We start from the raw sequence: 72,089 nt of genomic DNA on the forward strand, positions 1-72,089 counted from the left end.
ATTCACTTCAGATATACAGTGTCTGAAATAGATTTTGACATAACTTTAAAGTTCAGATACATGTTCAAAATTTCATATGGCTGATCGTTGATGTTCAATCATGTTTGTCTCGTCAGATATGATTGAACTTTAGTCATTTTTGCCTTACTTAATGCACATAGTTTGATATTGAGCTATTTTTGCCTAACTTCATTTATTTATTTTTCAAATTTCATGCACGTGAGGCTGAAGTTCAAACATAAATAGTTGAAGACAAACAAAAATAATTGAACTTTAATCATATATGACTGAAGTTGAACCAAAAATTAGTAAAATGAGGCAAAATTATACCTGGGATATGGGCTATTCTTAATAGATTTTTGTCCATATTTTCTCCACTTATAACCATCATCAGCCATTGCATTACCATAAGTCTGTATTCTCAAAGTATATTTAGCCTCCTGAACCTCCTGCTTACTCATCATCATGTCCAACCCTCTTCCCAATCCTAAATTCCTGCATTAATATGAACAAAATTCAATTTCATTGCAAAGGAAACAAGAAGACTAACAAAATATTTGCTCTATCTAGTATACAAAAAAGAACAAGAAAAAGTTAACTAGTCCAAAGAACATAAGTTACATATTTTTTTACACTCATAGTAGGTTAGTTACCATATTTACTAGGTTATCAAGTATAATGTTTATACCACCAAATTATGCGTGGTGGCAGGGGCGAACCCCCTTCATTAAAAAATTACACTGCATATATAAGATAAATTTTTTAATTTATGTGTATATATTTAACATTGAACCCCCCGAGCATAAGCCAAAGGACTAGCTCAGTGAAAAATGGGGTTCAATATTTTGGCTTAACTTGTCTCAGCTCGCGGGTTCAAATCCTAATAAGCACTTTTTTTTTCTGATTAGCGTGTTTAATTTTTTTTGAACCTCCTTCATAAAATTCCTGGTTCAGTGATGGTAAGGACCCCTCCATATATTCTTATCCAGAAGTTTCAGGTTCAGATTCTGGGAAAGAGACACATTTAGTAGGAAAACATATATTATCTCTCAGAGTGAGACTTTCCAATAAGAATATAGATTAGTCTGTCTCCAATGTATATTATAGAGATCGACATTATAAATAACTCGATTGTGTAACTACTTTTTCATACTGACTGTCAATGCATAAAATTTATAAAACTAAAACATCAAAGAAAATTCAAACCTAGCATCATGAGATTGAACTCCATTGCTTGTCATGGACAAACCACTCTCTATATCATCATGAATGTTTGGCCCTGTGGAAAGTGAAGAAATTGTGCTCTTTGAAGTTGTTGAGTCATGTTGAGGTGCCAAAAGGATTAATGGTGATTCATCATCAAGAAGTTCTTTTATCAACTCATCTTCATAAGACCATGAGCATTTCTCCATTAGCATTTTCACTATAATGCCTATTTAATTAATTTGCTAGATTTTTTTGTTGACAATTATATATAAAGGGGTTTTAAGGAGTTTTGAGGAAAAAAGTGAAGGGAGAGTGGAGTAGATGAAGGGGAATCAAAGTTCTTGATGTTTTTTTTTTTTATTTTGTATTTTGCCTTGTTCTGTTATAAAGCAATTATTGGTAGTTGATGCTTTATGTGTACATATTTATAATTTAATTAAAGGGATAAGGTAGGCAGAATCTGTTTTTATTTTATTTTATAAAAAAAATTTCTAAGTGTCAAATTTACAATACATGGAATATTTTCAATTCCTATTAATAATATAATGAAATGTGTAAAATTCTAATCACAAGAATATAATGTATTAATTCTATCTCATTTTATGGTTATCTTTTTTAGGACATTAGCTACTTAGGCAGAATTCCAAGAGCCAGCTACTCAGCTAGTGACATTTCTTTTTGTTTTTTTAATTTTTGGGTGTCATATCTGCTTTGTAGTTTGATTAATTCAATTACATCAGAAAATTTCATTTTATGTATAAACAACCTCTATAAAGGTGACTCTATTTAACAGCTTGAATACGAAATCTGATCAGATTAAGAATGAAGGAGTATTTTTTTTATCCACTGATATTCTCATGTAGAAATTCTGCTCTAATTCCTATTTGTAATTTTTTTCTTTCATTTTTACTGTAAAATACTTAACCTTCTTTGTGGTTTAATCAGCTATATGAATTATAATTCCTATCATGTAGCTTAAGCTCATTTCAGTCCAATATTACACACACATAAAAAAGTAAAAAAATTAAAAGTAGAATCAACTGCAAGTTCTCTATTTTCTTTTTTCCCTATTGGTATATAAATCCTTGTGGTAAAAAAGTGGAACTATTGGAAGTTCTTTATATATATATATATATATCTTCGTAGTTTTTCATTTCACCAGGCCCGTGAAATGTGTTGACTTTCAAAATTCATATGTATATTCATTTTATTTTCTTTCGTAGAAAAATAGTATTTAAATTAATAGAAATTTTGGCACTGCAGTTGAACTACTGTCACAATTGTTTATTGAATTGAAAAAAAAAAAGCTGAATAACCTAGTTTTTCTATATTGTATATTTGTCCTACTAGGGTGCTTTGAATAATGTGGACCTACCAATGTGCGTTTGTGGTGGAATGACGGAGATTTCTTCATCCTTAATTAGATGTCTCGAATTCTAGCCATAAAAATAGAAATATACTTGTTTGAAGTGTCGCCCCCATAAATGAACTTTTGTAAAGTATGAATCCAAATTAGTTAAACCCCATTGAGATATCATACACCGAGTGGAAAAAAAGAAGAAATAGATCTACCAATCTGAGTTGTGGTGTAATAATTGAAATCTCTCCACCCTTAATCAGATGTCTCGAATTCAATCCTTAAAAATGATAAAAAATACTTATTTGAAGTGTTGCCCCACAAAAATGAACCCCTGAAAAATGTGAATTCGAATTAGTTAAACTCCATTGAGATATCAGACATCGGATAATAAAAAAAAAGTGGACCTAGGCCACCTGAACCATGACTTGTATTCGGTGGATATGTGAACAAGAGTCAACCACTAAAGAAGGATTTTGAAAAGATGCTACTCCTTGTAATACTTAAATTAATAATTAGAAAAAAATATTTGTTCTTAATATATATTCCTTTTATCCATTTTAGGAAAGGTTCTCATTTCATGGGCAGTTGAATATTAATGTTAAAATTAACTTATATGACACTAATTGAGGTTAAAGTAGAGGTTCAAAATAATTGTTGTTATTTTTTGGTGGACTTGGATTTAAAGTTATTGTTTTATGTGATATATAAGCATAGTTAAGTTATTCTTATCTTATCAAAAAATATTTTTTATGATTTTAGTTAAATAAATTGTATGTTGGTCAATTTGGGGGAAGAACTCAAAGTTTTGACTATATTCAATGGAGTTTCTTATTCTTCAAAAGTTAAAGCTTGAAAATGATGAAATTTCAAATTTCAGATTCGGATGTAAGAGAAATAAGTTTATTTTTAATGACTGCTAATAGTTGTGCTCATTTTTTTTTTTTTTTGTTTTAACATCTCTGTATTAACAGGGGCAGAACTACATCTTAGCAGGAGTGGTCAGATGAACAATCTTCGTCAAAAATTTTTTGCGAGTATATATGTTAAATACTAATTGTTGAACACCCTTGATATAGTAAAGAAAGATAGCTCAATGATAAGGTTCTTCAAAGTTGTCTTATTGGCCTGGGTTTGAGCCTAAACTTAGGCGTTTTGTTTATTTATTTATTTTAGTTTTGTTTTTTAACTTTAAAAAGAGAACAAAACTTTCTTTTATTTTTTTTACTTATTCTAAAGTATAAACACCCTTGTCAAAAATTCTGGCTCTGCCACTATCAGTATCCCGTAGTCATCTATGTTGTCTTGATCCATAGATTGGCTACACATGCACTAATTTTTTCTGTACAAATTTGTAACAAGGCGAATATGTCCAACTTTCACTTTGTAACTGAGGTTAGGGTCTATGTCCTTGTTTCTTCTCTTTCGCCGAGGGTCTTTCGGAAACAGCCGCCCTATCTTTCAAGGTGGGATTAAGTCTACGTACACTCTACCCTCCCCAGACCCCACATGATGGGATTATACTGGATTTGTTGTTGTTGTATATATATATATATATAATAAATTCAAGTCATGTCTAACTCTTCCATTATAAGGATGGAATGTTGAGAAAAAAATTTAAAATGTATGTTGGATTAATATTTGTGAAACTATGCCCGACATGAATATATTCAAATTTCCGATCTGCTTATTTAGAAAATTGTTTTCAAAAAAAAAAAAAAACTTTTGAAGAAAGTACTAATTAATTTCTATTCCACTAAACAATTTGAAAAACATATTTGTCAATTTTAGAGCAATAATTTATTTTTCGTCATGGTTCCAAAAGTACTTAACTCTAATTATTGACAATTTTTTAATTTTTTATTTTTCCTATTCATGCATTGGGATCTTTTAGAAACAGAATAAAACATGTTTAATTGTATTTTATGAACAAAAAATATTATCACACAAATAATGGACATATTGCATACACGTACATTGCAATTCCTTTCATTTTAACCTTTTGGAATATCAATGTGAAAGTGGAAGGGTCAAATTGTTCATTCTTCTTTTAATCTTTGATGATTTGATTAGAATATAATCCATATCTTTGCTACTAAAATTGTTGAGAATCCAATAAAAACAATACATGCACACGTGGCCATATTTTGTTCCTTATAATTTGACACACAAGTATTCTAATTTCCTAATTATGCCTTTATAAAAAAAAATTAATTCGAATCACCTAGGCAAAGCAATTTAGATTCATATCAGTTAACGTAAGTATTTATATAATTTGATTCTCCTAAAATTAACGTTTTCTTATAGAATTACTTAACTAATACATATAACTTGTATCTCAGAAAGTTATTCAACTTTATCTAATAACACAAAAGTCAGACAAATTTATGACAGATATATCTAAGAATTAGTCAACTTTAATACATAACAGAAAAATTACACAATTTATAACAGAAAAATCACACAACTTAAAACCTAATCCATTGTATTTTGGGTAGATAAGATTCCAGAGATTTTATGATATTTCTTCTACCCTAACTAAATTTACAAGTTAATACATGAGGGTCAAGAGTGGGGGCTTGATTAGTGCTCAATCATAAATAATGCATGTCTATACTTTAATACATTAATTAATCAAGCATAACATTTTAACAAGATAGACCATTCAAATTCAATACTTTTTTTTCACACGACTTTTAAAGTTATATCAATCAAATTTAAATTTTGAATATTAAATAACAAACAATCAAATCAATATTTTATTCAAATTTTTTGGTTATGTGTATGAGTCAACTCCATATGAATCCAACATGGTGGTTTGCTTCAAAGTCAGGTAAAACTTTGTTTCTATATGGGTTGACGTTTATTTTCAGTGTCCCCATGATGATGATTCTTTGCCCTATTAATGTGGGAGTAGTTTTTTTTTTTTTTTTTTTTTTTTTTGGGGGGGGGGGGGGGATAGTGACTTGTTTGTATGTGTTTTTAAAGAGAGACAAAATATGGGTTGAGTGAACATGAAAGGTGGAGCTGTTAAAAAATAATAATGCCAAAAAAAAATGTATTGTCATTTTTTCTATTAGCAAAATTCCAATTAGCCCGTGACCAAATCTTGGTGGAATTTTTCACAAAAGTCAACCCTTTTTTGGCCATTAATTTGATTTTTGGTCATAATATATAGTATGATGGGAACCAATCAAGCTCGAAGGGTCAGTGTTTTTGCTTTGTTTAGTAATATTCAACCTTCAAAGAATTGATTGCACAACAAATCTAGTTTCTTCTAGTAAATTGAGAAGAAAAAATGGATTGGGTGGGGTGGGGTGGGGGGGGGGGAGTAAATTTAGTTAATTACTTGGGGCTATGTATGTTAAAATGTCAAAATGGCCATATTTGTTTTTTATTAATATTAAAATAATTGAATCAAGATATATTAACATTTACATGATTGAATTTGGATATAAAGATATTGTCTTAATATCTGAATATTTAAAAATAAAATAATTTATTTTCTTCATATCTAAATGTACAAAACTTGTCTTTATTTTAAAAATAATATAGAATTTAAATAAAATATCAAATTTATCTAATATTATACCGTCAAAATACTATTTTAATAAAAATTTATATGGCGGTTGATGATTGTAACAGCTAACGTGTGAATTTTGTCGATTAGGGATGGTATTGTAATTAGACGGGATATAGCACAACTTTATAGTATTGAGAACGTGATTCTAGAGTGGAAGAAGTGGAAGTCGCATATTAGGATAGGAGGTTAGTAAGATAGAGTGTTGTCTTGCCTTGCCTTGCGAAGGTTTAGGTTTGTTAGTGTCTGTTGTAGTACTAATTGTACCCTTGTAGTTCTTGTCATATATTATTTATTGTATTTTAAGTATCACACTATTTTGATGTTGTTATTGTTTCAAGTAGACTTTACACTGTTTTCTTCTTGACTACTATGTTTTCTTCATTATTTTCTTCTTCTTTTAATTAAGTTTGATGCACTTGAATCGAGAGTTTTTCAAAAACAACATCTCTTACCTCTACAAAATAATAATAAAATTTACATACACTTTATCCAACCAGACCCGATTTATAGGCAACTTTTGCGCAAATCACCGTCAATTGCAACGGCCCATAATCGAAAAAATAAAGCTTACTGATAAAGAGGCCCAGGCTATACAAGTATAGTACTATACCATGGTCCATTGGATATCATGTTTGCTAGTTTAGGCACAGTGCACAATTTAGAGTGTGAAAGAAAGCAAAAACTTTCCTTATAGCCTCCTCGATTTACGTGTCTCCAGACGATACACCAATAAGAGGGATTTCACTTGACACGACTTTATAAATTTACTCTGAATATAGTGTAGCAATACCAAAATTTTGCAATGCTCATGAATGACATGATAGACACTTGACTCTTAACCCGCACTGAGCGAATCCAAACATATGCAATTGAACCCTATATTAAACTCCGAAAATTATCAATGATAACCTTGAAGATGAATAATTTTGAACTTTTGAAACCCCCTCCGCTCGATTGCTTCATTTGCAAACCTTCAAAGTCACGTTAAATTTGAAGTTTTGCTCATAGAATAAGCAAAGATCAAAAGTTCAAAACCATCCAATTTCAATGTGATTCTTATAAATCACACATCTAAGACATTTGGCCCGTTTCATAGAAGTAATGAAATATGCATATCAACCAAGTTTCCTTTCATTCTTATTATGCGGAATAACATAATGACAATAGGCATCTATATAAACGGTTTGTTTTTTAGTAATGACAAGGAAAATCCGTAGCCGCTATTCTTTGGATGCACATAGGGTAAAAAAAAACCGCTCCTATGCAATAGCTCGCTAAACACACAAGAGAGGTAACCCGCACTATGCAAGTTCGATGAGACGAACTCGATTAAGAAGACAAACCCCTTGCTTTCGCAGGCAAGGGTATTCAAACTTGAGACCTCCAACATGGAAGTCTCATGCCCAAACCAATGGGCTACCCCGAAGGGTAAAAAACGTATGTTTTAATTTGGTTTTAACTAACATTTATGCCCTTCAATTTTGAATGTACACAAGTAGGCACTTAAACTTGTATAAAATTGAACAAGTAGATACACACATCCTACATGTCATGATATGCATCGTGCACAACATAATACTAATTAGTTTGAGTATACATAATTGTTAAATTTCATACAAGTTTAAGTGTCTATTTGGACACATCCAAAATTAAAGAACATAAATGTTAGCAAAACATAACTATTTGAAAGATCAAGAACAAGATCTCAACAAAAATGTCACTGCTTTCAGGTTTAGCACAACTCTTTCCAATTGTACTTCCAATTTTTAAACAAAGTTACTGTACCCAAAATTTCATTGATCATGTACAAAGACAACAATGATGACATATCCAGTATAGTCTCATAAGTAAAATCTGAAGAGAATGGTGCTAGTCTCATAAATAAAATCTGAAGAGAATGAAGCGTATGCAAACCTTACTCCCTACCTTCGTGGGGACAATGTACACAGACACCCATGTATTTCAGTCCCTTCTTTCATGCTGGTGTTTTGCATTCACCAATCAGGGATATGGTTTGTCTTTTGTCCAAGGTGGCTGACTTATTTCACATTATTGCAGAAGAATATATCTAGAACTATTTTGTGTGAGTAAAATGATAGAAGCAGAACAAATTGAATATGGAAAACTATCCTTTTCTTCAATACAAGTAGCAAATAGTGTATTCCACACTATATAAATATACAACATTTAGTTTGTCAACAAGAATAACAATGAGTTTTTTGTATTACATGTAAAATGATACAACAAAACAAAGGACATGGAAGAATTACTCAGCTCCAAAATTCCCGGTTCCTGATGGAGACTTGATCATCCACTTGAGAGTTGCTCTCGAGAGTCCACTTCTCGAAACTACAGTCTATAAAGTCATAGTAGCCACCGTGAATTAAGAGCTCACCTTTATTCACCTTCTCCTTAATCCATGGGTATGTAAGCAAATTCATCAATGAGCGGTTGATAGATTCCTGGACGTAGAAAATATGTGGATTGCTTCAATACTCGGGATATCACATGCATAACACAGAGATAAATTAAAAAGTTACAATATCTAACTGTTATTTCGAGTTCTCCATAATCAAGAATCAGATTAGGCTAACCATTTTAACTACCATATACACAAAATCCACCAGACTTGCAAGCATGAACACACTGCTTATTTTGATCATGACACCGAGACATGAATTTGCGCTAAGAACTAAGAAGCATTTAGTATTACATCTTGAATATAAACAAAATTAGTATCACCAGGTGGATCATGTATCTTTCCGACTAGACATAATTGTCTTTCTGAAGGGAAACTAAATTAAGAAGAAATAATACTTGCCATTAATAATGTCTAAAGGAAAAGTGGCTAAATGTATGGAAGTTCTTCCCAAAATAAAAAGGAAATGCACGTCACTCCAGTGACCAGAAAGGAGAAAGACGACAGTCCCATGACATGACTTTGGGTGGCTACGCCTCAAGTGAGTTTGAGCTGCACTATAACTAAAAGGGAAAATACATAGGTTAATTCCCTAAGCTTGTCCCAAAAAGCATTCACACTATCTTAACTTTGTGGGCGACCTCTTACCTCCTCTAATGTTATTTGAAGTGAAACTAATACCACCCTGTACATAAAAAACCAGTTTCATGGCATTACGTGCACTGCGCATGCTGACAGCTATATTTCCACCTCATTTCTTACTTTTTTCACTCTTTTACTTTAACTAATTCCATTTACCACATAAAAAGTAACTTTTTTCTCCAGTACTCCATTTATCAACCCGTCTCATTGCTGCTCGGAGCAGTTGAACCGGAAACAAAGGCACACAATAACTCTTTAATTTCCGACAATACTACACTTCCATTCGTTGTGAAATTCAACCATAGTCTTCATGAAACAACTATAGAGGTATCAAGTTACTAAGCCACACTATGAAAGTGTGGGAAAGAGTGGTGGAGATGAGGGTGAGGAGAGGCGTGTCTATTTCAGAGAACCAGTTCGGATTTATGCCGGGACGCTCAACTACAGAAGCCATCCATCTTATGAGGAGACTGGTGGAGCAATATAGGGAGAGGAAGAGGGACTTGCATATGGTATTCATCGACTTAGAAAAGGCCTACGATAAAGTTCCAAGAGAGATACTATGAAAATGTTTGGAGGCTAAAGATGTACCTGTGGCATACATTATGGTGATCAAGGACATGTATGAGGGAGCCAAAACCAGGATAAGGACAGTAGGAGGGGACTCAGAGCATTTTCCAGTTGGGATGGGGTTGCATCAAGGATCAGCTCTAAGTCCATTTTTATTTGCCTTGGTAATGGATGCATTGACGCGACAAATTCAAGGTGAGGTGCCATGGTGTATGCTTTTCGCGGATGACATAGTCCTGATTGATGAGACTCGTAGTGGAGTTAATGCTAAGCTGGAGGATTGGAGACATACCTTGGAGTCTAAAGGGTTTAGGCTGAGTATGACCAAGACAGAGTACTTAGAGTGCAAGTTTAGTGAGACACCTCAGGAGGTTGGCGTGGAAGTTAAGCTTGGTGCCCAAGCCATTCAAAAGAGAAGTAGTTTTAAGTATCTTGGGTCTATCATGCAAGGCAGCGGGGAGATTGACGATGATGTCACACATCGTATTGGGGCAGCGTGGATGAAATGGAGGCTCGCTTCCGGAGTGTTATGCGACAAGAAGGTGCCACCACAACTTAAGGGCAAGTTCTACAAAGTGGTGGTTAGACCGGCTATGTTGTATGGGGCAGAGTGTTGGCCAGTTAAGATCTCTCACATTCAAAAGATGAAAGTTGCCGAGATGAGAATGTTGAGATGGATGTGTGGTCACACCAGGAGCGACAGGATTAGAAATGAGGCTATTCGGGACAAGGTAGGAGTGGCCTCGGTGGAAGACAAGATGCGGGAAATGCGACTGAGATGGTTTGGGCATGTGAAGAGGAGAGACACAGATGACCCAGTGAGGAGGTGTGAGAGGTTGGCCATGGATGGTTACAGAAGAGGTAGGGGTAGGCCGAAGAAGTATTGGGGAGAGGTGATTAGACAGGACATGGCTCAGTTACAGCTTACCGAGGACATGACCTTAGATAGGAGGCTGTGGAGGACCCACATTAGGGTAGAAGGCTAGTACATAGTCTCGTTATTCTTCCCTATTCATAGTCGCACTAGCACATTACAATTCCTTGTACTCTCATTTCTGCTATTTCTGTTACTATTTATTGCTTTCAGTACTTTTGATTACTCTATTTTATCTGTGATGCCTTCGTTATTTATTTTCCTATAGCGCTTTGAATTTTTTAACCTTATCTGACCCCCTTTTATGCCTTTTTTGAGCCGAGGGTCTCTCGGAAACAGCCGTCCTACCTTGGTAGGAGTAAGGTCTGCGTACACTCTACCCTCCCCAGACCCCACGTTGTGGGATTTCACTGGGTTGTTGTTGTTGTTGTAGTCTTCATGAAACAATACTCATTTTTCTCCCTACAATTTTAAGGCTCTATTTCCCTTAGCTCAAGCCATTTAGAGTGAGCGGGCGGGATAACAAGTTTAACGGGAACAATGGAGTCAGGCCTAGAGTTCGTCAATATTTTATCTATTTTCTGGATAGCAGCTACTCTGCCACATCAGCGCTGGAGGGGGTATTCATTTCACTGCATCCAAGATTGGGAGTGGGGGGGTGGAGGTTAGGGTCATCCGTAAAGTTGTGTAATTGGCTTTACGGGACAAGTTTAAGGGGTAAATTATGTATTTTCCCTAACTAAAACATAATGAAAGTCTGAAAAGGAGGCTTTACCTTCTCGCAGTGCTTGCATTGCTGGTCAAAGCTGAGGTTGGAAGCAACAGCTTTTGTGCTTGTCCTGGCAGATTTTCCATTAACTACCCAACTCCGAATGAAGCTACACGAAATTAATAGAAGAGCTTATTACACATAAGTGACTATTTACTGAATTTCATAAATTAGTTTGTCAGAGCTGCTTATAACACTTGATAATAAGAGAGACTAGCCAAACCTTGAATTTGTTTCATCATCCATACTCATTAAAGCACGAATGCCTCCACAGCGACTGTGACCAATGACTAATATATTTTCGACCTGCAGATAACAGAAGCCAAACCTGAAAGCTTGAGGAAAATGAAATCAAGAATGATCAATAACCGCAACTCCCCCCCTTATCCGCACCTCCTTGCGCAAAAGAAAAAGATAAATACATAGAAAAGAGGAAATGAAACAAGTGGAAGTAGAAAATGAGATGAACATGTAGGAATTCTAAATTCATTGGTGATGAATAGAAGTAAATACACCATCCAAGTTTCCCTTGTGTTTTGGGACATTTACAACTTCCAACATAATTTACATCAAGGTAAATAACGTAAATTCATCATGAGAATCATGTTTTGGAAAGTCGAAGAGTTACAGTCCAGTTACGAAGGTTTCAAAATTATATAACTGCAACATCCTGTTTAGAATTTCAGTTCCCAAGTAACTCAATTCCACATTTCACAAATTCCAGCTCCCAAATAAAGGAAAAAGATATTAGAAACAGGCACATAAGTAGAGTCAGCAGCCATGAAAATATAGTCTCAGTGATGGAATATAAAAGGAAACAACACATCGTAGGATTTCTGGACAGAATTTACTTACTTTGAGAGTATTAACGGAAAACTCAAGAGCTGCCTTTGTTTCTGAAGGACCAGTCTGCATCAGAAGAACAAAATGTAAACTTTTATTCTGAACAATGTTAAAGCACATCCTTGGCATTTTTCAAGTCCAAAGTGCAGTATACAATACCTCATAAGGAGGCACCAAATTTGCGATGTTACGGACTACAAAGGCTTCTCCTGGTTGAAGTCCCAGTATGTTTGAGGGACACACCCGAGAGTCTGCACAAGAGATTACCAAAAACTGCCCTTCATATGTCAGTTGAGATCTTTAACATCTAGCCACAAAATTAACTTTAAGGTTTGTAATATGGAAAAGGAACAACAACTTACAAACAGGGAAAAGGAAGAGATAACACAGTGACTAAAAGTTGAAAGAAAGTCCATGCTTAAGAAAATGTCTAAAAGTTGAAAGAAAGGTTACCTTTGGTGATTGTTCGTCTGCAAGACTCTGAAAATGCTCCAAATTTTCCCTTGTCCAATAAAGAGAAAAAATCAAATGAGAAGAAACCTTCAATGTCAAAAAAGCTGAAAAAACAGTAGCCTGCTTCTGATGATGCTTACAAGTATTTGTCCTTCTTGAAATTCAAAAATCTACGTTTCAACGTAGTGAATTCATTTGATTCACGTTCAGTAACAGCACTCATCTTTTTTTCATCCAGCACTTCCTTGGTCAGGGTCATTGGCCCCTTCCAGGCTTTCAGTTTTGGAGTTGAATTACAACTGCAGTTTGAAAGTTATATTATGAGATCAATTCATGAACTTAGATTGATGACCCATATAATAGTAAAACTAGAAGTGTTATCAAAGGCAAACAGTGCAAACAAGCTCTAAGGTTTGCTGGGAGCTTAAGCGCAAATAAAGTGTGGGCATGAATGAAGAAAGACGCAAATGGAGAAAAAAAATACAAATATGTAGGTGTAGAAATCGAAAAAACATTACGATAAACTGAAATATCAATTGTTTAGTGTCGTCTCTTCAAGATTACGCTAATTGACAAGGAAAAATATTTCTTAGAGCCTAGATGACGACACTAAAGCGCCCGCTAAGCGAGGCAAAATACTCAACAAATTTTGCACCTCTCTTCGGGGTTTAAGTTTGTCTTTGACAAAACTAATGGGGTCGTTTGGTAGAGTGCATAAGAATAGTACTAAACATGGTGTATTAGTGATGTTGACACTATTTTCTTATCCACTATTTGGTTTTGGTGTATTAAATATAACATGAAATGCATAATTTCTATAAAACAAAATATTTGTTTACAACAATACCCTCGACATGGGCAGTTTGGAAAGGATTTAGAAAAGGTTTTATGGGACTTCAAAGACAGTTATGTCTTTAACCATGCTCTAATATCATGATTTGCTATGGATTAGTTATACATAGACTGAAAATCCTACTAAATAAAGGATTAAATAATACCACGACTAATACATGTATTATTTTCTCTAATACATCCTACCAAACAATTCCTACAAGCTAGAAGATCTTACTGCAATATCAAAAAAACTCTGCAATAAACTGGCAATGACTGGCCAAATGGAAAAAAGCCAGGCTCATTAATTGGCCACAAAGAATGCAGTACTGAAACAAGGAAAAGAACCCATCTTTACATGATTGCATTCATTGTTTATAAGACAAAATACCTCATTATTTATTCCGTGCATACCTAAACTTTTCAGAGTACTAATTATCCCCTATAGGCTCACACTCTGTAGTTCAGAACACACCAGCTAAATTGAGTTCTAAAACTTTGAGAATCTTACCTGGGCAAATTCAAAAATCTCAAATGGGGTAGTTCAACTTCCAAGAATCTCAATTGGGTCCTCAAGATCTGCACCAATAACCAAAACCCAAACATAAAAATCAAGAAACATAAGCAAAAACAGCAGCTACATTAAATTCTCAATTTATAAAAAAGATGACTTTTTTTACCCTTGTTTTGGCTGAACTCTTATGAAGATCTACAGAAGATGATTGAATTAGAGGCTTAGCCATTACAAAGATAAGAATAAATCAAAACAACAATGCACAAGGGGCTTTCTTGATTTTACTATATATATAGACAATATTCTTTCTGACATAAAAGCTTTAAAAAGTTGGTTTGTACCATGTGAGGTTGTTGTGTTGGATCTAACTACATAAGTGTCAGTCAGCAAACTTGTTCCTCTCCAAGAAAGACGGAGAAACCAAAGTATTAAAGTTAAAAAAAGAAGAAAATCTTTGAATATATCGGAAGGTACAACAATTGAAACATAGTGTACAATTAATATATGCATCTGTTAAAACCGGCTCTTTTGTTCAATCAAAGGTCAATTTTGCTTTAGCTTGTTCTAGAGGGTTGTAGAGCTGATCTTTGGGCCTCCTTTATGTGATCTAATGGGTCCATTATAGATTTGAAGTTGGGCCAGGTTTGAAAAAAATCTCCACTCTAACAAGTTTTTTGCACGGATTGTCTTTAGGAAAAATTACTTGATAGAGTGCTTTTTAAAAATTAATTACTGATTTTAGCGATATTTTTTATTTATTATTATTTATAGCAACATATAACAATATTATGATAAATCTACACTTGTATTAAAAGTGAATTATGCATACAATATAAATGTATTATAAGTGTTTTAAAATATATATTATGTTTGTGTAGTAAGAAACTAACATAATATATTATAAGTCTATTAAAGTATGTGATAAATGTATTATCCATCTATAAAACTTGTATTATCTATATTTTATAAATAGTTCTCTGCAATATGTATTAAAATTGTATTATAAGTGTTCAGTGAATTTTTTTTTATTGCTATAGATGGTAAATATTTTCTTAATATTGTATATTTATGTAAGTTTCCCTTGTCTTTATTTCAATGTGATTTTTAACTTAAAGAATTACACAAATTTCATAATGTTAAGAGCTAATTATATTTTATTCCTACTTTTTAAAAAAAATTACAAAACGTCCTGATTCGATCAATACATCGCATAAAATGATGTATTTGACTGATACATCACTTCATAATGTTAAGAGCTAATTACATTTTATTTCTACTTTTTTTTTAAATTACAAAACGTCCTGATTCGATCGATACATCGCATAAAGTGATGTATTGACTGATACATCACGTAAAGTGATGTATCCGACATTCTGATACATCACATAAAATGATGTATTCGACTAATACATCGAGTAAAATGATGTATCCGAGAATAGGAGAATAGGGATTTTTGTAATTTTTTTCAAATGGTAGAAAATTTTAGAGAATGTGATAAAATAAGTTGTGTATTTAGTTACTTTTTCCATTTTTAATTTTTGTCCAATCGATGATTTTAAAAGAAATTGTGGGTCAAAGTATCCTTAACTATAATATCGCAAGACAAAAATTGTCTGGCATAAGTGATATAGTATCTAATTTGCTAGAGCCCGTTTGGATGGACTTAAAAAAAATAACTTTTATGTATGAAGTGCTTTTAGAACTTTGAAGTGCTAAAAATTATTTTTATAAATAAACAGTTGAGTGTTTGGATAAAAGTGTTTATGCTGAAGAAATGAGGAAAATGATGTGAATTTTAGGGTTAAAAGAATAAAAAGGGTAGTTTGGGAATTTAGTTAAAATATAAGGGATATAAAAGTAATTTCTATGGTCAAAGAAAATGCTTTAAGCACTTAGGAAAAAAAAGTTAGGAATCCTAACTTTTCATTTTTGACTGACTTTAAGAACTTTATTGCTTAAAGTTAGCATTAGGCAAACACCACAATAAACTAAAAAGGGCTTATAAGCCCATCCAAACGGGGCTCCTAGACATAAGTTTAAAGAACTTTTGCTTTGTTAGCAAAAACTTAGAAAACTAAGAGGCATAATTTTGCGGGTTTTAAAATTGAACTTATATTTTATAAGACATGATTTATGCCTTGTGATTTTTTCGATGTTAAGGATATTATGGATCACTTTTTTATATTACTTAAAAGTGCAAAAGACAAAATTATAGACCAGAAATTTGAGGGGCAAAACACAAAAATTTAAAACTACTCCAAAGTAAATATTAGGTGATTTGTCCAAATAATATTCTGTTATAAATTTATTGAATTAGTGGATTGTCCATTTAGTTTATTCATGAAATATTTACATTCATGTATGTATATTTTTTAGGTGATATGAATTATTTTGGATGAACATATTACATAAATATGTCATTTAACTTGGTTTCAGCTGGCATCTATGCCTTTTAACTTTGAGTGTGCACAAGTAGACACTTAAACTTGTATAAAATTGAACTAGTAGACACACGTATCCTACATGACATAATACATGTAAGACGTCATGTAGGACACAAAATTTTAGTATGCCATGTAGGATGAATGTGTCTATTTGTTCAAGTTTTTGATAGTTAAAGTGCATACTTATACACTAGTAAAGTTAGAGGCTATAATTATCCGTCGAAGCCAAGTTAAAAGTTATATTCATGTATTATACCTTTTAAATAACAAGAGTCGTCGTCTGCAGACTTTGAAATTATACGTATCGTGATTATGTTTAGGCAAAGACTATGTGCTTCCATCCCCAATTCTCTCTTAGTCCTCTCATCTCCTTCTCTTATTTATTGTTATGTTACTGTTCATGTTCTTCATATTGTAATTGCTCCTTCCTATATGAATTAAACCTTATTAGTTTGTTCTCTCTGTTTGTTGATTGTTAAGTTGAGAAAATTACAATATTCGTTTTAGTGTTCGCTACAGACCCATGAATATATGTAAACAATCAAAAATCCACAAAATAGAATAATTAACAGATTTTCTAGACCATACCACTTCAAGAGTTGGTCTTGACGCAAAAATTATAACAAAGAAAAAATAATTTCAACCAAAAAATATATCAATTATTCAGATCATTCGACTAAAGTAAAAGTCAAAGCCAAAAATTATATGATGTAAGCTAGAGTAAAAGTGATTTTCTATTTATACAATACATTCCTTTTCTTCTTATTATGTGGGACAAAATTTCCTTTATTATTTCCAATTTACAACCTTATCCAAAGGTCATGGAATCAAATCTAATTCACACACAAAAAATCAACAATTCCCCATATGAATGGATTGAGTATAGTCACATATATGTTATAAAAACATGTAGAAAAACTTGTGTGTTTGTGCTATTAAGAATTAATTACCTCTGAATAAAAAATGCATATCTTATATATTTTGAATAATTAATAGATGTAAGATTCTTGAACCGTCAAATTTTGATACACAACTAGACAATATAAACAACATAATAAACTTTTGACCATGTTTGTTTCTTATTATTGTGTTTGTTTCACCCAATAAATAACGACCATCTGATATCATAAATACATAAAATTGGTCTATTATGGACAATTAAGGTTATGTTATAAAAAATTTCTTTCATTAAAGTTTTCAACAATCCTAGTTGTCCATGTTTCAGTAGAACCATCCTTAGTGTGATTGGTATTACAATTGTGAGTTGTGACCTATTTATTGTGAATTTGTGATACTGTAGCGCATGATTAAACGGTCGTGATTGACATAATCACTAGAATTTTCACATTTGGTATTCTCCATTTATTGAATTTATCATGGTTTAGTCAAAAGGGAAAAGAAAAAGAGGAGAAAATTACTCCATATATTGAGCATGTTTAGCATTATGCTAAATACAGCTTAAAATAGCTTTTAAAAATTAAAAAGTACTGCTTTTGAAAAAAAAAAATGTGTTTTGATAATTTATTTGAAAAGTGCTTTTGATAAGATGATTAATCGTTTAAAGAAGATCGTTTATTTTCTTTTTGACAACTTTTTAATTTTAATTATCCACGTGATATGTTTGAGATCACACAATTAAAGGACACAAAGTTTAAGAAAATAATGAAGACTTTTGAATCTACCAAAATATTCTTTAATTTTGTAATCTCAAATATGTAATGTGGATAGTTAAAATTAAAAAATTGCTAACATGAAAATAGACGTTCTTCTCTAAACAAAAAGATAAATAAATTGAAATGGAAAAAGTAGGTCACTTAAAATATAAAAACTAGAATCATTTCGTAATATAAAATTAGCATTCGATTTAAAAACGGACTAAAGAAAATCAAAGATAGACCGATAGAGGAACAAGTGGTGGACTAAAATTCCTAATTATGGTGTCAAATTACAGTCTTCATAAATTCCTCTGTCATTTAATTCTGCTATATTTTGTACTTAAAATTCCCAATTAATTGAATTAAGTCAAATAGAAAATTGTACTTTTGAGCTTTTTGGGTTGTTCGGCTATTTTATCAAATTTTCACGGCCATAGAATAATGAGGGTTCGGTTGATAGTAGTTAGAATTATGCAGTAAAATATTAATAATATAACATTGTTCTATTTTTTATTTTGTTTAAAAATTAAAATAATACATCAATTTTTGCATAATTTATACATATAATATGAACTTTTAAATTACAAATCAAATATTCTATTAATTTTTTATATAAACAGTTTACTTACTAACTAGCTATCAAACATTATATAACTTATATATTTTTGTAATATGAATGTCTTTTTCAAGTAGGCACTCCTAAAGTGGGCAAGTTGCCCACTTGAGTTTTTCTTCCATTTGCTTTTATGGCTATAAATATAACATTCTTCTGCAATGTAAGTGCAATACGCAGTTACATACACGGCCTTCTCTCTTCTGTTCTCCTTCTTTTTTTTTACTTTCTCCTTCTTATTTTGTCAAGTTAATTTATTTTATAATATGTTATCAGCACGAGCCTCCATCGTTTTGAGCTATATTTTTAAGAAGGTAACAAAAGGGGTAAGAATTTTATTTTCTTAAAATGTCCAATATTTCTAAACTTGAATTTGTTGCTCTTGACATAACTGGAAAAGGCTACTCATCACGGGCACTAGATGCCGAAATACATCTAGAATCGATGGGCTGGCAAACACTATCAAAGATGACAATACGGCATCTAGTCAAGACCATGTCAAAGCCATGATATTTCTCCGCTACCATCTTGACGAGAGATTAAAATTACAGTACCTTACATTAAATGATCCCCTTAAATTGTGGAAGAATCTAAAAGAAAGATATGACCACCCGAAGTTGGACATCCTTCCACAGGCATGTCATGATTGGCTAAATCTGAGATTAATGGATTTTAAAAATATAACTGAATATAATTTTGCCTTGTTTAGAATTATAACTCAGTTAAATTTATGCAAAGAAGAAATCACTGAGCAAGATAAACTTGAAAAAATATACTCCACATTTCCACCCGCGAATATACTCCTGCAGCAATATCACGAAAAGGGGTTTAAAAAATATTCTGAATTACTTTCTCACCTTCTTATTGCTGGATGCCACAACGAACTGCTAATGAAAAATCATGATAGTCGACCCATTTATTTTTTCCACTCTCTGAAGTGAATTAGACAAATTATAATCAATGAGAAAGAGGTCATGATCATAGTCGTGGTCGTGATCGTGGTTATGGTCAAAGAAAAAATTATAATCATGGTGCTCGGCTGGCACCGAGAAATGATCAACAGTACAAAAAGAAGAGTGAAAAGCCAGAAGCTTTACAAAAGAAAAATTCAGAAAGTATATGTCATAGATGTGGAGGTATGGGCACTGGTCGCAGATTTGACGATCATCAAAACGTCTGGTTCAGCTATATCAGACATCCTTGAAGAGGGCAGAAAATAATCCAGAGACAAACTTTATCTCTAAAAATAATATTGAGCTATGCATCTGCATGTAGCTGATTTCTTCAATTTCCCTAAAAGAAATATGAATATCGATAACCCTAATAATATTTAAATATTTTTTTGTATGTACTTAATAATATATTTGTATTTATCTAATCCATGTAAATAAATAAAATTTATCTAATAAGTCATTTTTTAATTATAGTATTTACTTTATTTCTTTTTGCGAAGGGGAGCCTTGGAGTAACTGGTAAAGTTGCTGCCATGTGACCAGGAGGTCACGGGTTCAAGCCTTGGAAACAGCCTCTGGCAGAAATGCAAGGTAAGGCTGCGTACAATAGACCCTTGTGGTCGGGCCCTTCCCCGGACCCTGCGCATAGCGGGAGCTTAAGTGCACCGGGCTGCCCTTTTTTTTTTTTACTTTATTTCTTTTTGAAGAAGAATATGAATATGTCTCAAATTTTGTTTGGATCAATGATCAATCACGAGGATATTTGTGTAATTGATAGTGGAACAACTCATGCCATTTTTAAAGACGAGATATATTTTTCCAACTTGCTTAAAAGAAAAACAAATGTTACTACAATTTCTGGTAATTCAAAAATGATTGAAGGCTCAGTAAGAGCTACTATATTTCTGCCTAAAGAGACAAAGATTGTTATAGATGATGCATTATTCTCTTCTAAATCCACAAGAAACTTTTTAAGTTTTAAAGATATCCGCAAAAATGGATATCATGTTTAGATATTAAATGAAATGAATACTGAATATTTTGGTATAACCAAGAGTGTCACAGTCCAGAAATATATTTTGAAAAAATTACCAACTTTGTCGTCTGGCTTATATTATGCAAAAATTAGTGCAATTAAAGTAAATATGATCGTAAACTAGAAGTTTACTGATCTAAATATATCTGTGCTATGGCATGATCGAATAGGTCATACTGGGTCATATCTCAGTGCTATTGGTGCACTTATGTACCTTGTTAACTCAATCAGGCCTGATATAACATTTTCTGTTAATTTGCTAGTAATGTATAGTTCATCCTCAACGCGAAGGCATTGAAACGGTATCAAATATATTTTGCGATACTTAAAAGGTACCATTGATATGGGTTTGTTTTATACTAACAAAGATTGTGCAGATCTTATTGATTATGCAGATGTAGATTATTTATTAGACCCACATAAAGCTCGATCTCAGATATACTATCGATTTATAGACGAAGGAACTGCTATATCATGGCGATCTACCAAACAGTCTATTGTTGCTACTTCTTCAAATCATACTGAAATAATAGCAATTCATGAAGCAAGTAGAGAATGTGTGGGTTGGGATCGATGATACAGTTCATTAAAGAAAGATGCAGCCTGAAAAATGATGTCAAAGTACCCACAGTTATATTCGAAGACAATGTCGCTTGTATAACTCAATTGAAAGGTGGCTTCATAAAAGGAGATAGAACGAAACATATTTCACCAAAATTATTCTTCACACATGATCTCTAGAAGAATGGTGATATTAATGTACAACATGTTCATTCCAGTGATAATCTTGCAGATTTATTCACAAAGGCATTACCAACATCAACTTTTGAGAAGCTGAGATATAAGATTGGAATGCGTCATCTCCAAAATATCAAATGAAGTTTTTATAAGGAGAGTAAAATACGCGTTGTACTCTTTTTCTCTTAACCAAGGTTTTGTCCCACTGAATTTTTTTGGTAAAGCTTTTAATGAGGTAGCACTCAAGGCGTATTATCAGATGTGTGTACTCTTTTTTCTTCACTAGGCTTTTTTCCACTAGATTTTTCTTAGTAATGTTTTAACGAGGCACAACATCTATGGATATTGAATATATATATATATATATATATAATTTTTTTTATATAGACATCCGGGGAGGGTTATGATATGGATGTCTTTTTCAGTTGCCCACTTGATTTTTTCCTTCACTTGCTTTTATGGCTATAAATATAGCCTTCTTCTGCAATGTAAGTGCAATACACAAATACATACACGGCTTTCTCTCTTTTGTTCTCCTCCCTTTTTTTTTTTGCTTTCTCCTTCTTATTTTGCCAAGTTAATTTATTTTATAATATATATAAATTAATACATAAAATAAGTGATTTCTTTACCCTTGAATAATCAAATCATAAAACAAATGATTGGTCAAACAATGTAAAATTAGCTTCATATGATTAGAAAGTTATGAATTCGAATTGTGAATTTAATCTTCCGTAGAAATGTCAGATAAAATTATGTATAATAAATTTTTATGATTCAATATATTTTTTTCCAAACACCATGCATAACGAAAATTAGCACACTTAATGGCCATCCAAATTTTCCCGCCAAAGTTTGTCGACCGAAACAGGTGTAAGGAGCCGCCGATTTTGAAATGTCAAAAAATACGCGGTCTTAGGTGGGGCCACATTTAGTCGGTGCCATCCCATACTTAACTGTAAATTCATTTTTATTTTATTTTTTATTATAAAAAAGACGGAAAATACAATATAATGTTTGAATATTTGTCAATTTATGAATTCTAAATATTCTATTCTCTTGATTGATGGGACAGACGACTATTTTTGTTGGTCCGTAAATGTTTGAATAATATCATCCCAATAACAACTTTCAAAAAATAAAATAAAAATAGAACTTTAAAATATAGCTTTCAAGATTTTCAATTATTTAAATTTCCCACTCATAAAATTCACGAAATTATTCAAATATTAAATTTCTTACAAAATGTTTTTTCTTATTGTCAAAAATATTATACTTGATTCCTAAATTATAGATAAATTTGATTTTAATCTTTACGATATTCGATATATTCAATTCTCTACTTATAAAATATATTATTTTTTGATTATTTTTAAAAATATATTATCATTGAATATAAAATAACAGTACAAACTTGACATAATTCATATGTAATTTATTGGTGAAATACTTAATACTTCAAGAAATTTATGAGTATTTCACGGGGAAAGAAAATCAAATGTGCATATTTTAAATAATTGAATGTTAAATGTGCGAATAATATATACAATGATGAAAATTAAAATTTACTCATAACTGAAGGATCAACATGCCAAACAAGTTAATACTCTATTTGTTCCAATTTAGACGGGGCATACTTTTTTTAAGTCCGTTCCAAAGAATGTCACCTTTTATAATTGGAAAAATATATATATATATATTTTTATTTTTAATGAAATGAATTATAACTATATAAATAATCAACAACTATTTTAGATCACAAATTTCAAAAGACTTTCATTTGTTCATAAATTTTATGTCAAATCAAAAAATGTCATATGACTTGGGACAAATGGAGTATATATTTAACTCTATATATAATCACAAACAAAGATTTTGGTGGAGTGATAAATACCCCTTCACCCTTAATCAAGATATCTCAGGTTTGAGTCTCCGTCACCTTTAATAGGGAGCGCTTTACCCATTTAATGTGAGATTTTTCGGCGCGAATTCGAATTTAATCGGATTTCAATCTCGGTATCAGACATCCGGTGGAAAATTAAAAAAATCACTTTATATATAGTTAAATATTTTCATATAAAATTGGAATACTTTTATTTTCTTTTTTCCAAAATATATTAGTAATAGTACTTCCTCTATTCTATTTTATGTGACATTAATATTTTTTAATCCATTTAAAAAAGAATGTCATTTTATTATATTTAGAAAAAAAATTAATTTTTTTTTTATTTTTAATAAAATAATTTACAACCACATAGATATTTAATGATTGCTTTAAATCATAAATTTTAAATCTTTTTGCCCTTAAATATCGTGCCAATTTGATCGGTGCCACGTAAAAATGATACAGAGGCCACTACAAATTTCCCCGCCCACACGTTTAAAGTTGCACCATTTTTCAGTCAACACGTTCTCTGTTTTTTCCTCGCTCCCATAAAATAAAAACCAAATTCTCAACAAAAATACTTGTTATTGTGCAAAGAATAGAATACAATTTTTGTTTTGGAAGATGGAGGAAGAATTGTGTACAACACCAAAGAATCAAGAATGTCGAATACAAGCGCCGTTAGAGTGTCCGCCGGCTCCGAAGAAGAAGAAGAATGAGAAGATAGCAACAAAGAAGAAGAATATTGGCTATTTTCACCCTCCTGATCTTGACTCACTTTTTTCTGTTGCTGCTGACAGTCGAGCTAGAGTTTTAGTTATGAATTCTGCAATTCAATAATTGGGAGGTGTCTTTTTCTAGAATTGAATTCATATAGATGTTTTTTTCTTTTTTAGAAAAATTCATAAATTTAAAATTCTGAATCTATTACTTTATTTGAGTAGTTAAATTCCAGTTGTTTTAGGTTGTAAAATAGAATAGTTGTAACTTTTTTTATTTTTATTTTTTAAAAATCCTTTGGGTGGAGAAGTTTGGACATGATAAATCATGAAATTTTATGTTGTCAATGGTTGAATTTGTTTTTATTTGGTGTAATAGTATTTATGATTTTTTTTTAAAGAGCTAAGTTAGAGTATGCTTTCACTTATAATTTTTTGATTTCTCTGCATATATTAGTGTTTCATTTGAATATGAAGAACAACCGCTTCCAAATCTGTGTGTTGTGGTGCATTTAGCTCCGTCTTCTTATGTTGACAAAACAAAACAAAATGTTTTAGGATGTGTTTGGTTTGGTTGGTCAAATATTTTGTAATTTTTTTTCAATATTTTAAAAATAAAGAGAATGACTTTTTTAATGAAAGTAGAAAAATCAAGTTCGATTAATGATATTCCAAGTGAATTATGTGTTTCCCACCTCCCAAGTACTTCTTTTTGCCCCATTTCTATAGTCAGTGGCGGAATCAAGATTTTTAATAGGGGGTTCAAAATCTGAAAAAGTAGACACACGAACTAGCCGAAGGGGTTTGACATTTACTATTTATACATAAAAAAAATATTTTAACCATGTATAAATAGTATAATTTTTCACCGAAAGGGGTTCGGATGAACCCCCTAGACACCATGTAGGTCCGCCACTGCCTATAGTCCTCATCTCCAGGTTATCATCTCTACTAGGGATGTACATGGTGTTAGACCCTCAGCTTGATGGTTAGAGTGGTTCGGGCATAAATACGGATTTGCATGATGAGCCTAGTCAAGACCCAATGCAATCAGTCAAGATTAAGTTCAATTGACAAGACTTTAGCAATGTCGTGGCTAAGTCATGATAAGGGCTAGGCAAGCTAAGGCAAAACCAAGGCATGCAAGGCGTGGCTAAGGCTGGGCAAGCTAAGGCAAGGTAAGGCTATGATCACGGTAAGGTCGTGGCTAAACAAGTGTGGGCTAAGTGTTGGACGAATGGTCAAAAGCTGAGAAGACTGGACCACAACGACAAGGTGTGCGAGGTAGGATCTGGGCACAATGTAGGCACATGGGAAGGCGCGAGTTTAGGCGGCCAAAGACTAATTTTGGCGCCAGAATTGAAGGTTGCCCGCGTGTGCCTCGCACATGCCTAGGCAGTTGGGCGGTTCGATAGTTTCTAGCCTTTTTGGCCTTTGTCAGCATTTTAGATAAGCTTGTAAATTCGAATTTGAATATTGGCCTATTAGTTAGGGATGTCAACCGACTTTGTAAGGCACATGATTGGCATGTGATGGGGTGCTATGGCCTATTTATTGGCACAGATAGACCAATCACAGGCAGAGAGTCATTGGATCAGATTTTTGTAAGGCTGATTTTGTATGCTTTTTATGGTACGAGTTTAATACAAAGTTGGGACTTGTTCCTGTACGTGGTGTGTTTCTATATTCGTAGGCATTGTCTAAATGTGAAACAAAAGTGAGGGAAAAGAAAGAAAGGGTTGAGTCTAAGTGTTAGGCTGCCGAAATGGGTTAGATTATCGTGAGTTGACCCCTTTACAACTGGTATCAAAGCAAAGGGTTTTGACACTAACAATAGCTGGCGCAAATAGTTACAATGACTTACGGGAAATAGTTGCACGATTGGAGGCCATTCTGAGCATGACAGCAAGCGATGAAGGCACGGTTGATGTTCTGACTCAAATTCAGGATATCAATGTAGTGATGTAGACTTATTGTGGGAATGTTGATGCCCAGTTGGCCGAATTGCAGGCTTTTCATGAGTCTATGAGTACACAAATTGATGGCCTTAAGAAGGAAAATGAAGATCTGAAGACGGAGGTAACAGTCCTTCTTGATACCATCAGAAACACCAAATTGATTTTGTATTTCAGCAAAGAAACTTTTGAATATAGAAAATAACTCAGAATGATCTTTCATTAAGAAAATCCAAGTGCATCTTGAATAATAATCAATGAAACTAACAAAATCCTAAGAGTGAACTAACTCTACTAGGACCCCAAATATCAGAATGAACTAATAAAAAAATAGACTTTGAATGACCCTTAGTACTACGTGAAAATATAGCTCGAGTGTGTTTTCCAAGTTGATACGACTCACTGTCTAAACTAGACAAATTAGACAAGCTAGGCACCATCTTTTGCAGTTTGGATAGACTCGAATGTCCCAAACGTTTGTGAATTAGGTCTGGAGGATCTGTAACGGAGTATGCTGTGAAGGAATTTGAAGAGGTAAGATAGTAAAGGCTTTGTGATTCATGTCATGTGCCAATCATCTGTCCCGTACTACGGTCCTGCATGAGAAAAAAATCATCAAAAAAATATGCCACAATATAAGGCACGCGTCAAATGACTAACAAATGCTAGATTAAAAGGAGAGCCAAGGACATAAAGAACAGAGTCTAGAGTGATAGAAGATAACAGTTTGACTTTTCCAACCCCTTTTGGTTTTGTTTGGATCCCATTAGCTAAAGTAATAATTGGAAGAGATCGTGAATAAATAATATCAAACAAAAATAATTTATTATTAGAGATATGATGAGAAGCGTCTGAGTCCATGACCCATGATCTAAGAGTACTAGATTGTGAAACACAAGAAAAAGAATTACCCACAACAAAAATATCAGGTTGTACAATCGAAGCTACTTGTTGTGGCGTTTGCTTACTTGCTCGATACTGGAGGAACTCATTATATTCTATATGAGCAATATGAGCATTATTGGATGATTGATAAGGTTGAGCCACAGATGCTATTTGTGGAGATGTCTGCTTACTTGCACGATTTCGAAGGAACTCATTATATTTCTTTAGAGCAATAGGATCATAACTGGGTAGTGGACCATGCAAAATATAACATATGTCACGAGTATGCCCAAGTTTATGACAATGACTACACTTGGATTGAGGTTTCCCTAAACACCCTCTTTCTTGCCGATTCTCCATAGATTGATAGGTTCATTTTTCTATAGTGTGAGATGCAAGAACAGAGGAGTCAATAGTGGGTGATGAGGCTACTTTGTGACTGGGAGGCACGATAAGACGAAGTAGACGAGAGAATAATTTATCAATTGTAGGAATTACAGGACTAGCTAAAATCTGATCGCGCACTGAATCATGGTTAGTAGGAAGTCCAACAAGTTTAAAAACTAAAAACAACGTCTGTCTCTGTTTTTGTTGTTTTTCTACATTCGTAGTAACTGACATCAATATTTTAAATTCCTCCATGACTGCGTGTACCTGTCCCAAGCAAGTAGACATATCGTATTCTTATTTCTTTAAGTTGATCATTCGAGATATCACATCATAGAATCGAGATATGTCATTAGTGTATAAAACACGAGCCTTTTTCCAAACTGAATAACATGTCTGGAATGGGCGAAACAAGGGCATCAACTTGGAATCGATAGATTGCCATAAGAGACTACATAATTCAGCATCGACCTTTATCCACTGTGCTTTGGCTTTTGCATATTCCTCACTAGCCTTATTTTTTAAGTGATCTTGAACACCTTGACACTTGCACCACAACTCAACCGAAGAAGCCCAAACTAAATAGTTTGAACTTCTCATTAATAGTTCTAAAGTGATTACAGGGGTTGAATTTCCAATCCTCATATTTTTGAAACCAAAAACATCACACCCAAAAGACATGGTGTGAAATTTGTCTTGAAAGCAACAAGAAACACGGGATTACAGAGATTTGGTTGTCGGAAAATCTGGATCTCACCGGAACCCTAGTTTCGGCGATCAAATCTGGTCAAAAATTGCACAGATCTAGCCGGATTGGCTGGATGACCACAAATAAAATAAAAATTACTCAAAAAAATCAATCGGAACATCCCTAAAAAAAGACACAAATCAATCCCAACAACCACCAAATATTGACACACGATGACTTATTTTTACCCTTGAATTTTTCTCACCAATACTTTGATACCACGTGAGAAATATATGAGAAAAATATTATTAAATTGTGCAAGAACAATATTACACAAAGAACCTATTTATAGACACTATAAAACAATTCTTTTCCAAGTAGGGTAATATAAACTATTACTATTTTAAGTAGAATTGTGTACACCTATTACTATTTTAAGTAGGATTATGTACACCTATTCCTATTTTATAATCCGAGGATTAATAAAAGGATGACCATAGATGGAAAATTCCACATATTTTAAAAATTGTAGATGGCAAAGTCTAATCCTTTGAACTTAGAAAAGTGGTGAAGCCCAGAAATTATTACCATTTTAGAAAGAAGTGCTGGAAGTATAGTTGGTATATTTCTTCCAACATGTGATGGCTCCGTTTAATATGGTTCTGTGAGAAGCACTAGCCACTTACTCTCGCCTAGTGAGAAAATCTTCTGATGTTGAGGACCATCGGACAAATAGTTGTTCATTGAAACATTCTTCTCAGCGTAGACGGGTGATTGGTGCAGATATTTGTTTTGGATTATTTAGTAGACTAAAGAGAGCATTTAATTTTCCATAGTGTGGGTTTGTCCAATATGACCTTTCACTTATCTAAAATGAGAACAAAGAACGAAAAAGGATTTATTTTTCAATTTAAGAAAGTAAAGACTTTTGGTCTTAAACTATAAATATGTGGAATGTACCAAAATGTCCTTTATTTTTGTGGTCTTAAATATGTCATGTGAAAAGTTGAAATTACGGAGTTATCAAAAAAGGAAAGAGACATTCTTTTTGAAGAAGACTAAAAAGGAAAGTAAGACAAACAAATCAAAATGGAGAGAGTAATTATTTTTTTCCTTATTTTTGAGCTTAAATATTAGAGGAAGTAGATGCTTTTCATCTCTAAATATATCATTTTCATTCGGAAAGAAGCTATTCAACATCCAATACTACACAAAAAAATGCAATAAAGTCAACTCTGATAAACTCAATAGGCATTTAATTGTGGTAAGAGGTCGTAATGGGAAAATCTTCTTCTCTGTATATAATTGTACATTGTCAGCTCATGAATAGGGTACTTGGAAAGCTGGCTTACACTTCAGCTTTCGACATTCTACGATGTCTTTACTTTGGTCACCAGGACCAATCATTGATGGTAACGGTGAAGATTCTGTAGAATAATAGGTACTTAGATTGCTTCTCATATAGCAACTTTTGACTTTCTACTATGTCTTTACTTTAGTCATTAGGAGAACACTAAAATTGATGGTTATAGTGAACCTTCTGTAGAATAACTAACTTATTTCACATGTTTTATTGTGACTTACCCACTAATTTTCAGGTTTTTAGCTACTGTTTTAGTTAATCTTCTTAGGCGTAAATTTGATTAATAACCAGTCTGCTTATAATAGTTTTGTGGGATGGACCATGATATTAAAGAAAACCTAACAAACATGTTCTTGTTCCAATTTGTAGTGACGTACTCTTCTTGATTCTATTCCATAGGGCCACAAAGAGTGGGTGATACAATTCAATATTCTCGGGGTGGTTGAGCACAGAAACCTCGTCAAATTAGTTGGATATTACGCAGTAAATGATGAGAGAGGAATCCAACAGCTTTTGGTGTATGAATATATGCCTAACACAAGTGTCGAGAAATATTTGTCAGCTCCTCTCTCCTGGGCAATGAGGTTAAAGATAGGATGCTTGTGGCTTAACATACCTACATGAAGAAATGGATCTGTTCAGGTGCTTTTTCCACTTAGCTACTTACACCTAGCTATACAAAGGTGTAACTAGTAAGGACTTCATCAAAGCTTGTGCCTTTGGTTTTGTTACCTCAAGTTTTGAGTTGGTTATTGTGCAAAATCCTGATGTATCTCTTCTTTTATATTGTACATCATCTTCAGACATTTTAAATCTTCAAACATTCTTTTGGACGAGCAAGGAATGGAATGCAAAGTTGTCAGATTTTGGATTGGCTAGGTTGGGACCTCCTGAGGGTCTAACCCATTTCTCAATTGGAGTATGTTCACGTAACTTGTTTGCATGCATCTCAATACATGTGTCCTAAAGATCTTGTCCTTTGGTATTTTTCACTTTTTCTTGTTTGTTTATTAGTTTTTCTAATTAATGTTGATATAGTCATATAAACCTAATTAACTCCTTTTACGGAATTAATCAAACTATGATTTATCTATTTTCTTGTCTGGATCTTATATGCTACTTTCCTTATTTGTTGTCATGTATGTTCTTAAAGTAAAACTTTGAACCTAAGATAGACAAGTCAAATCCAGTTCTGTCCTCTTTTGGTCTTTCTGATAGTGAATTTTGGCATTCTCATCGTGAGTCCAGCTCTCAGAATGTATCAGATACCAGCACAGAGTCCAGATGAAGGAGCCAATTTCCAAGCCTGTCTGATAGGCCTTCCGATCTCAGGGCATTCACATTCTCAGAACTGAAAGCAGCAATGAAGAATTTCAATCGTACTACCAAGATTGGGGAAGGTGGATTTGGATGTATATATAAGGCCACAAAGTATTACTACTAGAAAGCACACTCACTTTCTTCAATGTCTATATCTGTACTTGTGGACATATGGCCACAACTCAAATCTCAGAACATAGGAATAAGAAAAGTGTCCTAAACATAAAAGATCCTCCCAAAAACATGCTTCAATGGCAGGAAATAAACTACTGATCAATACTGCTCCTGCTGTCACTTTTTGTCACAAAGTATTACTACTAGAAAACACACACACTTCTTCAATGTCTATCTGTACTGGTGGACACATGGCCACAACTCAAATCTCAGAACATTAGAAATAAGAAAGTGTCCTAAACATAAAAGAACCTCCCAAAACACTCTTCAATAGCAGGAAATAAACCACTGATCAATGCTGCCCCTACTGCTCCTGCACCGGCTGCTGCCACTCCCGCCGCTCTCGCACCTTGAAGCATAGACAGAGTTCATGCCTGCAATTGCAGGCAGGCCGACAGACTCCTGCTCTTCTGCGGTTCTGTATTGGAACAGCCTGAGCCTTAATTGCCACCCGAGCTCGTGTATTGTAATGTACATGAGTAGGGGGGTTAGAAGGGTAGGGAGGGTACACTGGAGCCTACGCGTATTGTAATGATGAGTAGGGGAGGCTGGATGGAGGGGGCTAGAAGAGGGGGTGCTGGAGGGGAGCAGGATGCATGCATGGGGGGCTGGAGAACAAGGGGGGGGGAGGGATGGATTGATAGGGTAGGAAGTGGGGGGGGGGAGGGGGGTGCTGTACATGAGGGGGGGGATGGAGGGGCAGGGTGGGTATGCTGGAGCCTTAGGGTATTTTAATAATGAGCAGGGGGGTTGCTCAAAAGCTCTCCGGTTTTTCTCTCCAAATAACTAACATTAACGCAAGTGGAACCACATTCCTAGCCTTGTTTTTTTCCTGCATTCTTCCAGCTAAAGATCAACTCTGTCATGGTTTTCAGCATTGCCCATGGAGTGCCAAACCACCTGAGCATATCCCACCATAACCTTATGGTCAACCCGCAATGTAGCATAAGATAATCCAACAACAAGCACACCAGCTAAGCTGCCTCAAAACAGTGCATACCCAGCTAATTGCACCACATTATACAGAACTGGATTTGCTAATATAGTTATATTAATAAGAAATGGACCTTGGGCCTTACTCAACCCCAAAAACTATCTTATGAGGTAATGATTGTCCAAAGTCATCTAAGGATACCAATCTCACATCTACTTGACACCCCCACACATCCAGGTCTGCACATGGACAACATTGGGGCCCAATTTCAGATAAACCAAGTATTGGAATGGAGCTGAATCTAATACCATGATGGGAAATAGACTTTGGGCCTACCTCAACCCAAAAAATTAGCTCATGAGGTGAGGATTTTCTAAGGCCATTTAAGGAAACCAATCTTGCACCCCACAACCATGTGGGACTTCACACCTTTTAGAGAAGATGGTCGAATCACTTCAACATGGTTTCAGAGTAGGCAGAGGTCCCAAGTTTGAGTCTCACTGCCAAGAATTTTCACGTGCTTGGGCTATGGAAAAGAATTAGGCCAACATGTGAGGAGGACATGTTAAAGAGAAAATTAAAGTTTATAAATGTATGCTCTCTCTAACTGCATAGATGAGATGATTACACAGTTTAATAATAATTATAAACTAAGATGCTAGACACAAGGACTTACAGTTAGAATCTGGGTTGCCAACTGTTCCCTAGCCAAAGGATTATGGAGAAGAACAATCAGGCGTGCAAAAAGCTCCTAAAACACCAAAAATGAGGTAAAGTAGTTGTATACATTTCTTAAACAAGATGAAAATGTATAATTTCTCTGCTGCTCAGTGAAACTAAAGTTAATTACCTCAGGATAAGGAATATTAGCACGAGCTTTGCATTCTAAAACCGCTGCACCACTTTGAGAGGATCTACGCCTGCACAATTCTGATATGCATTTGCAGACCTACAAAGAAGACACTTGAATGAGTTATGGTATAAGAAGTAGATGTGAAACTCCATTATCGATAGCAGATAGAACATGCAAGTTTGATATAAAGAGAGGAAAGTTTTCAACAGGCAAGAACAGATAGTAAACCTTGCCAAAAAATGAAGGCCAAAAGGAGACAAAACAACTCTTACCGTAGCAACTGCACCAGTGTAAACTCGTGGTATGATCATCTTTAACAAAAATGGCCATAAAACATGCTACAATCCACACAAACTGAATTCAATTAGTTCCAGAAATAATAATAAGCATAAAGAGGTGGTGGAGGTAAATAATGAAAAATCTTTTCACACAGATTAATAAAGTGAAATTTCTTAAAGGGAGAAGTGCTCTCATACCTCCATCTCAGGGACAGTAACAGTTATTAGAAGAAGACCCTTTTCACAGATTGCCCTCAATTCTGACAATGTAACAGCATCCATTTTCATATAAGATAATTCGAACATCATATAGTTTTAGCATATAAAAAATGACATTCTGATAGAAAGTATGACACACTAATTAAAACATATGCAGGAGTCAACTCAAGTTGAAGTTCCCCATAGATGGGGAATAAAAACCATCTCATCTAACCACAAAAACAATGATGGAAACCACCTCTCCCTTTCCCACCCCAAAACAATGATGGGAAGCACTTCTGTTTTATCACGCATAAGGAAAAGGGCAAGGAACTCAACACAACCATGAATATGAGATGAAATTGGTGGAAATATTGAAAAAGAGGCAACATACCACCCACTGCAAGTTCCAGAATATTTTACCAGAGATCCATACCTCCACTTTCTTGTACACAAAAGGGTAATAACCACCAGGTGACGAGTTCAATTCCCTAGATCTCTCAATATTATCTTTGTGCAGACCAAACATTGTGGAATGGCGAATAAGATATTCAATGAACAACTCTCCAAAAGGACCAACCAAGTAACAGTGGGAAGCCATAACCACAATTAGCTACAAGCAAGCAACACAATCACATAGAATCTAGAAGTAGAGTTTGTGTTTGCATCATAACTAGGTAACTACAGCTAAATTTTCAACTCATAAATACCCCTCCAAGGGCCTTACAGAGCCCTAAATTAAGCTCATCCAATAACCGCTTCACAACTTCAATTAGTAAAGGTCTCTTAGTCGATGACAGTCAAATAGGGAGAGAGAAGATAAACATGACATTACCAAATTGAAGTGGAAAAAAGAACCTGGGTAATAAATGCTTTAATACAGAAAGTACACCAACAGCCAGTGGTTCTTCTTTCAGCTTGCATTTCTGACAGCGGCAAAGAGCAAATACACGAATATTTAGTGGAACAATTACCTTGTAAATAACCAAGTCTCACTACTAAGTTTGCCATTTCATATTTTTTGAAAGAAAAGGTTGAATTCTGGAGTTCAAAAAAATTGGAGGAAAATGAAGAAAGGTTGTGTTATTCCCTATTGCAAGCTTTTGGTTCCCTTCTAATTGCCTCCTTGATAGGTGATATACAGAGAAAAATATCATTAAGTTCTTGTGTTGGAATGTACAAAGGAGAAAATACACACATTAAGAAGGAAGAAAAACTATTCCTCCGCGTACACCAAACCAACTGTTAGGAAACAATGCTGAACTTCATTATAAGTCTGCCATTCGCACAAAATCCAAAAGAACTATACATTAGTCACAAATATAACATGTGAAGATATATAATTCTCAAAAAACATGTGAAGATACATAATACAATGTTGAGAGATGAAGCAGATGTTTGTAGCAGCGCAGAAATAAAGCCCCGATAAAGTTAATATGACCAAAAACATATGGAAGAAGGAAAATCAACTGATACTACCTTCAGAGAATCTACTAATTTTAAGATTGGTATTTATGGTGACCAGTGCTATTAGCCTTTCGATTTTCTAAAGCTTTAAATATCCTTAACAGGACTGCCAGAAAGCTATTATTGCTTGCAAGATAGCTCGCTTTAGATGTCTACCAGGAATCACAGAAAGCTATTTCTTGTTTAACAGGTAGTACCTTACCACTTCAATATCAACAGAACTTCTTTCTTCCAAACTGAGCATGGCAGTGATCTTTTCTAAAGGGACGGTATGTAAGTACCCAAACTATCTATACCGACATGTGGATAAATAAACTAAGGCCACGCGCAACCTAGGAGTCGAAGGAGTATCATCAAACAATTTAATGTAAGATCTTTCTACCATGCTCTATAAAAGAGAGAATTCAAAGGTTTCTCTCACATAGATAGCAATCTGTGCATAATGGCACAGAAAAAGTTGTCTTTTCTTAGTGGGCAGCTGCTAGTAGTGCAATTCTTACTCCTGAAAATCTGAGGAAGAGAGGAAATATATGTTTGTTGGCTTGGTGCTTCAAGTATAGTCTGGAGAAGGGAGATGCCAACAAGTAGTGTGATCTCATTAGAAGTTGAAGAGGAAGAACCAGGAGGTCAATCAGTTAAGGTTACACAGGATCCTTCTACGTGCCATTTTTGGACAATATGGCAAGAAGCAACAGAAGAACTGTTTTGAGGAGGAAAATTCCTCGTTACTAATTAAGAACATTTTGTTCTCTTGAAAATTTCGAAGTGCACAGAAAATCTTTTTGTAGAAGATTGAATGGGACTCTTAAATTTAACTCATTTCTGTAAGCTTGTAAACCCATGTGTTCCTCTTGGGTTAATCTAACTAGTGAAAAAATAAAAACAACCTAAGGCCTCAAATACAGAACTTGGACCTGAATAGCTTCCAAGCAGGAAATGACCATCAACTGGTTAATCAATGAAATGTACTCTTAAAGGAAAAAAGAAAAAATAAATGAATAAACCAGATCTTCAACCCAATTGCGAAATCTGAATGCTCTTTTTTGTCACTGCTTCTACAAACCACAGAAAGCAGAGTTGACAATGTGACAGTAAGTTCCTGCACACATCAAAGATAGTTAGCTACCTATCTAAATCAGAATGTTAGCTATGAAATGATTGCATATAACATCATCCATACATCACTCTAATTGGTGAAACCTTAATGGCTCTCAAGATAAGTTACAAGCAACATTTGTCCCGGGGGGTTTGTTTCAGTTGACAAAGGTTGAAGGACTTGTGTCTTAGGTCACAAGTTCGAGTCTCGCGTCAAGCGAACTAATATCAGTATTAAAGTGGGGCAGCAATAGAGGTGGTTTAGACTCATTTGCATTAATTAATTGTCCTACTGGGACGTCAACTCGAATTGGAGCATTAACAGCTGGAATATGAGATTTAGTAACTTTTGATAGGTCAGTAAATGCATCTGACAGTTGATTTGCAATATTTTGCAAATGAATTATCTTTTGAACTTCTATTTCGCATTTATTTATACGAGGATCTAAATGAGATAGTGATAATGCATTCCAATCTATTTCCCTTTTTAGCTACTTATTTTCTCCCATAATGCTGGGTATACTGATTTATCAAAATGACAATCAATAAATCTTGCAGTGAATAAATCTCCAGTCATAGATTCCAAATATTTTATGATAGAAAGAGATTCATACCCAACATATATCCCCAATCTTCTTTGGGGTCCCATTTTTGTGCGTTGTGGTGGAGCAATTAAAACATATACTGCATATCCAAATATTATAAGATGAGAAATGTTCGGTTCCTGACCAAAAGCCAATTGTAATGGGGAGCCTTTATGATAACTTGTGGGTCTGATCCACACAAGACTTGCTGCATGCAAAATAACATGACCCCATAATGAAATGAAAAGTTTTGTTCTCATAAGTATTGATCTAGCAATTAATTGAAGACATTTAATCAATAATTCCGCTAGACCATTTTGAGTATAAACATGAGCAATCGGATGCTCAACTGTTATCCCAATGGACAAATAATAATCATTAAATGCCTGAGATGTGAACTCACCAGCATTATCAAGACGAATTGTCTTTATTGCATAATCTGGAGATTATGCTCTTAACTTGATAATTTGAGCAAGTAATCTCGCAAATGTCATATTAGAGTTGATAATAAGCACACATGTGATCATCTTGTAGATGCATCTATTAAAACCATATAATATTTGAATGGTCCACATGATGGGTGAATGGGCCCACATATATCACTCTGTATACGTCCAGAAATGTTGAGGATTCAATGCCCACTTTGATTACTGATGGTCTAGTAATCAATTTGCCTTGAGAATATGCAGCATAAGAGAATTCTTTAAATTGAAGAATCTTTTGGTTCTTCAAAGAGTGTCCATGTGAACTCTCAATTATTTTGCGCATCATATTAGAACCGGGATGACCCAACCAGTCATGCCAAATAATAAAATCATTTAAGTAAGTAAACCTTTGGTTTACTATGGCATGTCTTTCAACCATGCTAATACTTGTGAAGTATAAGCCGGATGTAAGAGCGGGTAACTTTTCAAGTATAAACTTTTTGCCCGACATCATTATAGTAATGTAAAGATATTCATTCTTTTCATTATTTGTAGTCTCAATATGATAAATATTTTGACGAATGTCTTTGAAACTTAATAAGTTTCTTTGAGACTTACTACAATATAATACTTCATTAATTGTTAAATTTGTTCCTCCGACAAATACAACTTTAGCTTTTTCGGATCCTTCAATTAATCTTGTACTACCAGATATTGTATTAACATTAGCTTCTTTCATAATCAAATAAGAAAAATATTTCTTATCTCTTAGAATATTGTGTGTTGTGGCACTATTAATAAGACACATTATCATAATTGATGTTGGATCCAACTGATAACTGGGGAATTTCCATATTCTGATATAGGAGTTAATATATTTGGAGAAAATTAGAACTTCGTGCTGATAACGTATTATAAAATAAATTAACTTGGAAATTTAAGAAGGAAAGAAAGTAGCAGAAAATAGAGAAAGTAGAAGAGGATTTCAGTGTAAGTATTTTGTTCTTCGTGTTTTTTTTTTCTTTGCACCAATCTTGCATATATATAGGTACAAGAAGAAGAGCAAATACCAAGTGGACAAGTTGTCCACTTAAAAATGGGACCTACCTGAAAAATTACACCAAATACACAACATGGTGTGGAAAATTACATCCAATACACAACAATTAGAACTATTATTGTCATTTTAGAAATCTATTAATGCATGTTCAAGTTGGGAACAAATTAATGTGGGTAACTACCCCACAACTTAGAGCTATTATCCAAAGTTGAAAATAAAAACACGTAACCCATTTGTCAAAAAAAAAGGGAAACAAAAAAATTTGGGGGGTGAGAGAAGGGGGAGTATGGTGAGAAAAAGTGGTAAAGTGGGGTAATAAAAATATTTTATATATTTTTTTTAGGGTGGACAGTAATACTTTAATATTTAATTTTAACTAATTCTAAGAATTTATTTAATTTTTGTCTAGGTGGAATATTTTGTCTGTGGAGTATGATGTGACAAATTTTTTAAAATAAAAGAGAGAGTCTAGCGCACACACCATAGTGAGAGTAGAATAAAAGAGAAGTGTGTTTTTCAATCTAAGAAGTGATAGTTTATGTATGAAACTCACACTCTCAATAGTTTAAGTATGAAACTAAAAAAAATGAATAGTTTAGATGCATTTTTGATACTTATATCTTATTTAGATGACCGAATGGTCACTCTCCTTAATTTTCCTAAAGAATATTTATCTGCACTTCGTCAAAGTCTTGAACTGAATTCTTATGCCTTTTTCTTTAAGACTTCAACTTAATTTTTATAATGATGGCGTTCAGACTATCCTGCACGCACCTCGACCATCACCGAGTATCTACTATCTCTCACCAACCAACCCTAGCCTCCAAGGTTCCCTTTGATGAGGAAAAGGCCTAAAGGGTGAACAAGTAAGGTGTTTAGCAAGCTGTGTCACATTGACTTGGATATCAAACATCCCTATATTTTTTGATAAGTCATATTTTAGCAATCATCAATAGTAGGGCCAGGGCTTAAAGTTCCTCTAAAGGAATTCAGGAGTTCCAAGTAACATGGTTATCTTGTGTATATCATTCATTTGCAGCAAAAGCTACAAATGCTAATATTTAAGAGTGCACGCATGTTAATTCTCTTTTTCCAAACAACAACCAAATATGCATGTAGACCTGTTCTAGATTAACCCATGCTACTTGTCTATCCTCCTTCCTAACCAGCTTCAGTGCTTCCATTAGAGTGCTAGGTATCACCAGTTTGACAAAACAAGTATCTCTATGCTTCAAAGTAATGTATATATTTTGATCTTTTTAATAAGGTCGTGAATATTTTGATGTATCCAGATATAACATGAATATCTATGTACTACTGTTTTGACCCAAGTTGCTCAAGAGAGAGAGTTTGGAACTGAACAAGAAACTAGTGATGATGAGGGATTGCTTCTTTGTTCATCAGAATTTGAAGGATGACTCTTTCAACAAATTTGACTACCCTATATATGCAAAAAAGAAGGGAAAAGAGGGAATTTTCAGGTTGGACCAGAATTAGGTGATACTGTTGGAGAAAGAAGAAAGCAGACGAAGAATGAGAAGAAGAATGAAGAAGAAAAATGAGAATAAGAGTGAAGAAGAAGACAGAAGCCTCAAGACTCTTCCACTTCTTCTGATGATATGATAATCCTCCACCACGTGGCTTCATCTTGTCCCTACAAATGGATTCATCCTGTCCATACAACACAGCCAAATTAAAATATGACTATGCCCATATAGTTATGGGTAAATAAAATAAAGTAATGACAAGTTAGAATAGGACAAAACCAACCCATTTCTTTTTGTCTATATTACAATTGGTTGCAACAACTTGTGTATAAGTAGATGTACATTTTGATGAAAATATAGACAGAAATTCTCTTTATCTTCAGCTTCTCATTCTTTAAAATCTCTACATGGTATCAGAGCACCTCTAAGCTCCATCCAAATCTGTGTCAAAACATCAAAGTCATCTTCAAAATCCCAGAATGCCTGAAACAACTGAAATCAAATCAGACAGTGGTGAAAAAGGAATCATATATGAAAACAACCATCCCTATTACTTAAGCAATTCAGATTCACCTGGTATGACTCTAGTCAATAGTGTTTTTGATGGAAGAGGATACCCAGGTTGGAGAAGATCTATCCTTCTATCTCTATCAGCCAAGAGAAAACTTGGTTTTATCAATGGAACTTGCAAGGTTCCAGACCTGAGATCTGCAGATTTTGAGCAATGGAATTGTGTCAATGACATGATCATATGTTGGATATCAAATGCATTATCTAAGGATATTGCAGATAGTGTAATGAGTTCCAAAACTGCAAAAGAACTTTGGGACAGCCTGGAGCAGAGATTTGGCAAATCAAATGGTGCCAAACTCTACCATCTGCAAAAGGAATTAACAGGATTAGTACAACGCAATAGTGACATTGCAGGTTACTTCACCAAGGTTAAGAGATTATGGGATGAATTAGATGGGATGAATACAATTGCCTGTTGCTCATGTGAATGCATATGTGATGGGAAAGCAAAGTTAACAAAATCACTGGAAGATCAAAAATTGATTCAATTTCTAATGGGACTGAATGATATATATACTCAGGCAAGGGGAAATATACTTATGATGAATCCATTACCTGGAATAGATGTTGCATATTCCTTACTCTTGCAGGATGAGAACCAAAGGGAAGTATATGCAAACACAAATGTCACTTCTGATTCTGGATCATTTATGGCAGTAGGCCAAGCAAACCAGCCAAACAACAAGTTAATTGCTGAGTTTGCAGCATTCATGGCTAATGGACAGGGAAGATATGCACAGAGGCTCAGATATCAACCAATGAAAGGAACAAACACATATCAGAAGTATGCTAACCCAAACCAGAACCAGAGATCTGACAAGCCACAAAACAAGTTTAAGGGTAAGAAAAAATATGATCCAAATCTGTCATGCACTTATTGTGGGAAAACAGGACATGTACATGATGATTGCTACAGGCTGCATGGGTTCCCTGCAGATTTTGAGTTCACTAACTCCAGGAACTATCAGCCTCAGATTAAAGCAAATGCAAGTTTAACTCAGTAGAAAGATGAAGACATTGGGAGGACAGAATTTGCAGTCAATGATGGAAATGTACAAGCAAAGCAAATTGACAAAAATAGGAATCAATGCAAATGCAGTAGCTGGTACCATTCTTAAATACTCAAATTCTGTATTCAGTAACCTTAAGCAGAATTCCTGGATAATTGATTCAGGAGCTTCAGAACACATGTGTTTTGATCCCAACTCCTTTTTGTTTCTAAAACCTCTCCCTGTGCCTTTGAACATTAATTTACCTAATTCTTTCAAGGTAAGTGTGACTCATATAGGCAGCATCTCCATCCTGCCAGGACATGTCATAACTGATGTGTTACTTGTGCCAGATTTTAAGTACAATTTACTGTCAATTCACAAGTTTTGTGTCCAGTTTCAATATGATGTCCTGTTCACTGCTAATGGATGTTTCTTGCAGGACCTTTCAGTGAAGAGTCCTCAAGTTTTTGGTGAAGTTAGAGAGGGTCTCTATTTGTTGAATTCTAATAGTGACAAGTGTAGAAATGTTTTCAATTCAAATGATGTATTTTCAATCCCAAAAGGAAGAAATCCCATCTCAGTTCCAGATTTTGATTCAGTTTATGTTAATGCTGCACCTAATGTAAAGCTCTGGCATGTGAGGTTGGGACATCTCCCATTTTCAGCAATGAAACATTTAAGTTTTCTCCCTAATGAATCCAACTCCAATTTTATTTGTGACATTTGTCCTAGAGCTAAGCAAACTAGACAACCTTTTCCTACCAGCAGCATAAAATCCAAGCAAATTTTTGATCTTATTCATATAGATACTTGGGGACCATACAAGTGTAATACTTACAATGGTTTCAGGTTCTTTCTCACCATAGTAGATGATTTCAGTAGAGGTACATGAACATTCTTATTGAGTACTAAGAGTAATGCTTTTCCTGTACTGAAAAGTTTTCTATCTATGGTAGAAAGACAATTTAATGTAAAGGTTAAGATGATCAGATCTGATAATGCTTTGGAATTGGGGAAAGGCACACAAGAATCAGCATTTCTTGCTTCTCAGGGGATTTTGCATCAATTGTCTTGTGTAGCTACACCTCAACAAAATGGAACTGTTGAGAGAAAACATAGACACCTATTAGAGATTGCAAGAGGGCTGATGTTTCAATCCAAATTACCTATGTGCTACTGGGGAGAATCCATCTTAACTGCTACTCATATCATTAATAGGCTGCCATCTAGTGTTCTAAAGGGAGTTACACCTTATGAAATATTGCTTAGACAGAAACCAACCTATGATCATTTGAGGAATTTTGGGTGTGTGTGTTATGCTTCCACCCTGGCACAGGGAAGAAACAAGTTTGATGAAAAGGCTACTGCTTGTGTTTTACTAGGATATCCTTTACAACAGAAAGGATATAAATTGTTGTCTCTTGATAAAATGAAAGTGTTTGTATCTAGGGATGTGAGATTCCATGAATCACATTTTCCTTTCAACTCATCTGAGAACTCACACACACCTATTTTTTTCAACTCCCCCTCTTCCTCAGATCATCATTCTGATTTATCACTCCACAATCACTCAGCCCCACCTGTAAATGATTGTTCCTACCCAGTCACACCCTCAGAATCTCCACATAATGCCTCTGGCTATAGTCCACATCCTGAATCTACACTTCCTAATCTGTCACCGAGTCCCTCTCAGCAAACCCCTATTGAACAACCTATATTACCACAACTTGAACATGCTTATCTAAGCTCTACTACATCAGATACTTCCCCTCCTGTCCCTATAACAGCTCTACCAAGAAGGTCTGGTAGAATATCTCATGAGCCTGGATATCTAAGAGACTACATTTGCAATAGTGTGATACTCACTGATCTATGGAGAACTTTCTTTGATCACTCTCCTAAGGCTAAGAGATATGATTTCTCCTCCTTATCCCTCAATAATCAGCAACTACTCCATTCCCTTTCCAATGTTACTGAGCCTAGCTGCTATCACCAGGCTTCTCAACATCCAGAATGGAAGAAAGCCATGAACTCAGAGATTCAGGCCTTGGAGACCAATCACACCTGGGATGTTGTCTTGCTACCTAAAGGAAAAAGAGCTTTACCCTGCAAATGGGTATACAAGATAAAACATCTCTCTGATGGTAGTATTGAAAGATTAAAGGCACGACTAGTTGTGAGGGGGGATATACAAAGGGAAGGTATAGATTATGAAGAGACATTCTCACATGTTGTGAAAATGACCATTATACGGTGCTTACTTACCATTGCTGCTAAGAAGAGGTAGTCTGTTTCATAACTAGATGTCAACAATGCGTTCTTGCATGGTGACCTCCAAGAAGAGGTCTTTATGAAATTTCCCCCAGGACTGACACCTCCTAGTCCTAACCATGTCTGTCTTCTGAAAAGGTCTCTATATGGTTTAAAGCAAGCTTCACGGCAGTGGTATGCTCGGCTTGCAGGAGCTTTGGCTTTCAAAGGTTATTCCTCTTCTTTAAATGATTACTCTCTCTTTTTAAACACACTGGGCCACTAATTTCCATCCTAGCAGTGTATGTCGACGATATTCTTCTCACAGGAGATGATTTGCATGAACTCGAGAATATCAAATGCTTCCTCAATATAGAATTCAAAATTAAGAACCTGGGAGAAATTCACCACTTTCTTGGCATGGAAATTTTGCGCGAAGACCATGGCTTCATTGTCAATCAACGCAAATTTGCCATGGATCTGCTTCATGACTTCAATGTCTCTCATCTGCCTGCAGTTCATTCTCTACTGGATCCCTCTTCCAAGCTTCGCGCAGATGATAGTCCTCGCTTGGATAACCCCACCCTTTATCGACACTTGATAGGCAAGCTGAATTATTTGACCAACACTCGCCCAGATTTGTCATTTGCTGTTCTTGCTCTGAGTCAATACATGCAACGACCATGTTTATCCCATTTCTCGGCCGCTTTACGAGTTTTACGATATCTGAGCTCAGATCCGGGTCAAGGCATACTACTATCTTCCAATTCATCCTTTTCTTTACTGGCCTTTTGCGATGCGGACTGGGCTTCATGTAAGGATTCTCGTAAATCAGTTAGTGGATTTTTCATTACCCTCGGAGGTGCCCCCATCTCTTGGAAATCGAAGAAACAAGTCTCCGTCTCCTTGTCCTCCGCAGAAGTAGAATATCGGTCCATGCGTCATGTTGTCGCTGAACTTACTTGGTTGGTTCATCTTCTTGAGGACCTTTCTGCTCCAATTTCGCTCCCAATTCCGCTGCACTCTGATAGTCAAGCTGCCATCTATATCGCTCGAAACCCAGCCTTCCACGAACGCACCAAACATGTTGAATTGGACTGTCATTTTGTGTGCCAACAATTTCAATCCGGTCTGATTACTCTTTCTTTTGTTCCCTCTAAGGATCAACTTGCCGATCTATTCACCAAACCCCTCTCTGGGGGTTTCTCACCGTGCGCTTTTACACAAGTTGGGGGTCATGAATCTCCTCTCCAACTTGAGGGGGGATGTTGGAGAAAGAAAAAAGCAGACGAAGAATGAGAAGAAGAATGAAGAAGAAAAATGAGAAGAAGATTGAAGAAGAAGACAGAAGCCTCAAGACTCTTCCACTTCTTCTGATGATATGATAATCCTCCACCACGTGGCTTCATCTTGTCCCTACAAATGGATTCATCTTGTCCATACAACACAGCCAAATTAAAATATGACTATGCCCATATATTTATGGGTAAATAAAATAAAGTAATGACAAGTTAGAATAGGACAAAACCAACCCATTTCTCTTTGTCTATATTACAATTGGTTGCAGCAACTTGTGTATAAGTAGATGTACATTTTGATGAAAATATAGACAGACATTCTCTTTATCTTCAGCTTCTCATTCTTTAAAATCTCTACAGATACATGCCAATGGAATAAGAGATGTAACAGGAGGCAACCTGAACAACAGTCATGACAAGTCACTAGCTACTATTGTGCAAAGTGAAAGTGCTGCCAAAGCAAACAATTGGACAATATATGATGGTCCAAATAGTGATCGTCTTTTTTTTTCCTTTTTAATAAAGTAAGATTCTATTGTTGTACAGTACTAAGGCAGTATGAAAATTACAAAAAGCGCCAAATAGTGACTATCTGTTGCGGGGGAATACTATTAATCATGACTAGTCATAATGACTTCACCAAGATTGATGTTATCAATAACTGATTCCAATTTCTCATTCCAAAACAAAACAAATAATCAGTAGAAATCAGAAGTAATAGGAGAGGAATTAGCATAATAGCAAGTTATCCTATAGTATTGAGTAGTCGTGCAAAATTACTGGGTGTGTAGGAGAGAATTTCAGCTCAAACAGCAACATGAAATTTGTTCCCTACCTCAAAATCAAGTAATGGTGGACCATTTTCTGACCGTAATGAGGCGTTTAATAGATTATGGAGGCTACCAATTGCCACAAAGGCCACATCATCTTGATCCCTCTTGTACCTGAAAATTGAAAGCTTTCATTGTTACAGAGCCCATAATGCCCAAACAGACACAACAAACAATTTCTCCCACTGAAAGAGTATCACTAGCATTTCTAAGTTTTAAAAAAAATAGTGCAAGAAAGGATCTAGTCATTTGACATCAGAGGTATTCATGTCATTTGAAATTATATATTTTTCTAGAAACATAGTGCAAAGAAACATAGCAGTCCAGTGTATGTCTTACAGTTCCAATATAGTTGGAATAAGTCTTGGCAAAGCTGCTTTCAGTTGTGTCCTAGTAATAAGACCAACCATCTGCCTTAATGCTTCCATAGAAGATAAGCGAACCTGAGAAAATATAACATGTCAGGAAACAAAACCTCCTCTCCCCTTGCCTATTCAGAAAGAGCAATAGATGTAATGGAACAAAAAAAGTTTGTAATTTATTCAACATATTAATAGGTGAAAGGATCTATATATTATTTGTTGATTCAAAACACCCTTCTCTATCATCAATTCGACTAGCTCTAATGTGATTTTACATCAAGGTTGTGATCGGTATGGAGGAAAACATTTTCCAACATTCCCCTGATCGCTTCGTCAAAAAATTTGGGATACATTTTCTTTAGAAAACAAGTTCCTTAAAAATGAGAGAAAACTGGTAGGAACATAAGTTCCACAAGTGCTATTCCACATCGGTTGTGTACGCTCCATCCTCCAACACATTTCATCTTTACCCATCCCGTAGCCCCCATCCCCAACCATCCTACCCTTCCACTCTCACTCCCACCTCCCATAGTATTTGTCTAGATCAGGGGCAGACCCACATAGGTCCTTTCGGGTGCTGGAGCACCCATTAACTTTGTATGGAACTATATAAATTTATATTGAAATTAAGAGGTAGTGTATATACTCAGGTAACGAGCACCCATATAGCAATGGTTTAATTGTTTTAGTGGTTGTTTGTGGGGTGCTTAAGGTCGTTTGTTGCTCTTGTGTCTGGGTTTGATTCCTAGTCAGCTCATTTTTTTAATTTTAAAAACCATCTAGCTTTTGCATCTGGGTTCGATATTCTTTTAATTTGAAAATCCATCTCTTCTCTCCTTCTTATTTGTTACTCCATCCATTCCCTTTTTAATTGTTATACTTTCCTTTTTGAGAGTCAAACAATATGAATTTGATTAACATTTTAAGATATATTTTTTTATCATATTGATCTGTAAAAAATTGTAATTTGTAGAACTTTTCATATAATTTTTTAATATCCAATTTTTTATTTTTAAATATAGAATTAATGTAATTTAATTTAGCATTGAAAGTTAGTCAAATTGACTCTCAAAAATGCAACACGACAAGTAAAAAGCAACGAAGGGAGTATTATATTTACTTCTTTTTTTATTTTTATTTTCTCCCTTACTGTCTATGTGGATTTGTTTTCTTTCACTTGCTGTCGCTTTTCTACTTTTCCTAAAATAGAGTTTATACAAAATAAAATTTCCTTTTTCCTTTATTTATTCGAAATTATATTTATTGTAGTTTTTTTGTTGATTGTTTTTGCTATCATGTTCAAATATAATTGTTTTTCTTTATGACGAAGTGTTAAATTTATGTCCTTATATTTTTTTTGATGGGTATCTGAGCGGGGTCGGAGCTAGGTAGATGGCGAAAAAATTATATTATTTATACGTGATTAATTTTTTTTATATATATATATATATTAAAAATGATGTTGAACAATCTTTGTTTTTTTCATGTGTTTATATTTTATATTTTGAAGTTCCATGATGAAAAATTTGTCGCTTTCACTGTAGCTAAGAGAGAACCCATGACCTTAAAATCCTAGATCCGCCACTGGTCTAGATTATATACAGTTATTTTTAAGATAATATTTTTCTCTTACGTACCGAACACAAGAAAAAAAGTAAGAAAACACTTATTTTCCTGAAAAATATTTTCTAAGAACACATTTTCATAGAAAACATTTTCCTTCATACCGGAAACACCTTAAGTCTTGTACAAAAGCAAGGAATCGAAGGACAAATAAAAGCATAGACTAACATTAGGCAAGCTGCCTCCAATATCTCATGGCCTCTTGGCCTCTGAACTTTGTCCACTGTGCGTCTATAGAACAAGGTGAAATTGTCTACTCATAAGTCAACTTGTCATGTTACCTTATCAAGAAAAGATCCTGATAGGCCAGGAATAATGTTTTTGCCCTGCACAAATTGCGAAAGTGTGTGACTATCTTATTTAAAAGCTTAAGTCGTAGAGAGAGCACACTTGTATTTACTTAATTATAGTCTCAGCACTCTCCCTCATGTGCCAGTCTGATCCTTTTTTCATAGCCAAACATGTGAAGATTATTTTTAATAATGGGTGGAGGTGAGATTTGATTCAAGGATATTTGCCTACTCTGATACCATGTTGAAGTGTGCGATCATCTTATCTAAAAGTTTAAGCTGTTAGAGAGAGCATACTTTTATTTACTTAATTATTGTAAAAGTCAAAAAAAAGGGGACAAAAGTTGCTGTGAATGTAAAAGTCAAAAAAAGGGGCCTTGCTGTGAATGTAAAAGTCAAAAAAGGGGCCAAGGTTGGCAGCAACTTTGTTTGACAAAGTTGACTGCAATTTTGTTTGACACGGTAAGAAAATGCATATACGCGTTTTCTTTCTCCTATAAATAGAGTCTCTTGCCCTCATTTGAAATCATCCCAGAAAGAGAGAGTAAGAATACAAAGAGAGTTATACACCAAGATAAATATTGTAGTCTTGAGGGTCCTCTTTAGTAGTTGTTCCTTTTACAAGAGAGAAGTATTAATTATTATTTTCTCCTTGTATTTGAGAGCTGTGTACTCCATATTTTTATAGTGAGATCCTTCTACCCCGTGGTTTTTTCCTTCTATAATTTAGAGGGGTTTCCACGTAAAATTCTCGTGTCTAATTTATTTTTATTATTTTTATCATATCAAACTTTAGTTGTGGTGCTTCCTCCCCCCAACAGTGGTATCAGAGCCCTCGATTATTCTATCTATTTTATGCGAAGGTACTATCTGTGAATAGTAACTTTTTGTGAATAGTAAAATTCGGTGAATAGTACTATTCACGTGAATAGTAAATTTCGATGATGGTACAGTTTGTCACGGTTGTTCGCAAAAATATTCAGACACGATCTAGAAGGGTGTGAAGCGAATAACAATGTCGAGTACAACAAAGTTTGACGTTGAGAAATTCAATGGGACTAATTTCTTATTGTGAAAAATGTAAATAAAAGCGATATTGAGAAAAGACAATTGCTTAGCTGCAATTGAAGGCAGGCCCGCAGACTTTGCTGATGACAGCAAGTGGAATGACATAGACAGCAACGCAGTTGCTGATCTACACTTGGCACTAGCTGATCAAGTATTGTCTAGTGTGGCAGAAAAGCAGACGGCAAAGGAAATATGGGATACTCTTACGGGGTTATATGAGGCCAAGTCTTTACATAATAAAATCTTCTTAAAAAGAAGATTATATACTCTTCGAATGGCAGAGTCCATGTCAGTTACTGAACACATCAATACTTTGAATACTCTGTTTTCACAACTTACAACAATGGGTTGCAAAATAGAGGGGACTGAACGTGCGGAGCTTCTACTTCAAAGTCTGCCTAACTCGTATGATTAACTCATCATCAACCTGACGAACAATACAGACAGTCTAGTTTTTGATGAAATTGCAGTCGCTGTTTTGGAAGAAGAAAATCGGCGCAAAAATAAGAAAGACAGACAAGCAAGTTTTTCAGCAAGCTGAAGCCTTGATGATGGTGAGAGGAAGACCAACGGAACGTGGCCCTAGTGGGAGTCACAATCATGGCAGATCTCAATCAAGAAGTAAGAAGAATATCAAGTGCTACAACTGTGGTAAGAAAGGGCACTTCAAGAAAGATTGTCGGTTCAAGAAGAAGAGTGAAAACCCTGAGCCATCAAATGCTCAAGGGAATGTTGCATGTACCTCGGATGATGGCGATATTTTATGTAGTGAGGCAATATCAAATAATGAAGGCAGAAAATGTTTCGCTGATGTCTGGATCATGGACACAGGAGCAACATGGCACATGACTTCCAGTAGAGAATGGTTCCATCAATATAATCCTATCTCAAAAGGGTCTGTGTTCATGGGAAACGATCATACTTTGGATGTTATTGGTATTGGGTCGATCAAAATAAAGATGTATGATGGCACGGTTCGGACCATCCAGGAGGTACGACATGTAAAAGACTTGAAGAAGAATCTATTGTCTTTAGGACAACTAGATGATAATGGATGTTCGTATAAGACTCATGGTGGAGTCATGAGAATATCCAAAGGAGCGCTTGTAGTGATGAAAGCAGAAAAACTTACAGCAAATCTATATGTTCTTAAAGGTGAAACACACCAAGAAGGAGAAGCATCAACCGCGTCAGCAAGTTCATTTGAAGAATCAACGATGATATGGCATCGTAAACTTGGCCATATGTCGGAACGAGGTTTGAAGATTCTTGCTGAGCAAAAACTTCTTCCAGGGCTCAAAAAGGTTTCACTACCCTTTTGTGAGCATTGTGTTAACAGTAAGCAAAATAGACTGAAGTTTAGCAATTCCTCTGCTAAAAGCAAGGAAATACTAGATCTGGTTCACTCTGATGTCTGGCAAGCACCGGTGGAGTCTCTAGGAGGAGCAAAATATTTCGTGTCATTTATCGACAATTACTCCAGGAGAAGTTGGGTGTATCCAATCAAGAGGAAGGCAGATGTTTTTTCAGTTTTCAAAGAATTCAAAGCGCGGGTGGAACTTGAATCTGAGAAAAAGATCAAGTGTTTGAGAACAGATAATGGAGGAGAATACACTGGTGATGAATTTAATAACTTCTGTAAACAGGAAGGTATTAAACGGCAATTCACGGTGGCATATACTCCATAACAAAATAGAGTAGCAGAGCGGATGAACAGAACCTTGTTGGAACGGACAAGAGCTATGTTGGCAACTGCAGGGTTGGAAAAACCATTCTGGGCAGAAGCAGTCAAAACCGCTTGTTATGTGTTCAATCGGTCACCATCAACCGCAATTGATCTGAAAATGCCAATGGAGATGTGGACAGGAAAACCAGCTGATTATTCTCGCTTACATATATTCGGAAGTCCTGCTTATGTTATGTACAACACCCAAGAAAAATCGAAGTTGGATCCAAAATCCAGGGAATGTATTTTCTTAGGGTATGCTGATGGAGTTAAGGGGTATCGCTTGTGGGATCCCACAGCCCGCAAGGTGGTAATCAACAGGAATGTTGTATTTGTTGAAAACAAGATACAAGCAAAAGAAGGTAACACTTCAAAAGAAAAATCAGAGACTACTACAGTTGAAGTTGAAGAAATAGAAGAAGTTCCAGTTTCTTCTGAAGCAGCACCAGAGCACGAAGAACAAGAGCAAGCTGAGATTGAAACTCCAGAAGTTCGACGGTCAACTAGGGAGAGAAGAGAACCAGCTTGGCACTCAGATTATTCTATGGAGAGTAATATTGCATACTGTCTATTAACAGAAGATGGAGAGCCTTCAACCTTTCAAGAAGCTATGAAAGGCCAAGAATCATCTCTGTGGGTGGCAGCAATGCAAGAAGAAATTGAAGCTCTTCATAAAAATAAAACATGGGATCTTGTTCAATTACCACAAGGAAGGAATGCCATTGGAAACAAATGGGTCTACAAGATCAAACGCAATGGTAATGATCAAGTGGAGAAGTATCGTGCAAGATTGGTGGTGAAAGGATTTGCTCAGAAAGAAGGTATAGACTTCAATGAGATATTTTCTCTGGTGGTTCGACTCACAACAATTCGAGTGGTCCTAGCGATGTGTGCTACATTTGACTTGTACTTGGAGCAGTTAGATGTCAAAACTGCATTTCTTCATGGAGAGCTTGAAGAAGAAATTTATATGCTCCAACCAGAAGGTTTTGAAGAACAAGGAAAAGAGAACTTGGTTTGCAGGTTGAACAAATATCTATACGGTCTCAAACAGGCACCGAGATGTTGGTATAAGAGATTTGATTCCTTCATTATAAGCCTTGGATACAACAGACATAGTTCAGATCCTTGTGTTTATTACAAGAGATTTGATGATGAAGATTTTGTTATTTTGCTGTTGTATGTTGACGACATGTTGGTAGCATTCCCCAACAAAGATCGTCTCACAAATTTAAAGGCACAGTTGGCTAGGGAGTTTGAAATGAAGGACTTGGGACCAGCAAACAAGATTCTAGGGATGCAAATTCACCGAGATAGAAATAATAGGAAGATTTGGCTTTCTCAAAAGAACTACTTGAAGAAAATCTTGAGACGCTTCAAGATGCAAGACTGTAAGTCAATTTCTACCCCACTTCCTATTAATTTCAAGTTATCCTCAAGTATGAGTCCTAGCAATGAAGTAGAGAGGATGGAGATGTCTCGAGTACCGTATGCATCAGCAGTGGAAAGTTTAATGTTCGCCATGGTATGTACAAGACCTGACATTGCACAAGCAGTGGGAGTGGTTAGTCGGTACATGGCTAATCCTGGAAGAGAGCGTTGGAATACTGTTAAGAGGATCCTGAGATACATCAAGGGTACCTCAGATGTTACAATGTGTTATGGAGGATCAGACTTTACTGTTAAAGGTTATGTTGATTCAGATTATGCAGGTGATCTTGATAAAAGCAAGTCCACCACAGGTTATGTGTTTACTCTTGCTGGAGGAGCTGTAAGCTGGGTTTCAAAACTGCAGTCTATCGTGGCTACATCTACGACGGAAGCAGAATATGTAGCAGCTACACAAGCTAGCAAAGAGGCAATATGGATGCAGATGTTATTGGAGGAGCTCAGGCACAAACAAGAGAAGATTGCTCTATTTTGTGACAGTCAGAGCGCTTTGCATCTTGCAAAGAATCCGGCATTTCATTCAAGGACAAAACACATACGAGTTCAGTATCACTTTGTCCGTGAGAAGGTGGAAGAAGGCAGTGTAGATATTCAGAAAATTCACACTAATGACAACCTAGCAGATATGTTTACGAAGCCGATCAACAGTGACAAGTTCATATGGTGTCGATCTTCTATTGGCCTAGCAGAAATGTAACATCGCAGTAATTGGGTAGAAAGGATGATGTGATGACTTAATTGATTCTCAATTAAATCTTCAAGTGGGAGAATGTAAAAGTCAAAAAAAGGGGGCAAAAGTTGCTGTGAATGTAAAAGTCAAAAAAAAGGGGCCTTGCTGTGAATGTAAAAGTCAAAAAAAGGGGCCAAGGTTGGCAGCAACTTTGTTTGACAAAGTTGGCTGCAATTTTGTTTGACACGGTAAGAAAACGCGTATACGCGTTTTCTTTCTCCTATAAATAGGGTCTCTTGCCCTCATTTGAAATCATCCCAGAAAGAGAGAGTAAAAATACAAAGAAAGTTATACACCAAGATAAATATTGTAGTCTTGAGGGTCCTCTTTAGTAGTTGTTCCTTTTACAAGAGATAAGTGTTAATTGTTGTTTTCTCCTTGTATTTGAGAGCTGTGTACTCCATATTTTTATAGTGAGATCCTTCTACCCCGTGGTTTTTCCCTTCTATAATTTAGAGGGGTTTCCACGTAAAATTCTCGTGTCCAATTTATTTTTATTATTTTCATCATATCAAACTTTAGTTGTGGTGCTTCCTCCCCCCAACAATTATATCATCAGCACCAACCCCTTTCACCGGTTCATCCATTCTCCCCATACTTCACCCTCTTTGTCCTTTTGTCTCATACACCACATTGTTTTCGTTACTTCTTTCTTCCACTTTCTCTTACTGTAATATCCCCTAAAAACGTTGTATACGATGTTTCAATTTTTGCCTAAACATGATACAGCCTCTTTATTTTGACTCTCCCAGAAGGATTAGAAGGGTTTGTAGTTTATTGTGATGCTTCAAAGATTGGTTTAGGTTGTGTCTTAATGCAAAAAGGCAAGGTAATAGCCTATGCTTCTAGGCAATTAAAGGTGCATGAGCGCAACTACCCTACCCATGACCTTGAATTGGCGGCTGTTGTTTTTGCTCTGAAGATTTGGAGGCATTACCTCTATGGGGTGCATGTGGATGTCTATACTAATCATAAGAGTCTTCAATATGTGTTTACCCAAAAGGACCTTAATCTAAGGCAAAAGAGGTGGCTAGAACTCCTTAAGGACTATAACATGAGTATGCACTATCATTCGGGTAAAGCCAATGTGGTTGCTGATGCACTTAGTAGAATATCTATGGGGAGTGTGGCCCATGTGGATGAAAGGAAGAGGGAGTTGGTGAAAGATGTTCACCGATTGGCTAGATTAGGGGTGAAGTTGGGTAGTACTAATGATGGGGGTATGGTTGTTCAAAATAGTTCTGAATCCTCTTTGGTGGTGGATGTTAAATCAAAGCAAGATCTTGACCCAAAGTTTATCGAGTTAAAGAAGTTGGTAAAGGAAAAGAAGATAGAAGTCTTTTCCCAAGGGGGAGATGGGGTTCTATACTACCAAGGTCGGATATGTGTTCCAGATGTTGATGGTCTAAGGAGTTTGATCTTGATGGAGGCTCATAATTCTAGATACTCCATTCATCCCGGTTCAACAAAAATGTACCGAGACTTAAAGGAGTTGTATTGGTGGGGTGGCATGAAGAAGGACATAACAAGGTTTGTGTCCGAATGTACAAATTGTCAACAAGTGAAGGCCGAACATCAAAGACCGGGTGGCCTAGCCCAAGACATTGAAATCCCAACTTGGAAATGGGAAAATGTGAATATGGATTTTGTAGTGGGTTTGCCTCATACCCGGAAATGTCATGACTCGATTTGGGTAATTATTGATAGAATGACTAAGTCAGCTCACTTCTTACCGGTTAAAACTTCCTATAGTGCCGAAGACTATGCCAAGTTGTATATTCGGGAGTTGGTGAGGTTGCATGGTGTGCCATTATTCATTATTTTGGATCGTGGTACCCAATTCACTTCTCACTTTTGGAGATCATTTCAAAAAGGCCTCGGTACTAAGGTAAAGTTGAGCACAGCATTCCATCCTCAAACGGATGGGCAAGCCGAAAGGACGATTCAAACACTAGAGGATATGTTAAGGGCTTATGTGTTGGAGTTTAAAGGGAATTGGGATGATCATCTACCTCTCATCGAGTTTGCCTATAATAATAGTTACCACTCAAGTATTGAGATGGCACCGTTTGAGGCTTTGTATGGGAGACGATGTAGATCACCGGTAGGTTGGTTCGAAGTAGGTGACATGACCTTATTGGGCCCCGATTTGGTACTTGATGCTTTAGAGAAGGTGAAGATCATTAGAGAAAGGTTGAAGACGGCTCAAAGTCGTCAAAAGTCCTATTCTGACACTAGGAGAAGGGATCTTGAGTTTAATGTGGATGATTGGGTGTATCTGAAGGTTTCACCCATGAAAGGTGTGGTTCGATTTGGTAAGAAAGGGAAATTGAGCCCTAGATATGTAGGGCCTTATAGAATCGTGAGACGTGTTGGTAAGGTTGCATATGAGTTGGAATTACCATTGGAAATGGCCATGGTTCATCCGGTGTTTCACGTGTCTATGTTGAAAAAACATGTGGGTGATCCTAGTTCCATTGTACCTATGGGAGTAGTGAATATTGAAGAAAACTTGACCTATGAAGAAGTTCCTGTGGAAATTTTGGACCAGCAAGTTAAGAGATTGAGGAACAAAGAAATTGCATCTGTTAAAGTCCTTTGGAGGAATCAACAAATAGAAAGTGCAACATGGGAAGCGGAAGCGGATATGATTAAGAGATACCCTCATCTTTTCCCCTCTACCCAAACCTAAGGTATTGAGTTGTCCTTGCTCAATTACTTGAAATCCTTACATCTCAACTTTTCTTGTCATATGCTTGCAAAATTATGAAATATTTTTAAACGATATTTTAAATTACACTGTTGCATTAATGATAGGTTGTTTGTTAATACTCTACTCTACTCAAGCTAAGTCTTTTCTCATTCGAGGACGAATGTTCCCAAGGGGGAGATAATGTAATATCTCCTAAAAACGTTGTATACGATATTTCAATTTTTGCCTAAACATGATACAGCCTCTGTATTTTGGTCATAACTTTTCATAGAAATATCCAAATTGAGTGATTCAAATTTCTGAGTAACCACAAGATCATTACCTACAACTTTTATGAAGACCATATTTTAAGATTCGGAGGTTAAGTAGGTAAAATAAATTAATCTTTGTAAGGTAGGATGCTGTTACGGAAATGAGTGTTTATAGAAGAAAAATCATATCTCACTGTAGGTTTATCCAAATTGGTTGATTCTTGAACGATATGAAACTAGACTTCCATATCTACAATTCTTATGGAGACACCAAATCCTAATAAGGAATTTATCTTATTCAAACGCAGCTCCCAAAAAGAGTATTCTATCAAAGATAACTCATTTCACCCACCATAGAAAGATGTAGATACATTTGACATCACTCATGACATAAATTGTCCTCCATTTAACATCATCCATGACATCAATATATTCCACTAAATTTTCAGATTTTTATTTATAATTATTTTATTTATTGTTAGATCATCTTTCCCACCTATAAATACCCACCTTATTTCCTCATTTTATTCATCAAGCTTTCTCAAGCAAATCTTCTCTCTATACACATTCTCAAATATAGTTTTAGTTCTTAGTAGTGAAGAAATACTATTCCGGTGATTCATATATTCTGGGTAGTACACAAAACGTTCCGGCAAGGAGAGAAGCTAGGACTCAAGAGTGTTCATTAAGTCTTCCGATACCAACTAAAGCTTCGGTTTCCAGGTATGTAAGGTTTCAATGAGAGTATTCCTTCCACTCTCATGTCTAAATTATTTTGATTATATGATAAATTATATTTATTTTCTTTAAGCTTTACTCTAAATTATGTGGTGTTTATCCATGAATTCTTCCATCCATATAGTCCAAAAACTCTTTCAATTAAGTCTCTTGATTTCAAGTAATATTTTTGTTATGATAATTTTTATTTTTACTTAATAGTATGAATCATGGTTAAACTAATGATTATTGGTCTATTTTGATACAACATAATTTTATATGTATGAATTGATGGATTGCAAGTAATTTATTTATTTATATTTTTAAAGGTTGTTGAAATTCATGGTGGGTTGTTTAAAGCATGATTTTTAATGAATGGATTTCAAAGTATTTATGAATATTTATTTACATACATATTTGCAAGTTGAAGTGATTTGAACCCACCTAGTTTTATTATGTTTTTAATAAAGTTTGACTTGAAAGCTTTGACTCCAAATAAATGTTTATGAAAGCAATATCCATGATAAAAAAAGGGAGTCTTATGAAATGAAAGAATGATGAAATGATATGAATGATGGATTCTTTATGCAATAAGGACAATTCTTGCATATTTGAATTATCAAATGTTTTAATGAGCTATTCTATCGAATATGATGTTTGAATTCTCAAGTTATATGCTATGAATATTTTGAAGTATTAAACTATTCCGTGGGATTGACTTAGCACCGAATGAGGCATTGAGGTGAGATTCGGTAAGGGAATCCTAGTAGCAACCCCTTGTCTCATTAACTATGTGCCAACATAGGAGCCCTTGTAGGCTTAGGCTAATGGATCCATAAATAGCCCTTAAAGTTAAAGTTAAAGAAATGAATGAAGTTGTCGGAGTTCTACCTGGCAAGTAGTCTCCCCGGCCAACGTAGGGGGTTATGTTGGATTCCATGTAATAGCTCGCATGATCTTAAATGTCGGTTATGGTTAGCTTCCCACAAAATGAATGTTTTAAAGGATATCCATATGATTTATTATGCATGTATTACATTATGTTCCATATTACATAAATGTTATAATATTTTCTCAATGTTCATGCATCCTTACATACTTAGTACATTCAAAGTACTAACGCATACTCTTTTGCCTACATGATATCACCATGTAGGGATCGGTGCTCCTCCTCGTTCTCCTCCACGTGGCTAGTTGATATTCCATTGAAGACTACTTTTTGTGAGTTCCCATGTTCCGGGAACAATACTCCTTTATCTTTCTAGCTTATGATATGTTAAGATATTTTATTATGACATTTCTTCTATTATGATTGAGGGTGAGCTAGGAACTTGTCTTAGCCCCATTAAATCTAATAGTTAGAGGTATTGTTGGACATATGTAAGTTGAAGATTTATTATTATGATTTCCGCTTGTCTATTTATCATCATTACCTATGAAAGGCTAAAAGAATGCTAAGAGGCTTGTTTGAGGTACTTTCGGGTTCCTCATTCGCCATGTCACGTCTAGGCCCTAGGCTTGGGTCGTGACACTTACCCTCCCTCTTTCCATCACCACACTTGATCTCCTAGCTCTCTGCTTAATTTTTGTAAGTAATTTTATGATTTTATCCTCAAAATCCTCATGGGAACCACTAAGAATTACCCAAAACAAGAGCTTTTCCACCGACTCTTTCTGTTATTCATTTTTCCTTATGTGTTACTTCCGAAGGTTGACAACTCTCCACTGTCCCTTCTCCCCCAATCTTTCTAAGCGATTTTCACCTTGGTCCTCCTTTTCCTCTTCTTCTAAGCATTCTCACCTTTCTAGAACTGCCACAATACCTTGATGAGATGACCTTTGAGACTACCTTTCTCCCCTCAATTCACATTACTCGTGTCATACAGGCTACCATGTTTCCAATCGGAAGGAAAGGTGGAACTATGAGCAACGATATTTACTTTTACTGAAGTAATATTGTTATTGATTTTTTTGTGGTTAGTACTTGCTAAAAGTTAGCACCGAGGTTTTTGTTAAATTCGGGGCCATTGTTTCTAAACTCGTGTGAATATAACTATCTAATGGGCAATTCAGCTAAGAATGCGTGTAGTTTTCCTTAAACAAAAGAAATTGACCTCAGTTAAAGGTACTCCACAATGGAAGCAAGTTGATCGTAAAACTGGATGAACAATGACCATTCATGAGGAAACTTAGGCAGACTTGTAAGAAGTAAAAAATGAAAAAAATAATATGAATGAGGATAGTTTATTACATAAACATGACATTTCTAAAATCATTCTAAAGAGAACAGAATAGGTTCAGATCCCGTGAAATTTCCCAAACTCTCAATAATAGTTCAAATACAGAATTCAAGAAAGACCTTCACAGTCGACACACTCATATTCACCATGAACAACTAAAATGAAAACCCTTTGAAGAAAATCAAAATCGAACAGAAGCAGCAAACTGGTCTCACATGATATCAGCATCTACAACTGAAGACAGAGAGAAGTCTACACTGCACTGCCAGAAGATTGGCACCAACATTTGAATGCTGGAAAAAAAAACACAAGTCCCTTCAATGAAAACAAAGGGAACGCTTGACTAGTGAAGTGTAACATAAATTACTTGAACAACTTTTCTCATGGATAAATGACTTCGTGATTTGTATCCCGCTGCACCAATCATGTGCACTGATATGAGCTTTGTAATGAATAGAAGCTTCACTTCTAAAGAATTTTAAATGTGTAGAAGAAAAATGCTCATTGATTTTACTCAGAATGTATTTAGGGGTGGTTTCAACAACACTCTGACATTACTTTCCTCTTGCTTGATGAGTAAATATATTTTAAAATGGAAGAGAAGTTGCATAAACCTCATAGGTTAATTTCACAATCATCACAAAATGTACTAGATAGCGCTATTTCACAGCTCAAACAATTGGCTTAAATGTCACATCACCTTGGACCTAAAAATTAGTATCAGAGCAGGTACTACTTCGACTCACGTTGCATGCATCCAGGCTAGTGTTGGGCAATGAAAAAGATAGTTGCATCCACATAAAAAAGGAAGCAACAAAAATAAAAGACAAAGAATGCCTGAAACCACAGTAAAGAACATCTTTGAACAGTGCAATTCCCAAGAAACCAGTCTCCTCAATGTTAGCTTCACATGTCACCTACTCCTACAAGAAAACAATTTTTTATAGATTTTCCTCGCTAGCGCCCTCCTAAATTTTGTAGTCTCCTCTTACATAAAATCAAGAGAATCCAAAAGAACTCCTCAATCCCCTTAATTGCTCATAAGTTCTATGTGCCAACAGATTAAAGGGATAGTTGTTATCCCTTTTTGCAGCGAAGCCTTCCTTCATCAAGAGCCATCTTAAACTCCAGTTTCACTCCCTTTGCCCATTGCTATTCCCCATCGTCTCGCCCTTTCGTAGGCTTCACCTCCTCAAAGCACATAGGTGTTATCTCATGGCTATCAGAATCTCAGACAATTGCAATTAGGAGAATGTAGTTAGAAAAAAATTAAAGAATGTACAACTCTTTCTCCCTGCCCTCGATACCCTCATCAGCCCATACTGTTACATCTCTTCAGGAATCGCCTACAAATCAATTTTTATCAGCTTCTATGACATTAATGAAGGAGAGCCTTGGAGTAATCGATAAAGTTGCTAACATGTGATCAGGAGGTCATGGGTTCAAGCTTGGAAACAGTCTTTAGCAGAAATGCAAAGTAAGTCTAAGTACAATAGACCCTTATGATCGGGCCTTCCCCGGACCCTTCGCATAGCGGGAACTTTAGTACACCGAGCTGCCTTATTGTTTCTATGACAATAATATAAGATTCTAAGAAATTTGTACAATTTACATAAAAATACTTTTCAACCGATGTATACCCTACTGAAAATTCAAAAGTCACAGCTTCCTATAGCAAATGCTCGTACTTCTTCAGTTAGGAGAATGACATATGCTAATTTAAAGCAAGAGAACGCTTTTCTTGAAATGCTAGAGCATGAAAAAGATTTGGGCTCTATTACCATTTGCAAAAATTGGCCGGTGGATGTCCCTCACATTTCCAAGAATGGGCACCACTCGTGCCAGTACACCCTTAGGGTGAGGAGTAAACTGCAAAGCTTCAAATATTATAGATGTAGATCAGATAAGTAACTTGGCTCATAATGTTAAAGTGACCCACAAAGTATTTGCAAACAAATCAAAAACAAACCATCAGATGATGCAAAATCTGCAAGAATTTGAACCCTGGCTGGAAGAGCTGAATTTGACCCTGAAGATGGAGGAATATTTCTTCCATCATCTGCCAAAGACAATTGAAGAATTAAACTAGAATAAAAAAAACTTTAGAATATCAAAATACAAGAAGAAAGAAAGAGTGTTGGACATACAATTAACTCTCAGAAAAATGTGCCATAAAAAGAAAACATAGCACAAAAGAAGGTAAAGATCCAGCCTCTTTGTACTTTTCTGGGTGAGACAAGTAAGTTTATCAAGGAAAAGAAGCATTTTCTCTGGAATAAAACATTTAGAATTACAACAGAATGTACAAACTATGATAATCATCTAGTGATGAGAAGAATAAAACATTCCCCAGCAGAAAATAACTTCTACCACATAAGTCTACTCACAGGGTAATGCATAAACAAATGAAAGTTGGATTAATGATTGCCAAGGTAATGCAACAGCTAGAAAGGAACTCCACAATGCACCAGCTGGAAAGGAATTTCATATGGTCTCATGATTGTAATATTCTAAAGACCATAAAGGAACAAACATGCAAAACTCCAATTCACAAACGACGGTGACAGTTTCTACTTTCTAGGAACTTCAGACTGTATGAATGTGTGAAAATTGAAAAACAGTTTTGCATTAGTGTGGTCAAAGTCAACCCATAATATGACTTTAAGCGCAAACTAGTTCAACCGTCAAATAAAGCCAATTTTTTGTGGAGTCGGTGCAGCAATAGTCATCAGTTACTTATCTGCACAAACCAACTGCCACCCATTCAGGTTCATGGAAAGCTAGTTTTTTAAACAGTGAAGAGTTATATTATTGATTTCCAGCATTAAGACTATTGCTGGGCAGTAAATACAGAGACTTCACATGTTGAATCGACCATGGCTTCTACGTCAATTTATTTTATCTTTTATCAAGACTTCTACATCTTTAACTGAAGCCATGTTGCACCAAAAGGAAAATAAGGAGATACACCAGTATTTTACTATAATAACGGATTCTTTCTATCCTCAAAAATTCTTGCAGTACTCCATTCCATGTGGACCAACATCTAGTTGCAGGAATATAATTCTAAACTTGATAGAGATTTTCCCGGCCCTATTTTGTAACAGCAGTGTAGTAAATCAAAAGTCAACCTGGGCATGAGCATGATCCAACTGAGTCCCAAAATGCTGAAGAGGTTTCATGGAATGCTTGTAGCTATCCAAGTTATACACTTCTGCTCTTTTTTCTTTAAAATGGTTCATCCCATCCCTATTTCCATGCAACTATAATAGTGAGATCCACTTTCTTTATATAGGGGGCAAATTACAACACCATAGATCCAGTTATGTCACTCGAGCTTGTGAAAGAAGTTGAACATAAGGTAAAAGTAATATTAATCAAGTACCAAGCTGGTACATAAATAGTACATGACTAACCAACCTCCGAATCAAACTAAGTTACATGTTCCCTCCCAGCAAATACAAGAAATACAGATGTTGATCCATACGCTCTATTGTGCTACTTTTACACCAAAAATATAAATTATGCAAACAATTGTTCTCAACTCTAGCAACATGACTTCAATTCCCTTCACAATAAGATTTATTTCTTTCTAGTCATATGGTCCATGGTCTTCCATATTTGTTTCATGCTTCTTGAGACTGTTTGTCTTTGTCAGAAATTAAAGGCTAATTTTTCGGGTCAAACCCATAACCTATAATCATAGGTGGTGCTAGGCTTTTGAATTTATAGATTTTGAACTCGATAATTTACTAGGTCCTTGATCGAAGTTATACTGAGTTCTATCGAATCTATACATGGAGCTGTGGCTCCGCCCCTGCATTTTATGGAACACAAGATACTATTAATGATGATAGAGGAAGACGTTATAATTTTAAAGAATGTTTTATTTTGATTTTATGAAAATGCTAGATCACTCTATGAGGTATGCTTCTTAATATATATATAACTTCGCGAATTTGCTCGCTCGCATTATCGATTTCAATTAAGGAGAATTCAACATGTATTCATCGATTTTTTTAAAAACTTTGAACAACATAGCGTAATCACCTCATAATAAGGTTAATTTGAGATAGACATGATGCATGTTGCAGGATTGCACAATAAATTCAATAACAAAATAAGCCAAAGAAGGAACAAGTGGACGTGCTTGGGGGAATTATTCTTTTGTTGTCTTCTCAAAAACTTACATGTCAAATGTCATTTCATCTGATGGATGAAATGATTAGGGAATATATTCAACTATAGATCAGTATGTGGTCATCCTAACTCCACTACTTTATTTCCTTTCGATTTATTTCTATTCGTATTACGTATAATTTATTATAGGGGAAATTACTCCTTATCAGTTTTTTTCTATTATAACTCGAAATATACTCCTCCACTCTTTTTATCAAAAAACCTTTTTCACATTCTTAAAGAATAAGATGCAATTATAAAGACGTGTTGTCAATACATAATTTAATAACTAAAATGTTATATTCCGTATTTTATACGGTTGGATATTTTAAAGTAACCGTGGTAAAGTGAAGGGAATGACCATCTTCCATTTTTTTTTAATACAAGTTGGTTATGAATATTATTTATGAATATTAGTAGTGTGGAAATATTGGGAAAGGCTAAGGGCAAAAAGGAAAATTCGCAAAGTGGCCTATGGTAATTTTGTGGAAGGCTAGGGGTAAAATGGGAATTTCACAAAGTGTTCAAGAAAATTCATGTAGGGGTGGCCCCACATGCCACATGGCATCCCGCCATTGGAGGAGAGAGAGGTGTTGGCCCAATGAAGGCTTGACACTTGTCACCACTTAGGGCTTGACATGTGTCACCACTTAGGGGTTGACACATGTCACCCCTTAAAGTAGCCTATATATATATATATATATATATATATATGTAGATGACTTTTAGTCATCAATATCTCATAAGTTCCATTTATTTCAAGAAAAGTCTAGAAAATAAAAGAAGAGAAGAAGAGAAACTCTAGACTAGAGAGAAAGACCTACGGATTTGGAGGAGAAAAGAGGTAAGTTTTTCGATTTCGTCCCGTGAATTAATTATCTAGGGTGTACCATGATGTTATGAAGGTATTAGTAATGAAAATTTATGGTTTGGAGCAGCACCAAAACGTCACCAAGCAGTCCCAAAGTTCTAGCCGCGTTAGGAGAGCTTCCGAGGCAAGTTTCGACGAGTTTGATGAGTTTTGGGCAAGGTAAGGGTTTTCCTTTCAAGTTGGAGTTTATTATGTTGTTATGAGGTGTATTACATGTCCTAAATATGGCTGGAAGTAGAGAAATTGTATAAGGATGCTTGATGTTAGAAACTACTAAATTAAAGTCGTAGTAGTTAAATCAAAGTCGCATAGTGTGTTGTCGTTGTGGTGTTGCGGTTGCAGCTGGTTGGGTTGCGTGTTGCAGGGCTTTAAAGTGTTTTAAAAAGGGTGTGGGTGCTCCTGGTTGCAGCCACACGACCCCCCGGTTGGTATGGTTAAAGATTTTATGAAATAAAGGTTAAAAACTCTATTTTGGTATCGTAGTTTTATGCTAGTTGTTTGGAGCTTGTGTTGTGTAAAGTTGAGGTGATTTGATTGTATATATACTGCTGGTTGTTGTTTTTGATATGGTTGTGGACATGGTGGCCGAGTTGAGATCTCGGGGATGGTGTATTTATAGGGGAGATGCTGCCAAAATTTCGACAGATTGAAAATTAATTTGTTTGAAGGATTAAGACAAGTATATGGTGGTGAATCTAATGACTATGTCAACTCTCTTGAATGTAGAAAAACAAGTTGGACGCATAAGCGTAGCTAGTAAGGCGCGGCACAGGTATGTAAAGCTAACCGTTCCTTCTTTTGACATGTATTTGACATAAGTATGTAAGGCTTACCCTTTTCTTTCAAGGCATGATTCCGAGGTTATGGTTTCATAAGTGCTTCCATATTTTCTTTGTTTTCACCAGCTAGGTGTCAATGGTCCCAAGGAAATGACTTCTTATAACTCGTCAATGTTTTCCAAAATGTCTATAGTTTCCCAAAACAAAGGTTTACCCTTCTTTCTCTTGGCATGTTTTGACATAAGTATATAGAGCTACTCTTTCTTTTGGCATGGGTTTTTATGAAACAAGTATATGACATTTTACACAATTTCAAGGAAGTCCTATTCGTAGAACCACTAGGATGGCCAATTTTCTTGAGTTTCCAAAAGATATTTTCTCGTGCTTAGATATGTGTATATGATTCCAAAAGTTTTATTGTGATATAATCCATGGAAATTTTCGAAAGGTACTTGACATGACTCTTGTCCTGATTTTTGAATCATAGCTCATTCCGATTATTCTACGAGTCTTGAAAATTGGTCCTATGTGCATATGTATACGATTTGGCGCCTTACAAGATTGTGACCTTATTCTACGTTCTCTTAATATTATCCTTCGTTGGTAGTCTCATCCTATAATAATTGTTCCTTCAAGGTGAGACAAAGCGACCATGGTTAGTCTATAATACAATCGGAGGTTACCGACCTTCCGTCACTCCGATAAATACACGACTTTCGTTGAGCTCTCGTGCATGCTGTCTATATGTATATGTATATGTATATGGGGGATATGGGGAGGTGTATATGTGGCGCTATAGACGCATTCCCACCTGATTAGTTGGAGTAATTTTCATTCCGGACGCGGGATGCCCGGACGCGGGACATATGTGGGCGAGCTAACGTTGTTCGGTGATATGACTTTTATTTTCTATGTATATGAAAAAGAAATATTTGTAAAGATAAGACAAGCATGCATGGCATCCGGCCTAAAAGACACTCATATGTACAGATTACTTCTCTACCTCATGATATGTTCTATATTTCTATTCTGTTATTATTCTTATTTATATTCCTTACTATGTTACTATTCATGCCTTACATACTCAGTACAAAGCTCGTACTGACCCCCTTTCTTTGAGGGCTGCGTTTCATGCCGCGCAGGTACACCCAGATGAGTAGAAGCTATTGTAGAAGATGTTCCAGCGGGGTTGGCCACTCCACTTGTTCTGGAGTGCTGCCGAGTCAGAGTTTATGCGCTATGATATTTTATTCGGAGTTAGAGACTTTGCAGACAAAGTCGTGGGTATAGAGTGTCAGCTTTGTAAGTGGCGTCACCAGCCGATAGGTTATTATGTCGCATGTCACAAGTTTTATGGGATGATGGATTTTGGAAAGCAAGATTTGGAAAGCTTAGCTATGTTTTTTATTTCTTTTGATGTACAAGTCTAAATAGATTAAGTATGTAATATGAGGTAACGGATTCGCTCGGCTCCGAGCATGGGGTCGGGTGCCCATCACACCCTGTTAAGATCGGGGTGTGACATAAAATTATTTAAAATAATTTAATCTTTTAAATAAAATGATCACACACTTTAACAATCTAATAACATAAATATTTTTGTACATTCATATGTGCATTTTACTTAAATCATTTTCAATAAAGCTTTGACCTAGTGAAATTCTTATACTATTCTGTTTAGAGACTGGCACATTCCTTCATACTTACATTTATAATTGGTATTTTTTACTAACTATTAGGTTCATATTATCAATATAGAATGTGGTGGAATCAATGATTTAGAATCCTTTCACTCTTAATCAGAGGACTTGGAATGAATATTTTTTTTGTTGGGAGTGTTGCTTCCTGTTAGAATGGATGCATTCACTGTCACTCAGGAACTAGATCCTTGAACAGAATAGCAATGTAAGGACAGATAATGCACGTAAAGGGCACACAAGATTTTTACGTGGAAACGTCCTTGCTCAAGGGAGAAAAACCACGACCTGTCCTACAAGGTTTAACAACCAACTTTCACTAAGGTGCAAGAGCAAAATTATCTATTACAATCTATTGCAACTAGATACTAACCCTCTCCATCCCTTGGCTTGCAACAACTCTATCACAAGACTTTGAGCCTAAGCAATATTTCTATTGCCCACTACACCAACTAAATCTTAGATGACGTAGACTTTGAACATTCCGATCAAGGATAACTCTAGCAATGACTCAGAAACTAGGCAATACAAATATTGCCCACTACACAACTACCCCTAGGTTAATGTAGACTTTTTCTAACCACTTCAAAGCTAACTCTAGCAATGAAGTCAAAATGACAAACAAACTGATCAATGTTCCTTTATAGTGTAGGAACTGATTTTAAAATATTTAGCACATAAGACACAACATTATAACAAATCAACAACCTAAAGTTTTTTCTTCAAAAAAAGCCCAGTCAGGTCCCTTGCTACCTTGAGGAAGTTGTTCTTCTTTGAGAGAAAATAATGGTCTTTGCTTGTATATTCTTAATGTGCAAAAAACTTGGTTGTTTCTTGTCCAAGGATAAGTATTAATGTATGGACAGAAACAACCTCGTGCATTCTGATTTGTGGAGCAGGTTTGCTGTCCTTTGCACAACAGGTAGTGGAAGCTTTTACAGCTGGTATCTATTATGTTGTTGACATTCCGTGTTCCTGCGATCAGGTCCGTCTATCAGGTCTCATGGTTTGTCGATACACAAAATGCGAATATGCACCTCTACTGCAATGCCTACTAACCCCTGCAATTTTTGCAGCTTTACAGTTGTATTCCACTTTCTTGCCTGGACAAACATTACACATGGGACCAGGTCCCTCTATCAGGTCCCATAATGTGTTCAATCATCAAACGCGAATGTGAATCTCTGCTGTTGTGCCGCTTATCCCTTCATCTTTTACAGCTTTACAACTAATTTCCACTTTCATGTCTTGGGTCGACATTACTCATGGGACCAGGTTCCTCTACTAGGTCTATAGTTTGTTAAATCATCAAAACACAAATATAATATTTCCGATAAATTCAAATTTAATCAACACTGATACGAATATCGAACACCGAGTGAGAAACCAAAAAATTCAGTAATGATTTGGATTTATGTTTTTTTTCTTGTAGAACAATATTCTTTGGAGAATACTAGAATACTGTTGTTATGGGCCAGGAGCAAACTACACATTTAGGGGTACCTTATGCAAAGTAATTGAAGCCAAATGAGGCAGCACTTTACATGGATGTTTCATTTATAGATGGACAAGAATGGCTACTAAATTAAGGAGGAGATACTCTCTAACATATTGACTCATAAGACTTAAAAGAGTATACAAAATTATACTGAGTATATACCTTGCTAATATATCGATATTATTTGAAATTTGTCATTTGTGATATCCTGTCAATTTAATTTGACTAAGGAATGTATTGTTCTTAATATAGTGTCTTGACCATTTTTTTCTTTAAGTTGAAGAATTAGTTATAACAACTATTGTATTCAACATCATACCATTGAACTATACCATTTCATGAGATGAACACTTACCAATCTAGTTGATTATGTCTTAAAACTCTAGTGAATTCGAGTTGCGATTTAAACCAAAACTGCAGAAATTAAAGGTATAAATTAAAATAATTTAAATATAAAATTCAACATGGTACTTCTTCTACAATATATAACTCGATATTATTAAATTTATTTCAGCATAATTAACTAATAATACACGATATGATTTTTTGGTGTAAAATCCTGCATAATTAATACAATGTTTTGACTTCCTAATTGTTGACTAGATTCATGACATCTTGAATCAACAACTTGATATTCATGTAAGAAGATCCACTTTCTTGCATTGCTTCCTTTGACATCATTGCTAGTTCCTTTGCTCTTTTTCTTCTTTCTTCACTTTCCACTCCTTCATCCATTAGGTGATCTATTGCTTTCTTGATTTGATCCTTCATAACCAAAGCCCTATTCTTCCTTTCAATCTCAACTCGAATTCCGATCTTCAAAACATTCACAATTAACGTCTCATTGTAAAATTGTTCAGCAAATATAGGAAAAGTAATCATCGGTACACCAAAGGTAACTCCTTCTAAAGTCGAGTTCTATCCACAGTGTGTTAAGAATCCTCCAATCGATGAATGAGATAAGATCAAAAATTGTGGTGCCCATCATTTGATAATTATGCCTCTTCCTTTTACACTCTCTTCAAAATTCTCATCACTTAGCCATTTCTCAACTTCTAATGAAACATTTAGTTCCCTAATTATCCATATAAAGGGTACATTTCATGATTCCAAACCTAACCCAATTTCTTTTATTTGTGAGGATGAAATGTGACAAAGGCTCCCAAATGAAGCATAAATCACAGAGTTTGGCTTCATTGAATCAAGCCACTTCAAACAACTATGCTCATTGATAGAAGCTTGTCACCTCTATTAACTATCTCATATATTTCCTTGTTGAATAATGATACCGGACCAATACAAAAAACATTATTCATGATTTTTTTTGTGTTGATCAATGTACCTTGGCTCGAATTCCTCCAACGTATTAATCAAAGTGCCTCGTGCTAAGTCATGTGACAATTTAAGTTGGTGAATACTACCCCGTCTCATATTAGATGAGCATCTTACTAAAAATATTTGTCCCATATTAATTGATCACTTACTAAATCAAGATAGAATTAATTAAATTTTTCCTATTTTACCCCTACAATTAATATGGCCTTTTGAATGTAAACAATTCTCAATAGTAGCTATTTCTATACTCTATGTATATTGCATTGATATAAACAAAGGAAAAAATGGTAAAGTCTTTCAATGTATTGATGATTTCTTAATTACCATGTAAAGTTGGAAGTGTCATCTAATATGGGACGGAGGAAGTAATACTATGCATGTCAGCAAATCGATTTCCTGTTGTCTCATTAGATATCTGAGCTTTTCTAATCTTAATCTCTTCAGACAATTCAGGAATCGAAAAAATATCCAAATTCGAAAGAAGGATTTCTTCAGCATGTTCTTGTTGAAGGATGTGAGTACAAAGGAGAGCAAAACAAGAAATTATTTGGAGCACATACCTTGGAACATTGAATTTATCAGCCACTTCTTGTGCCCAAGAAATAACACTTGTTGAAATTATACAACTTGGCTTTGTTTCCATTTTTTGAATTAATTCTTCAATTGGTTCTTTTAGTGTCTCACAAGCCAAAATAAATTCTTTGTACAATTCCATAGAAGGAAGTAGGGCTGTACAGGGCAAACCGATAAACCACACCAAACCGATAAACCGAACCAAACCAGAAAAAAAACCCGACTACTGGTTTGGTTTGACTTGATTTGGTGTTTGGAAAAAAAACCCGACCATTATAGGGTTGGTTTGGTTTTAACTAAAAAAAGTCAAACCGAACCCAAACCGACTCGATTATAGATATACTACTTTTAAATTATGTTATATATAAAAATATTTATTAAAATGTAATTTATAAATATTTTTAAAAAAATTTTCATAATTTTTATTTTCTTTCTTACATTTAGATTTGGACTTGAGAAGCCCATCTAAATAATATACAAAAAAGGCCATCTTATAAAGTTATATTATAAAGTTATAACTTCAAACAGTGTTCTGCCTCCATCTTATATGTTGATATTTTGTACTAGAACTCTTTTTAAGAAGCACCGCTCTGTGGTTTTTATTAGATACTATGAAAAACCTGAGAAACCCGAAAAAACCTGAAAAACTCAAAAAACCTGAGAAAAATTAATATCGAAAAACCCGACTTTTATTGGTTTAGTTTGGTTTATAGATTTAATAACCCGACACAAATAGTTTGGTTTGATTTGTAAAAAATTCGAACCAACCCGATCCATGTACACCCTAGAAGGAAGTGAATCCATATTTTCACATCCTTTAGGCAAACCAAGTACTTGAGATGGAAAATTAAGGGGACTAATTGGATCTTAATTTTGGAAATAAAAGATTGAGTGACTAATGAGTTGTACCTTTGTGCATTGGCATGAGTTGTGATTATTGAGACATTAACTCCATGATAGGCTAATAATTTTGCAAAATCATTAAAGGTATTAAGTGGCTTTGGGACAATAGAGGAATCAATAGGAAGTGAAGTTGTTTTATCTTGGGAATTAATCATTGTGAATAATTAGAAGTTTGTGTGATGTTTTTACTTGCACTAGCTTTATTTATAGCAAAGTAGATTGAATTATGAATTAAATTGTTGAAATTAGTGGTAGTACAAATTGAGAAAAGTTATAAATAACTTGACAAAAATTCAAGATTTATTGTATATGAAATTTTGGATTATGATTTAGAGAAGTGTAATCTTGTGCACTACCATTTGGGAAAGTATATAATTATCTTACCAAGGGTGTGTTTGGACATTGTTTTCATACCTTTTTTTTTTAAAAAAAATAAATAATATTTGATCACACTTTAGAATGATTTTTAGTAAGTTTTTAAAGAAGAGTTTTTCAAAAATCAGAAGAAAAGAAATTCATACTAAAAAATTACATAGAAATATTTAATATTTTTTTGATAAATATTAAATGCCGAATTTTTATAATTCAAAAATTTAATTGTTTGTATAGTGATATTTAAAAGGTCAAATTCTAGATATCCTATTTATCAATTAAATGACAAAAATAATTATTGACAAAAAGACCTCAAATATTGTCCACATCTAATAATTGCCTAGCCACAATTTTTCCATGTGCCTCTCTGGAGACAAAAGAAACAACAACAACCCAGTAAAATCTCATACGTGGGGTCTGAGGAGGGTAAAGTGTACGCAGACCTTGTTGTTGTCTGAAAGTTCCAATTGTGCGATTTCACGGCAAGTTGTGCGAGGCAAGACCTGGGCACAGTGAGAGCACATTGAAAAGCGTGAGTTTGGGTGGCCAAAGACTGATTTTGGCACCAGAATTGAAGGCTGCCCGCGTGTGCCTCACACATGCATGGGCAGTTGGGCAGTATCTAGCCATTTTGATCTTTGTCAGCATTTTAGATAAGCTTGTAAATTCAGATTTCAATATTGGCCTATCAGTTGGGGATGTCAACTAACTTTGTAAGGCATATGACTGGCATATGACTAGTGTTGTGGCCTATTTATTGGCACAGGCAGACCAGTCATAGGCAGAGAGTCATTGGGTCAGATTTTTGTAAGGCTCAGTTTGTGTGCTTCTTTGTGGAACGAGTTTAATACAAAGTTGAAACTTGTTCTTGTACGTGCTGGTGTGTTTCTATATTCGTATGCATTGTCTAAGTGTGAAACGAAATTGAGGAAAAAGAAAGAAAAGGTTGAGTCTAAGTGTTAGACTGCCGAAGTGGGTTAGATCATTGTGAGTTGACCCCCTTACACATGGTATGGTATATATTGAAATCAAAATCTTTTAATTTTGATTATGAATCTATATTTACAGATATATGAAAAAAATATGTACAAAGAAAGACATGTTTGAATTTCGAAATTCGAAAGATACAATATAAATTGAGACAAACGAAATATTTACCTTAAGGGACAAAAATTAAAGAGTAACATAAAACATGGACAAAAGTGCAAATGACCCTTTTATTAGACACTTCACAAGCGAGCTTACATGGACTTGAGTTCACTATTGAAATAATTAGACAAAATGTCCATTGAGTCACAATTGTTACTTTAAATAATCTAATTATCACTAATTACGTCAAATAGGCATTCGACCAATGTTACTGTACTCGAAGTGCATTTTGATGCCTTCTTTTCTTCTTCTCTTCCTTATTTTTCTTCCTCCTTTGATCTTCTTCCGGTCATTAGTGGTTGCTTTCCTTCTTCGTCCTTCCTTCCTCCCCCTCATCCTTCTTCTCCTTATTTCTTTGTTGCTT

General features: G+C 35.0%; 3 protein-coding genes and 1 pseudogene across 8 annotated transcripts in view; all 4 read right to left on the reverse strand.

Annotated features, from left to right (window-relative positions):
• Positions 1-1,574, reverse strand: part of LOC129881479 (probable WRKY transcription factor 49) — a 2,173-nt gene extending 599 nt beyond the window's left edge. The window contains exons 1-2 of the mRNA XM_055955674.1: positions 1,207-1,574; positions 331-495 (exon numbers count right to left, since the gene is read on the reverse strand). Of these exons, the coding sequence (XP_055811649.1) occupies positions 331-495; positions 1,207-1,418 (377 nt within the window). The 5' untranslated portion in view covers positions 1,419-1,574. The remainder of the gene's footprint in view (positions 1-330; positions 496-1,206) is intronic.
• A 6,670-nt stretch (positions 1,575-8,244) lies between these two features.
• LOC129882265 (beta carbonic anhydrase 5, chloroplastic-like) lies at positions 8,245-14,593 on the reverse strand. Of its 3 annotated transcripts, XM_055956478.1 has the most exons (10): positions 14,403-14,593; positions 14,228-14,256; positions 14,059-14,126; positions 12,857-13,015; positions 12,717-12,765; positions 12,423-12,536; positions 12,276-12,329; positions 11,644-11,726; positions 11,427-11,529; positions 8,245-8,608 (listed from the first exon to the last, which is right to left on the reverse strand). In XM_055956478.1, the coding sequence occupies exons 1-10, from the start codon at positions 14,569-14,571 to the stop codon at positions 8,417-8,419; spliced, it is 1,020 nt and encodes a 339-aa protein (XP_055812453.1). In that variant the 5' UTR covers positions 14,572-14,593; the 3' UTR covers positions 8,245-8,416. The 3 variants fall into 3 exon arrangements, with proteins under 3 accessions (XP_055812453.1, XP_055812454.1, XP_055812455.1); XM_055956479.1 differs by having other exon boundaries at positions 14,228-14,481; XM_055956480.1 differs by lacking the exon at positions 14,228-14,256 and having other exon boundaries at positions 14,403-14,480.
• Positions 14,594-26,368: 11,775 nt separating this feature from the next.
• Positions 26,369-34,661, reverse strand: LOC129882267 (protein SHOOT GRAVITROPISM 6-like). 4 transcript variants are annotated; one of them, XM_055956482.1, is made up of 5 exons: positions 33,140-34,661; positions 32,936-33,001; positions 32,661-32,759; positions 32,487-32,561; positions 26,369-26,655 (listed from the first exon to the last, which is right to left on the reverse strand). In XM_055956482.1, exons 1-5 carry the CDS (start codon positions 33,248-33,250, stop codon positions 26,623-26,625), a joined length of 384 nt encoding a protein of 127 aa, XP_055812457.1. In that variant the 5' UTR covers positions 33,251-34,661; the 3' UTR covers positions 26,369-26,622. The 4 variants fall into 4 exon arrangements, with proteins under 4 accessions (XP_055812457.1, XP_055812458.1, XP_055812460.1 ...); XM_055956483.1 differs by lacking the exon at positions 26,369-26,655 and adding an exon at positions 29,864-29,998; XM_055956485.1 differs by lacking the exon at positions 26,369-26,655 and adding an exon at positions 30,551-30,733.
• A 33,320-nt stretch (positions 34,662-67,981) lies between these two features.
• The window catches only part of LOC129881990 (UDP-glycosyltransferase 73E1-like), a 7,358-nt pseudogene continuing 3,250 nt past the window's right edge, over positions 67,982-72,089 (reverse strand).

Source organism: Solanum dulcamara, chromosome 3 (genome assembly GCF_947179165.1).
Source record: "Solanum dulcamara chromosome 3, daSolDulc1.2, whole genome shotgun sequence".
Classification (NCBI taxonomy): Eukaryota; Viridiplantae; Streptophyta; class Magnoliopsida; order Solanales; family Solanaceae; genus Solanum; species Solanum dulcamara.

Coding starts and splice junctions, on each gene's coding strand:
- LOC129882265 (XM_055956478.1), bottom strand. CDS start 14,571: ATGCATATATTAATTGTACACTATGTTTCAATTGTTGTACCTTCCGAT. Junction 14,127..14,227: donor AGAGTTCAGCCAAAACAAGG/GTAAAAAAAGTC, acceptor TTATTGGTGCAG/ATCTTGAGGACCCAATTGAG. Junction 11,530..11,643: donor GATGATGAAACAAATTCAAG/GTTTGGCTAGTC, acceptor AATTTCGTGTAG/CTTCATTCGGAGTTGGGTAG.
- LOC129882267 (XM_055956481.1), bottom strand. CDS start 33,250: ATGATGTTCGAATTATCTTATATGAAAATGGATGCTGTTACATTGTCA. Junction 33,002..33,139: donor TTACTGTCCCTGAGATGGAG/GTATGAGAGCAC, acceptor TGTGGATTGTAG/CATGTTTTATGGCCATTTTT. Junction 32,562..32,660: donor CTAATATTCCTTATCCTGAG/GTAATTAACTTT, acceptor TTGGTGTTTTAG/GAGCTTTTTGCACGCCTGAT.